The 72,089-nt window shown below is 43.1% G+C and overlaps 1 long non-coding RNA gene and 1 pseudogene across 2 annotated transcripts; both read right to left on the bottom strand.

Moving 5' to 3' along the window:
• Positions 1-33,110: 33,110 nt before the first annotated feature.
• Positions 33,111-33,847, bottom strand: LOC147894252 (uncharacterized). Its single transcript, XR_015542075.1, has 3 exons — positions 33,591-33,847; positions 33,355-33,504; positions 33,111-33,247 (listed from the first exon to the last, which is right to left on the bottom strand). It is a non-coding gene; the product is annotated as an uncharacterized LOC147894252 (long non-coding RNA).
• Positions 33,848-38,966: 5,119 nt separating this feature from the next.
• On the bottom strand, positions 38,967-70,162 carry LOC147894251 (pentatricopeptide repeat-containing protein At2g03880, mitochondrial-like; annotated as a pseudogene). Its single transcript, XR_015542095.1, has 4 exons — positions 70,054-70,162; positions 69,062-69,399; positions 67,874-68,007; positions 38,967-41,454 (listed from the first exon to the last, which is right to left on the bottom strand). The product of XR_015542095.1 is annotated as a pentatricopeptide repeat-containing protein At2g03880, mitochondrial-like (transcript).
• Positions 70,163-72,089: the final 1,927 nt, after the last annotated feature.

Genomic DNA, 72,089 nt, shown 5'->3' with positions numbered 1-72,089 from the left:
CGTCCGGAGGATTCGCCTTCCTCCTGAACACCGGAAACGACTGGACCTTCCTCTCCTGGGATCAGCGGAGGTGTGTCAGAGCGACTACTACTCTCACTATCCGTGAAGAAGCCGAAGAGAAGATCACGTTGAGCCACATATCTGTCATGCCGTTCCTCGCGGGTTGTACGTGCCGATACTGGAGTTGCAGGCTCCCGAGGCCGTTCCGGAGAGCGCGATGTTCCCCCTGTCTCACTCCCAGCGTCATTCATGCGCTAGTCTACGCACCGAGGAATCAGAGTATTACAGATGGGGAGCATCCAACCTCTCCGGGGTATCCACCGCGACAAACATGGAAATCTTCCGTGGTCGCCAAAGTGTTAGCCCTCTCTACTCTGAAGACTAACTCGAAACGCACTACTGCGACAGATTTACATGCGTAATCGTACTTCAGAACTGCGTATGAGAATACATAGAGTAGAACAGTGATCGACAGAATCATTCATGATAAAACAATAAGGTAGATGCAATAGAATCTCTGTATTACATTTCTCCGAGCAATACAACACTGTACTCTCTGATACATAGCACTGATCCTTGCTCCGATCCTCATCAATGATCCTCAATGATCCCCCTGAATGATCGCTCCCTTCTCTCTTATCTAACCGGCACACATAACGCCTTCACGGTTGCCATGACGGTTGCCGTGCCTATTCAGTTCTCCGTCTGCCCCTAGAACTTCCGTCTTTTCATATCTCAAGATACAACGTATTAATGATAATAATCTAAGGACTAATAATCTAAGGACTCCCCCCCTAGTTCCTCTTCGCTGTTGCTGCTTTTGCCCCTAACTCATCATGCTTTGGACCGAGGCATGTTTATACCCATTCTATAAAAGGAGGGGTGTGGGGGGGTAATGCGCCCCCTACTACTCTCATCGAAAGGTTCCAAGGGGGGGGCAGGGGTCAAGGGGGGGGGCTAAAGAATACATGAAAATTGGTGCATGAAATTGTTAAATAAGGGGGTGGCTCACATAGCATGGGAGCAGTGGATATATTGTTTGTATCTTGATCTTCTTACTTGTTGGATAAGAAAAACACACGACTGGCTATTTCTCCATGGACGTAGCCCACACTCAATGAATCATGTATATCGGTGTCTCTCTTTCTCTTCCGTTCTATGTGCTTTTTGTATCAATGTGTACTTTATGCTTTTTGCTCCTTGCATTGTTGCTCCACTATCACATTTCTCCTAACAACTCGTATCAGAGCATTTTTTTGAGCAGCATCTGCTGAGACTCATTTGGAATGAGGTCCCTAGATTAAGTGAGTGATGAAGGAAAAAGGAATTTCAAAATCAAGAAGTTCAATGGCAAGAACTACCAGCATTGGAAGATGTAGATTGAGGATTATCTATACAAGAAGGACCTTTTCTTGCCATTAGGCAGGAAAGTAAAGAAGCGTGCGAGTATGTCAACTAAAAATAGAGGGGTTCTTGACGAAAAAGCACTAAGAATGATATGGTTGTGTTTGGTAGTGTCAGTGGCTACTATCAATGTCCTTGATCAAGAGAAAACAAAGGACTTGATGAGCACATTGGATATATTGTATGAAAAACCATATGCTTCTAACAAGGTATTTCTTATGAGGTGTTTATTCAATTGGAAGATGTGAGAAGATGGGTATATAGTAGTTGATTGTTTGAATCAATTTAATATGAATAAAAACCAACAGAGCAACCCCTTATTTAAAAGAAACTCTGTAATTTCTATTTTTTGTATGTTCGTGCTAGCCACACTATCAATAATTGTCCCTTGAAAAAGGCTAATGCTAAACCTTCTCCTATTTCCCCCCCCCCCCCTACAACTAATAGGAAGAAGTGGGTCCCCAAGATGGACAGTCCACCGTTGAAAAAGTCTAAGGCTAAGGCTAAGGCTAAACCTTCTCCTATTTCCACCCCTACAACTAATAAGGAGAAGTGGGTCCGCAAGATGGGCAGTCCTCTTGTTATTCCTCCTGAAGAGCAGGTCATGCCCAACTATTGTGAGAAGTTAGTGAAGATAAGGGGAAACCTCTTCTATCACAAAGAACCCCTTTGATACTCTAATAGGGTAGGAGACAAATGAGTAGATGCAAGTGAAGCCCAAGAAGGATGTTGAAAGTGGCTAATCAAAAGAGTTTGAAAAGTCAACACGATAGATGATATGCTGATAGAGCTTTGTTAATGATGACAAATCAGAGGAAGAAATTTGCTTGACTTCCCATTGGAGAAAGATCTTATTGTGCAAAGTAAGGCCCTTGTAGTTATTCACAACCCAATTCTTCACACAATACCTTCAACAAATCCCACACGAACAAGGTGAAAAGGCAAATTATGAGAGAATTTCAAAGAAAATTTTCTTTTTGCATTGTAAATTTGAGCCAATTGATGGTCAGGATTATGCTTATGCTTGCAATGAACTCACTACACAAGCAAGGGACTCTAGAAGACTAACTTCAGAGCAAATTTCAAAGGTTCTTCCCTTCATTTTTTTTATGGCCACCACAATATATATTTTCAAGCACTCGAAAAAATATATGATTGATTCTAAAAGAATGAATCATGATTTTTTTGCAAGGTGTATGATAACCCACGACATCGAAAATCCTAATGAAAGTGAGGTGTCTATGGATGACACTTGGTTCTCTAGCAACATATTTGAAGAGAATTACACAAAAGCAAATGCAGACACATTGGTAAATTTTTATACATGTTTAAGTGCAAGTGTACCAAGGGAAACTCAAGAGTGATAAGAATCTCTCACAAGCTTTAAGGTAATGAGAGATAGGTATGCATACTACACAAGCATTATTTTTGGCCTAATGAGGTGTATCAGCAAGTTGTGGCAGTCTGCCATGCATACGAGAAGGGTGACGTGACCTATGAAGGTCCTTTATTTCTATCAAAAAGTCAAAGGTTGAGAAAAAAGAGGTGATAGCAAGAATGTGGAGGCCTATAAAATATTTTATAGACACCTATGAAACCATGGCAGTGGAGAAGCTCCTCAAGAAAGAATGGTTTGTTGGCAAGAAGGGAAAAGATCATTGCATGGAGGAGTGCATTAACATATAGGGAAATGTGATGCAGTGGACAGTGTGATAAGATATTTGCACATAGAAAAAGATATCTCTGTTGATCAATGCAATATTGACCGTGGTATTGTGAAGCATACAGCTGCTTTATCCACAGCTAAGGAAAAGGCATGGGCACATAAGTGGATGAAGAACTAGGAACATGGGTCCAAAGTAAATACCTCATTCATGAGAGCACAAATCCCATAATATGTGATTACGTATGTTGAGAAGCTGGTGAATGAGCAACAAATATCAAGGGATGTCAACCATGGATTTCAATTCAATGTGAAGATCACTTCAAAAATTAGAAAGGTTGTTGCTTGTTGTGTATAGGGGAGTTCCAAATGAGGACTTTCTACTTGATGGATCAAGTTGGGATAAGCCTCACAAGTATTCTAAATCGATGAGGTTTCTTTCCAATGATATTCACCACTTCATCAATAGAATACTATATACCACCATTAGTAGGGTGGGAATCTGCAATATTGTCATTTTTGTTATTAAGGACAACAAGCAAGAGATGCATAACTCATTGGAAAAAGTTAATGCTTGTGATTTCAAGATCTACAATGGTGTGTATGCAACAAAGAGAAGCAAGAGACAATGCATATTAAAGATCCAATGCCTTAAATCATTCTTGTTATATGCATGCGGAGTCCATATCTTGACCACTTGCTTCAAGATAACATAGGAGGGACTTCCAAGAGTTTGTGTCTCATGCTAGAAGAGCAAGAAATCTACAGGTCCTTTCATCATCTAGATCAATCCAAAAGTGGAAGTCTTTTGATTACTATGTTGGAATACTTGCAACCACCTAATTGGGAGGTCACCTTATTGCAAATGGGATATCTTCTTGAAGATCTTCTTAGAAAAGGATATTCCAGCAATATTATTGAAAGAAAAGATTGCATGGCACACTTTCACTTGCAAGCTGATCTAACTATCGGCTATGAGAAAGAGGTGGAACATAAGAGGATTGGAGATGATGACATGGATGATCTTGATGGCTTCCAAGATAAAGAATATGTAGATAATGACAAAGAGGATGTAGGTACTGATATAGAGATGATCGTAGATGATGACATGGATGATCTTCATGGCTCATAGGATTACACAAAGAAACCACGAATGTATATCATGGTATGACAAATTACTTTTCTTTTACAAGCATTGTAGTTAAGGTTCTGACACCTCATGGACCCTTAGTTAGGTTTGCTACCTTAGCATAGGATTAAGCCTATGTTTAGGTTATACAAGTAAAGCTATGGATCTAACTAGGGCCTTTGACTTGCATGCTTGAAAAGATTGAGTAATTAATAGGGTGATATGAGTGATAGAGTAACTTTGTAACTCGCAAGAAGGTGGAAATTATAAACTATGAGTGCTAAAAAGGGTGTGGATGTGAGTGCCTTGACTTGCCTTTTGGCCTATAAAGGCTATGAGTAGTTAGAAAATGCAATTGTATGTGATGGAGGGCGAGTAAAGCTATGAAATACATCTGGTAGATAATGCAAATTGCAAGAGCTACTATAAAAGAAAGGATACTAAGTGTTTGCTTGAACTACTATGAAAGATGGGGTACTTAGTGTGTTTCCAGAGCTTCCATAGCCCCTCTTAGGGTGCCAATACAATATGTATTATGTTACTAGGATCATTCAAAGTCTATGACATGGGGTTCCCATAAAGTATTTTCATTGGAACCTTGATGAGTGGGAGTGGACACGGTCAATAGTGCCAAGACATTTTAGCTCACCCTTAGAGGCTGGAATCCCACAAGACCTCCTCATTGAGAATTTTTAGATTTTTTCTGACTTGTAAAAAATCCTTTTGGAAGAGACTTTGGAAATAGCTCAGGAATAGAAAATCACTCATTCCTTTTAGCATTCAACTCACGAGGGGATTGTAGTGAGCTAGTGGAGGTCCATGTTTTGGAAAACCTATGCCATGCTCGAACTTGAATTTGAGCATGGCCTATAATTTTCAAGTGTTCCATGCTTGAACTAAAGTTCAAGCACTAGCATATCCTTTTCAATAAAGAGGATAAAGAGAGAGGGAGAGAGATGATCAAATTCATCCCAAAATCAAGGAATTGTCCCAAAATTACTAAATTAGTATTATCTTGTTTGTTTGACAAGTTGGCACGCAGCGCATACATAATCTAAATGACCAAATATGGGCAGCCCTATCACAAATTCTTTTGTTTGCATTTCCTTCAAGTGTCTATAGTTAATATGCCCAAGTCTTTTGTGCCAAAGTTGAGCCTCTTGATCTTGTTTGGGACCATTATTGGCATACATACCTTGCTTCTATAAAGAGGACTTTCCTGCATCAAATGTGAACAATCTTCCTCTCTTTTGTCCTTTGGCAACAATCTTGCCCACAATGCCATTATGAAACTCCTCTACAAAGCATCCAAACTTGTTAAAGCGCACTTGATAGTCTTCATCAGCCATTTGACCAATGGAAGCAAGATTTTTGGTGATTGTGGCACATATAAGACATCTCCCAATGTATTCTCCACACCATATTTATCCCTTAATGGAATATCACCAATATGAGTAACCTTGTGCATAGTATCATCTCTCGTAGAAACAAACTCCTCATCGGGCATCTCATCCTTGTGAATAAACCACTCACCATGATGTGTCATGTGATTCGTGGCTCCCGAATCTATGAACCAATAATCACTAAAAGAGGGCTCTTGCATGCTGCTCATAGCACGCTCCACACTAAAGAGATGAGTGCCATATCCATGCTCATATGCATGCTCTCTTCCACCAACATAATGATTGTATTGTGGTCTTCCACCATGCCCTCCATGTGTGGCATTATGCTTGGCATAACAATCTCTTTCAAAGTACCCATCTTTTCCACAAAAGTGACAATTTCCAACTTGTGGAGTATGGCCCTTCCTCTACCATGGGGTATGCCTCTCCCCTTCCTCTTGGCATGTAACCACGTCCTCTTTGAGCAAACTCATTTCCATCCATATTGTTTTGAGGGGCATATGAGGCTCTTCCACGGCCTTTTGGGGGTCCACTTCGCCCTCTAAAATCACCTCTTCCACACCGGTGATAGAAAAAATTGTCTCTTCCACTACTTGTAGAGGCTTTGAGCCCAAGCTTCACCTCTTTCATCATGCATAATGCAACCAGCTCCTCGAAATAGGGCATATTACCTCACATGGAAATAGAAGTATCCAACGATTGTATTGAGGGCCTAAACCATTCAAGGTGATAAACACCAAATCATCATCTTCCACATTGCAATTTATGGAGGCTAAGTCTTTCATAATTTGCCTTATCTCAATCACACAGTCCATGATGCTTCTATTTCCTCTCCACATTCCATGGAGGCACTGCTTGAGCTGAATTTTCCTTGCTTCCGTGCTTATGCCATACAATTTGTGAATGATCTCCCAAGCTTCTTTATGCATGCTAGACTTTTTTATATGAGGGATGAGTGTATCGGAAATGCATAAGGAGATCCAATGCAACACCATCTTGATTTCTCAACCCATGTTTTGTATTGCGATTTCAGCCCCATCCGAGGGTTCATCCCATGGCAACTCCGGGCATTCATTGTTACCTGCCGTGATCAATCTCCAAACACCTTTGCCCATGAGGAAATTTTTTCATTCTTTATGACCAAGCACTATAATTATCCTTTGTCAACTTTTCACCCACCATTTGGGTTACTTGAGTGGTCTCACCCATGCTTGATTGACAATATTTGCTTCCAAATGCAACTTAGCAAACCTAAAGGCAATGGCGCTTTTCTGATTTTGCTGAGCACACTCACTTCAAGTGAGATAAATGGCATCAAAAATCTAAGAATTCACCCTTTTCAAGTGTTCATACTTGCTCAAATTTTAGGCATCCAAGAGCATAAAAAATTGAGCATTAGCAGTCCACTTTTGAGCACAAACTCAAGCATGTACCAATGTACTTATAGTGTTTTGCACTTTCTATAAATGAGCGTATTTTGGCATGAAACAGCCACAAATTGCCTTCCAAATGTGCTCTTGCAATGGCTTACCAAACTATAAATTTATCCCACGCTTTGGGCATCGCTTTGGGCATCATACGCATCCAATTTTAGGCATACACACCCTTATTTGCACCCTCCAATTCAAATTTACTGGCGAAAGTTTACTTCATGTGCACAATGGCATTTACACTTCACCAACTGGGCAGATGACCTTTGGTATCAACACTTTTTTGCCCAAATATGCAATTTCCTGCAAACAAATGCTACCCCAAATGGCAATTTCTTCCACCGTGATACTCACGGTGGATACTATGCCAAATTGTGCAAAATGGAATTTGAAATGAATGGCAAATGGAGCATGGAAGAGTGATCTCTTACTTGATGCCACTTTTGGTCACAAATGAAGATAGGCACAACAAAGGCATCCAACACCCTTATATAGTGAAACCCAGCCTCTGATTTTTTTATTTATCCAAACCTCGAACCAAAGCATGTATTTGAGACCCAAAAGAAAATTCAAACCATATCCAAATGCACTCAAACATTACCCACCAGCACTTAAGTTCTTGAAAAATACTTAATAGAAATACAACCTGATTTTAAAAATTTGAATCATTTACAACTAAAATAGTATTAGATTGCCATTTCCAAAGAGGGGGAGAATGAGCAAGTACCCTTTGGAAATAGTTCACTCAGATATTTGGGGACCAATGGATATTACAACACTCGGGGGAGCAAGATATTACATCACTTTTATAGATGATTACATTCGGATGACATGGGTCTATTTTTTGAAAGCCAAAAGTGATGCCTTTCAGTGTTTTGCCAATTCAAAAGAATGATAGAGAAGGAGCTTGGATGTTATATCAAGTGCTTTCATATGGACAATGATGGAGAATATAAGTCCTATAAATTTGATGATTTTCTATATGCTCAAGGCATTAAGAGATGGGTCACTTATAGATAGACTCCTCAACAAAACTCGATTGTGGAAAGAAAGAATACAGTGATTGGTGATATGGCTAGAGCCATAATGGATGAGATGAATATGCCATTGAGTTTTTGGGCTCTGAAGCGGTGCATATAGATGTGTATATAATGAATAGAACACCCACGGATGCCATACATGGGTTGGCACGTTTTGAAAATCTGTATGGTATCCTTGCCTTATTTTAAAAGTGTGAGAAAAAGGGATATAAAACCAATTGTTATAGAGGATGAGCACATACCAAAGGTTGAAAAGATGAAATTACAGCAAGCTGGACCCTCAAGTAAAGTGATGTCAGGGCCATCACAATATGAGGAAAGTGCTGATATGTGAGCCCATGGAGTGGTAGATTGAGGGGGATCAAGCATGTGGATAAAGTCAAGCAAAAATTTGAAGTGGAAGAGAGTTTTGAGGATGTAAATAGTGATGACGAGAGTGCTTTACAACTTGTGAAGGCTCAAGAGACCAAGCATGCTTCAAAGTACCTATATGAATCCCCAAATCTCCCACTAGTCGATCAAGCCATATAGCCTCCTTGCAACCCTCTGTGGCTACAACATACTCAGCCTTTTTGGTAGACAAAGGAACACACTTCTGTGCGTGAGACATCCATGACATTGCACCACCTGCAAAAGTGAACACATAACTAGAAGTGGATCTCCTACTATCCACATGCCCTACATAGTCTGAATCTGTGTACCCAAGTACATGAATTTCTCATGTGCCAAAGTAGATGCACATTTCCTTGGTACCCTTCATGTACCACATGATGCATTTAACTACATTCGAATGCCTCTTTCTTGAATTATCCATATACCGGCTAATAACTCCCATTGCAAATGCAATGTTTGGTCTATTAGCTATCATAGCATACATAAGACTCCCAACCACTGATGCATAAGGAACCTTGGCCATCATGGCCCTCTCCTCATCTAATTTGGGACTATCTACCTAACTCAGTTTCACATATGGAGGCAATGGAGTACTTAAGTTGCCCTTTCCAAGGAGTGGAGGCCACCCTCTCTGCCTCCTTTTTTGTCTAAAGGCAACTCCACCATGTTGAAGTCTCCTCCAATGGCCCACGAATAAGCAATGAGGGCTCAGTCCTTCTAGAACAAAACACGATCCCCTCTAATATTAGGGGTGTAGAGGTTGAGGAATCCAACCTTACGTGCCCCAATCAAAAGAAGAATCCACTGGGCTCTAGAGGTGAAGATAACTTTGGGGCAGATAACTTCGTGTCCAACAACCAGGGGGACAAAAGAGTTTGACACTAAAATGCATGTACCTCCCCTTATGCCCAAAGCAAGGGATGCCATGGATCAAGAAATGGATGCCTTGGATAAGAACAATACTTGGACACTTGTCAAACTCCCAAAAGGAAAGAAAGCTATTGGGATGTAAATGGGCTTATAAAGTGAAGTGCAAATCAAACGGAAGTGTGGAGAGATACAAGGCAAGGTTAGTGGCAAAAGGGTATGCCCAAACATATGCGTTTGACTATGATGAAACATTCAGCCAGGTGGCAAAAAAGACCACCATACGGATCGTGATTGCTTCAGCAAACATGCATAGATGGAAGTTATATCAAATGGATGTCAAAATGCTTTCTTGAATGGTATACTTCATGAGGAGGTTTACATGCATCAACTCGAAGGGTATATACATCCCAAATATCCTATGCATGTGTGCAAGTTAAGGAAAGCCTTGTATGGGGTGAAGCAAGATCCAAGAGCTTGGTGCGAGAGAATGAGTAAAACCTTGCTGAATATGCGCTTCAAACAATCTAAGGCTGATAGTTGACTATATGTGAAGCAAGAGGGAGAAAAAATGGTTCTTGTGATCATTTATGTGGATAATTTAAGCATGGAGTCTTGATGCGGAAATTACAACAACTAAGGAGAGATCGTCATGTGAATTTGACATGGACCTTGGACAACTAAGATATTTCCTTGGGATTGAAGTAATTGATTCACCGCATGGTATTCAGATGCTACAAAGGCAATATGCTTTAGACATGCTAGAAAAATATAGCATGACAGCATGCACACCGATTGAAAAACCACTTGTGTAAAATGCTAAGATGGTTGATGATGGGTACTACTTGCAAGATGTGACAATGTTCCGAAAGATAGTTGGGAGTCTCATATATCTTATCACCACTAGACCGGATTTGAGTAATGCCTTGGGTGTGGTGAGTCAATTTATGCAAAAGCCTTGCAAGAGTCACCTTGATGCGGTGAGAAGAATACTTAGATATGTGAAAGCCACAATAAATGTTCGCTTGTGTTCTGCCAAGAAAGGAGGAATATGCTTGCATGGTTATACTGATGCAGATTGGGTTGGCAGCATTGATGATACAAGGTGAACTAGTGGGTATGCATACTCTCTCGGGAGTAGTGTGATTAGTTGGAACAGCAAGAAACAACCCACGGTTGCTTTGTCTAGCATGAAAGCTGAATATAAAGGGGCTACCATAGCAGCGTGTGAAGAAACTTGGATGAGATTACTTCTTCATAAGTTGGGAGTATGCATTGATAGCCCATTATGCTCTCCCGCCCGTGTGGGATCGGCTGATTGGGTCTCCCTTAGCTCCCACGTCCACTCTTCTTCATCAACCTCCTTAAACACGAATTGTTTGGTGGTTTCGTCAGCCATCTCTCTTCTAAAGGCCCTTGGTGTCCAGTCTATCCCGCTCCACTATCATCACGCTCTCAAACGATTGTTAGTCTTTATGAACTTACAGGCTCATACTTTATTTTGCTTTTTTATCTCCTCATGTCCCCTTCACTTTAAATCTCCTTATTTTACACCCCTTATTTTGTGCTCAAATAATAAGGTTAATATAGACTTTTCCATTATCCATTTAGGTGCTAAGCTTTAAGGTTTTTTGATTTCATTTGTTGAGTGGTGGGTTTATTGTATATATGGAGATATAGACATGTTTTCTTATACGACTCTAATTTATAACTCTGCCTTATCTTATATGTATTTCTCTACTTCTCTATCTTATAAGTGCGTACTTGATCACGATTATATATGTATGTATACACACACACACACACACAATTGCGCTACTTACTTCCTTCCATTCTAGTAAAGAAAAGTTATAGATATATATAACCCTTTGTCCTGTATTTTTATTCTACCTACATAGACCCTTGTTTGCGCTAATAGACTTACAAATATATCTTTATAATAGTAACATTAATCCTTTTTACCTTATTTTCTTGCTAACCACAAAGCTCCTATGGTTCTCAAAGTAGTTATATGAATAATTTATGATTAATTGTTTCTCAATTTCTTTATTTGATTTCATCACTTTATTTGAATTAAAGCTCACACTTTCGTCAAAGTTATCAATTTGCCTAGAACCACCCCCATAATAAAAGCATATTTTAATTATTAAGTAGATTACCTCCCTGAATGGCACTTACTCCCATGTTTTAATCGTTAAGTGGATTAAATCGTCTAAGTAATCATTTCATGGCTTAAATGCTTTGCTTGTTCCCTTATGAATTTTTTGGTAATTATTTGGTTCAATCATGTATTTTATTTTTTTGTCATTCTTGGATGTGGTGTACCCCCCATCATCATCATCATCATTCAATAAAATTAAGAGACTTTTTTGCTTTTCCAAAAGGGGCAGACTACCCCCCTTGTCTTTTTTCAATAAATGAGATGGACCGGTTCCCTTTAAATTGTAATTTTGGTTCCCTTACAATCTCACATACCGGGTAATGATGGATTTGTGACACTGATTATACATATAACATGGTATTTGCAAAAAATTGATATTTGTGAATCTAGACGGATGTCTTTGTTCCTAGGTAAAGCAATAACACGCCGGGGAATGCAGGCATTACCTGTCTAGCCAATTGAAACTATGATGTTCAAACACCTAGTTTTCTTGGATGGTGGCAGGTAAGTGGACCCTGACCTTGGAGCCTGGACTACCTTACGGATTTGACACTTCTTGTACCAATTGTATACATATTTTATGAACACCCATAAGATGAGAAATCTATTATCCACCTTTATTTGAGCATCGTGTGTCGTGTTGTTAAAAGGTTTTATTTTTTAAACATTCATACACCCAAATCTTGTTAACCTTTGTTCGGGTTAACCATGTGTCACATTGCTAATCCTTGGTTGGGTTAGCCACATGGCACATGCCACGTGCCATGTTGCTCATTAAACTCTTATCAGGTTGTGCAAGAATGAGGTCCTTGTACGACTCTATTTCAGGAATGACTTATCCCTTCCATGTGTTACTTTTTGTTAGAATTTTCATAGCTACGCAATCGTTGTGCCTAGTGCGTGATTGTCTCCAGATAGTTATGGAAATTCCACGATGTGTCTTACTCCACTGAACAACTTGAAGATCATAAAAGAAATATCCACTTGGAAACATTTATGATATAATCCCTTTTTCAAACACTTGAGACTTCCTCTTTGGACCTTTATGGTGAGGGGCAGGAGACCACCTCATGGGCGTCCTGCCCCCATCATATGGTATCCCCTCAGGTGAGGGTGGGTACACACACACACACCCCCTTCCTACTTTTTTCTTTGCCCCCCCCCTTTTATTTTCCTTTTATTTTCCTGCCTTATCTCCCCCCCATCCCGTCCCCCATCTCCCCTTATTTTCCTTATTTTCCAACTTTTTCTAATTTATTTTATTTTATACTCATACTTTCCTTTATTAAATTTCTCTTTCCCCCCCCCTTTTTTATTTCCGTAGATCTCCTTTATTGTTTTACTTTTTAATTCCCTTTCTCAAACTTCTTCCTTTTTTCTATTTTTTAATTTTTGTTATTTACCTAATTTTTCTTTAGCTTGTCATATCTCCTTTCCCTTATTTTGCCCCCCTTTTTTTCCATCTCTTACTCCTCCCCACTTTTTATCCTTCATTAAACCCCTTTTTTCTTATTTCTTATTTCTTTTAAAAAAAATATTTTTTCTAAAATTCTCTCTTTAATTCCAAAAAGTCTATTTTGTAATTTTTCTATCCTCTAATTCTACTTTAAATGTTTTTTAAAAATAACTAATTTTTACTCCCTCTATTAAAATTTCCTAATTTTCCTTATTATATTCCCTTTTTTTTTTTTTTGCGTAATACTCTTATATAATTAAACTAATAAAAAAAGCCGCTCGCGCCACATGCTGGCTTCCACGCCATGCATGAACTTTCTGGCTCCCCAAGTTACCCCAACCCTGAATTTCTGTAGATAGTGAAGGACACCAAAATCAATGCTCTGTATCCCGAGTCCTCCCCTGACGTGCATATGCCTCAGTTCTATCTCTAGCCTCGACTAAGCTCTCTAACTACCTATTTAAACCCCCTCTACTCTTAATACCCCCTTACACAACTCGTTGTACTTGCAACAGCTCCTCACTATTCGTTGGCGATGCTGTTCTTATAGCGGCCAACCCTTCCTCTACTTGCGTGCCTCTGGCTCTCCCGCCCATGTGGGATCGGCTGGTTGTAGCTCCCGCATCCACTCTTCTTCATCGACCTCCTTAAACACGGATTGTTTGGCGGTTTTGTCAACCATCTCTCTTCCATGGTGTCCATTCTATCCCGCTCCACTATCATCACTCTCTCCAATGATTGGCAGCCTTTATGAACTCACTGGCTCGTACTTTATTTTGCTTTTTTATCCCCTCACGCCCCCTTCACTATAAATCTCCTTATTTTACACCCCTTATTTTGTGCTCAACTAATAAGGCTAATATAGACTTTTCCATTATCTGTTTAAGTGCTAAGCTTTAAGTTTTTCTAATTTAATTTGTTGAGTGGTGGGTTTATTGTATATATGGAGATATAGACATGTTTTCTTATACGACTCTAATTTATAACTCTGCCTTATCTTATATATATTTCTATACTTCTCTATCTTTTAAGTGCGTACTTGATCACACACACACACACACACACACACACACAATTGCGCTAGTTACTTCCTTCCATTCTAGTAAAGAAAAGTTGTAGATATATATAACCCTTTGTCCTGTATTTTGATTCTACCTATATAGACCCTTTTTTACACTAATAGACCTTCAAATATATATTTATAACAATAACATTAATCCTTTTTACCTTATTTTCTGTCTACATTAATTTACATGTAGTTTATATCTTTTTAGGTGATGTTCACAACTAGTTGAAAATTCCTAGTCCCCCTAAGTTTTTTAGGTATATGCTAACCACAAAGCCCCTACGGTTCTCAAAGTAGTTATATGAATAATTTATGATTAATTGTTTTTCAATTTCTTTATTTGATTTAATCACTTTGTTTGAATTAAAGCTCACACTTTCTTCAAAGTTATCGATTTGCTAGTATGTGTATGGAATACCCCCCATAATGAAAGCATATTTTAATTCTTATATGGGTTACCTCCCTTAATGGCACTTACTCCCATGTTTTAATTATTAAGTGGATTAAATTGTCTAAGTAATAATTTCATGGCTTAAATACTTTGCTTGTTCCTTTATGAATTTTTTGGTAAATTTTTGGTTCAATCATGTATTTTATTTTTTTGTCATTCTTGGATGTGGTGTACCCCCCCATCATCATCATCATTCAATATTAAGAGACTTTTTTGCTTTTCCAAAAGGGGTAGACTACCCCCCTTGTCTTTTTTCAATAAATGAGATGGACCATCCATTGGTTCCCTTTAAATTTGTAATTTTCGTTCCCTTACCATCTCACACACGGTGGTAGCAAGGTAATGATGGATTTGTGACACTGATTATACATTTAACATGGTATTTGCAAAATATTGATATTTGTGAATCTAATTATTTTTAAACACACACACACACACACTATTCTCTCTTACCTTTTACATCCACCTTTCTTGATTTCTCTACCCTCCCCCCCGGGCCCCCTTTTTCTCCTAATCTCCCTTTTCCTTTCCCCCTCCCTAAAACTCGCCACTTGTCCCTATTTACCCCTACTTTCCTTAATTCTCACTTATTTTCCCTAATTTTTCTTATTCCTCCTCCCTTTTTTCTTCTTTTTAATACTTTTTTCTATTATTTCTCTTTTTTCCCCAAAAAAGTTTTTAAATTTTTTCTGAATATTTTCCTAAAATTTCCTCCTTTTTTCCCTAGTATTTTATCCTAATACCCCCTTTCTTCTAAAATTTTCGTATTTCTTTCTCACACCTTCCCCCCCTCTCTAACTTTTCCATTTTCTTCATAAAGGTTTTAATTTCTCCAATTCTTTTCATATTTTTCTTTAATTTCCTCGTTAAACTCGTTCCCTAAACCGTACTTTCCCTAAACTCAAATTTTTTCTCTCGAGGTACTTCTCTCCCTAATTATACTTCCCTCAACTTAACCAAACCCTTTGCTCTCCCTAAATTTACATCTACCCCTAACCAACCCTTGTACCTAACTACCCCTAACTACTCCCCCCCCCCCCCTCTCTCTCTCTCTCTCTCTCTCTCTCTCTCTCTCTCTCTCTCTCTCTCTCTCTCTCTCTCTCTAACTACTCTCCCTAACTTACCCCCTAACTACTCCCTAACTATTCCTCCCTAACTATTCCCTAACCCCCTCGTCTACCCAAATTGCCACCTGACTTCTGACTACCCGCCCCCGACTACTCATGCACCGACCACTTGTCTACTCTCCCCCATGACCACTTGCCTACTCCGCTACACAGCTCTCGAATGCCTCCCTTTTACTATATATATCGCCCTCTTTGCCTCTTATCTCACACTTGCAACTACTACCCCTTCGTTACCAGCGCCATTCGCTCGACTGCACTGCCAATTCGCCCCCGCATTCTTACTACCAATTCACATCTCCTATCCCATTGGCATCTATCAATTCGCCTCTACTCACTCTTCTACTGTGCAACTAATTCACGACCTTCTCATGCATCATGGATTCGCAGATAAATTATTGGTCGGCTTCCCTTACGTGAAATTCCTATGGTTTCCATGAAATTTCTCTTCATTAGTCTTCTATAGTCCTAAGGCCATATTCTTATGTTTCTCTTTTACCATCATTACACATGCCACTTATCCACCCCCTCCTAATTTTACATCCTTACGACAAATTTTTATTTCCCCCTTGTCTATTATTCTCACCCCCGTTCTATCCATCTCTATCTCTTCAATTATTTTTGCTAATTCTCTTTTAGCCCTCCCCACTTTCTATGGTCCTAAGGCCAGGCTTTACATTTATACTTCCTCCCTCTCCCCCTTACATTTAATGTCATTAAATTATAATTAATACTTTAATAAAATTCATTTTTTAAAAATCATTTATTATATATTCACTAACTGTTGAGATATCAAGCTCTACCCCCGATATATCTCCTGGATGACTATCATTTATGTCACCGCCTATGTTAGTTGTACTCGTGGTGTAGTTAGACTACCACGTATGTTTTTGGTTTGGGTTCACATATGAACCACGTATTCTAGGGTTTGACATATAGGGTATTTCCCTCTTCTATTGTATTGTTGTTGTGTGCAAAAGTGAAGAAAGGCTTCACCCTCCAACCTTGTGTCCTCTCTCTTTTGTGTGTTGTGAAGGAAGCTGAACTTGAGTCTCCTATCTCTCTCCCTTATTCTTTACATGGTATCAGAGCCTTGTTCATGGTAAGGAGCTCAAGAAAGCAAGCCAAGTTTGTGGTGTCCTGGTAAGAGGACCAGTGTTGCTTTCCTATTTCGAGTTTGGGAGCAAATCTCTGCAGGTAGCACAACCAGAAGTGCAGGAGTGCACTGTTTCAGATTGAGAGGCCCTTCGCGGTGTGGCGAGAGTGCAGTATATGCTGCGGGCAAGGGCAAAGCCCTTGGTGACTTTATTTTTTTGATTTGAGGCCGTTTCGGGGCCCGTTTTGAAGGCGGAAGTTCTTTGCAGGTACTCAGAAAAAGGCCCTGTTTTTCGCTGTGCGACCACTGCGCGGCTAGTCGGTGAAAAGGTGCCACAGAAATTGCATCGTATGCCTGTGTGCAGAGATATTAGGAGTTGCAGATTCATGCCTGTTGCCTGTTGATGCAAAATCATCACTAGGAAGTGACTGTGTGGTGAAATACCACTTTCATCAGTGTTGCAGATCTGCCCCTGTGAGGCTTTTTGCAGAAGTTTTGCTATTTGCCCTTGGGAGGCATTTGTTGTGTTTACAGGTTGCTGTTGCAATTCGTGATTTGTAAAATGTCTGAGAATCTGTCTACCATTGTCAGTGAGAAGCTTGACAAGAACAACTTCCAAGCATGGAAGTTCAGGATGACAAACTTCCTTATGGGAAAGGGAGTTTGGGATTACATCAGTGGTGAAATTGCAGAACCAGTTTTGGGTACTGCTCCCACTCCTGCTGAATTGAAGGCCTTTAAAGAATGGCATGAAAAAGCCAGAAAATGCCTGTATTGGCTGTCTGTTAGCATTTCAGATTCTATGATTGTGCATATACAGGATGTAGAGACGCCTAAGGAGGCATGGGATACATTGGTGAAGCTGTATAGCACAAATACCAAAGCACGAAAGATGCAGCTAAAGCAGGAGTTGCACAATGTGCAAAGGAAAAATCTGAATATAAATGAGTATTCCTTGAAGGTGAAAGGCCTTGCAGATTCTCTTGCCTCCATTGGAGCACCTGTTGATGATGAGGACTACTAAGAACCTGGTTTCAGTTGGCCAGATGGTTGAGCAAGGTCTGCAGGTTAGATTTAATCCTAATGGATGCTTTGTTGAGGACTTGAAAAATAAGTGCCGCTTGGTTGCGAAAGGCAACAAAAATGGCAAAATGTTCACCTTGGATGTTGATATGCCTGAGGTGAAAGCTGCTATGTTTGCGCATGGGAGAGGTGTCATTGCAGAGATTGAGATATGGCACAAGCGCATTGGGCACGTGAATATACAAAGGCTGAAATCTATGCAAATAAAAAACATTGTTGCAGGTTTGCCTAAATTCAGAGTTGAGGGAATGCAAAAGGTATGTGAAGCATGCCAAATGGGTAAGCAGGCCAGACATGCATTTCCCAAAAATGCTAAGGTGAGCAGAAGACCTTTGGAAGTGATCCATTCAGATGTTTGGACAACCAAAGCTGCTTCTATTGGTGGATGCCATTATTATGTGACGTTTATTGATGACTACACTAGGAAGGTGTGGATTTATTTTATGAAGCACAAAAGTGAAGTGTTCAGCCATTTCAAGGCTTTTAAGGCCATGGTTGAAAAAGAGAAAGGTGTGCATATTAAAGTGCTAAGATCTGATGGAGGGGGAGAGTACTTTTCAGAAGAATTTTGTGAATATCTGAAAGAACAGGGAATTCAAAGGAAGTACTCATGCAGGTCTACCCCTCAGCAGAATGGGGTTGCAGAAAGGAAGAACAGGCATATTGCAGAAGTAGGACGGGCGATCCTAAATGAGAAAAACATGCCTGATTATTTTTGGGCTGAAGCAGTAGCAACTGCAGTTTATATTATGAACAGAACCCCCACTGCAGCTGTCCATGGCATGACGCCTGAAGAAATGTATACAGGCCAAAAACCAGATATTTCTCACTTGAAGGTATTTGGTTGCATAGCTTATGTTCATGTTCCTGATGAGAAGAGAACAAAGCTGGATCCAAAGGCAGAAAAATGCATCTTTATTGGATATGCTCTGCACCAGAAAGGGTATCGCTGTTATAACCCTTCCACCCGCAAAATGCAAGTGAGCAGAGATGTTGTTTTTGATGAAATGAGCAGCTGGTATGCACCAACTGTTATGGTAGGAGATGTAGATGCAGGAAATGGGAATGCTGCAATAAATGCAGAGCAGCAATCTCAAGCCTTGAGTGGACCCAGAGAGTCCTCTACTAGTGGATCTAATGCATGGACAGGGAGATTGAGATCTAGTGAATCGTCACATGGCAGCCCTGATAGTGTTGTGCAGGTATCACATAAGGGAAAAGAAAAAGTAGACCATGCTTCAGTGTTTGATGTGTCTGCTGGTAGCTCTCATGTTGATGGAGAGTCAAGCGGCTCTGAAATGAGCCTTGATGAGGAACTTGGGATTCCTTCTATTGTTACACCTGGTGCAAGGAAAAGCAGGCATGATTTAAAGACTCCTGCAATTGATCCAGTTGTACGGAGGTCCACTCATATTAAGTATCCAGTTGACAGGCTGAGATATGATGGGTATACAGCACATCACTATGCTTATATGGTCAAGGTTCTAGAGGAGCCAGAGCCCACATGTTTTGAGGATGCAGCAGGGCATAAAAATTGGGAAGCAGCTATGGATGAAGAGATGGCTGCCTTGGATGCAAACCACACTTGGGATTTGATGCCTTTGCCTCATGATAAGAAGGCTATTGGCTGCAAGTGGGTTTACAAAGTAAAGCACAATGCTGATGGCTCTGTTAGCAGGTACAAGGCAAGATTGGTTGCCAAAGGTTTTGCGCAGACATATGGAATTGACTATGAGGAAACTTTCAGCCCAGTTGCAAGGATGGCAACCGTGAGAGCAGTAATTGCTATGGCTGCTGCAAAGGGATGGTCTTTGCATCAGATGGATGTGAAAAATGCCTTCTTGCATGGTGATTTGCAGGAAGAGGTTTATATGATGCAGCCAGAAGGTTATGAGGATAATTCACACCCCGATTTTGTATGCAGGTTGCGCAAAGCCTTGTATGGCTTAAAACAGGCGCCGAGGGCATGGTCAGACAAGATAGGGCAATATCTTGTCACTATTGGATTTCAGATTTCCAATTCAGATTTTTCACTTTATGTGAAAAGGACAAACAGAGGGATTGTGCTTATAGTCATCTATGTTGATGACTTGATTATTACAGGTGATAGTGATGCAGACATTAATGAAGTGAAGCTGCTGTTGAAGCAGAAATTTGAGATGAAGGATTTGGGAGAGCTGCGTTACTTCTTGGGCATTGAGGTTATTAGATCCCCAAGTGGGATATGGCTGTTGCAAAGGCAATACGGTTTGGACATGCTGTCCAAATATGGGATGACAGGCTGTAAGCCTATTTCTGTTCCATTGGAGCAGAATGTGAAGCTCAATGCAGAGACAGGTGAGCTTCTTGAAGATATTACTATGTACAGGCGCATAGTAGGCAGCTTGATTTACATGACTATAACTAGACCAGATTTGAGCTATGCTGTGGGGCTGATGAGTCAGTTTATGCAGGCACCGAGGAAGCCACATTTGGATGCGGCTAGGCGCATACTGCGGTATGTGAAGTCCACATTGCATTATGGACTGTTTTATGAAGCTGGGTGTGCATTACAGGTACATGGATACACAGATGCTGGCTGGGCTGGTAGTGTCTCAGACAGGAGATCTACTAGTGGTTTTATGTTTTCTCTTGGGAGTGCTGCCATCAGTTGGAGCAGCAAGAAGCAGCCAACAGTTGCCTTGTCGAGCACAGAGGCTGAGTACAGGGGTGCAGCAATGGCTGCATGTGAGGTAGCTTGGTTACGGAAGCTACTTGCAGATATGGGACAGTCAGTTCATGCAGCAGTTGTCATTCATTGTGACAACATTAGCAGCATCATGCTTGCTAATAACCCAGTTTATCATGCTAGAACGAAGCACATTGAGGTGCATTATCACTTTGTGAGAGAGAAGGTTCTAGCTGGTGAGATTGATCTTGTCTATGTCAACACTGAGGAGCAGGTGGCTGATATTTTTATGAAGGCATTGGGTACCGAGAAGCTTCACAGATTTAGGAGCTTGCTTGGTGTACGTGAGATGGATTTGAGCTTGAGGGGGAGTGTTGAGATATCAAGCTCTACCCCCGATATATCTCCTGGATGACTATCATTTATGTCACCGCCTATGTTAGTTGTACTCGTGGTGTAGTTAGACTACCACGTATGTTTTTGGTTTGGGTTCACATATGAACCACGTATTCTAGGGTTTGACATATAGGGTATTTCCCTCTTCTATTGTATTGTTGTTGTGTGCAAAAGTGAAGAAAGGCTTCACCCTCCAACCTTGTGTCCTCTCTCTTTTGTGTGTTGTGAAGGAAGCTGAACTTGAGTCTCCTATCTCTCTCCCTTATTCTTTACACTAACCTCTTTCCCCAACCTACTATTATATCTTCACCAACCTAACCTAATCTTCCCAACCTATTATGTAATAGCTCTAATTTAATTGATCTCATGTTTTTCCATTTTTTGTTCTATTTATGATTACCCCTATTACTCTATTGGTCTATTTATCCCTCCCCCTCTACTTTCTCTATGTTCTTTTTTAACCCTTTCTAACATTTCTAAGTTATTGACACTACTTTTCTTCCTCGACTCTCCATCTCCCTCCCTAACTTTAGCGTCACAATTGTGCATCAAGCTTGATAAGTTTGTGGTTAAGTTCTTATTTTTATTGTGACACCAATAACAAGGGAGGGATGTTTATGACACATGTCTTCCCAACTAAGGTTTAAACAGGTCCTTACCATGTTTTTCGTGCTGGATGGTGGTAGGTGTGCAAACTCCCCTCGAAGCAAAAATAGTTTGTATAGTCATGCATTTATAAATCTTTTGCAAATTGTGCACCTTGTTTTGTAATGTTTCATAGTAATTTTCGCTTTTGTGTCCATTACCAAATTTGTTTTCATTTCACTATGAAACGGGGTTTTGTCGAGTCTTCACTGTCTCTGTCTCTCTCTCTCTCTCTCTCTCTCTCTCTCTCTCTCTCTCTCTCTCTCTCTCTCTCTATCTTCTAGGAAGTGCTCTAGATGTAAACCTTTTTATTTGGTGAGCTGTCCATCCTTTTGTTTCTACCTAATCTTGACTACCACCTAAAAGATGTGTATCTCTTCCACGGTGAAGATATCCATTTCCATTGACCTAGTCTCTACATCTTGTAGGAGTTGATTGTCTCCCTATAACTCCTACTATCTGGAGCTCCTTGGACTCGATTGAGGTTCACTAGTATTTTGACATCATTGTCCTTAATCTTGATGATCATCATTTCTAAACTCTAATACTGTAGCACTTTAGTGCTCTTTAGCTATAGCCTACCTTTGCTATGATTATTAGACTCACTATATAATGAAACCCTACTATGTGATAACAATATTGGGGATAGCCTTACTTTAAAAGCTATCTGGAATACCCAACAAACCTAAACCTAGATTTGTATTCCAATCCTTCCTATTTTTCAAAATCATCATCTTTAGAATCCTTTTCAAGAACTTATTGGCGCTTTCTACCTTACCATTTGCTTGTAGGTGGTAGGTTCTAGGTCTTTATGCAAGATCATATGCACTTTAGTCAACTTCTTTATCCACGTTGTTCAAAAAATGACCACAATAATCCGAGACTATCTTGATTGGGCATCCAAAACATGTCAATATATTTTAGTATAGGAAGTTTGCCACATTGTCTACAGAATTATCTTTTAGGGACATTGCTTCAACCTATTTGGTGTAGTAGTCTATTGCCACCAAAATGTACTTGTTGCCTGTAAATCTTGTAGCTGGCTTGAAGGGTCCAACAAAACCCATCCCTCACTTTTGGAAAGATTCTAGAGGTAAAACATGATTTTGTGGCATCCTATCGCATCTATCGGATGTCCCTCCCTTTAGAAAATCCAACATTGTTTTGCAAACACATGAGCATATTTATCACAGTGGTTCACCCTAATGCCATATGGAATATCTTCCTGCTAGTTATCTCACTTGAGAAATGGCCTCCTAAAATACCCTGATGGGCTTGATGTAGTACCATGTTCTATTCATGTTTCAAAACACATCGCCATAATACCTAATCAATATTGGGTTGTATAGGGCACCTACCATCACTAGGAATGGATTTTTGTCCAAGGATAGCCTCCTTCTTTGATTCTTTGTCATTGTTTTTAGGAAGACACCGTCAATAAGGAACTGTAACATTTGATCATCCTAGTCGTTGAATGATTCCATCTGAAAGTGTCTTGCATCTTGTAAATCATCTCATATGCCTTTTGTATGCACATTTTCTAACTCCAATTGACTAAGTCATCTGTAATCAAATGTTGGCTACTCGGTGTGGGCTCAGTGTATGAATAACCATGTGATCAAATTTGTATAACAATAGAGCCCAATCTCCCTCTCGGTTGTGGCTTATTCACCAAATACACTAAAGCCTAATGGTCCAAGTGGAACACAATCTTATTTTTTAGAAGATAATAATAGAAACTTTTCAAAGCATACACCATTCCCAACGTTTGCAGATCTGCTGTGACAAGATAATTCCACTTTGCTCATGTTAAGTTTGACTTGTGTAATACACTAGTTGATACCATCCTTCCTATTATGTTTGTGCTTATATCCAATCCACAAATATATGGAAGTCTAGTGTCCAATGGGGTGGTAGCGAGATTGGGGTCACAACCGCTATTTTCTTCAGAAGTCAGAATGCATGTTCTTCTTGTTCCTTTGTCTAGATGTATAAGGTATCCTTCTTTGTAAGCTCCATGAGTGGATGGCATACATATGATAGGTATCATAGAAGTCGGCCATGCTTTCCCCTGACCAACAAATTACAAAAACAATTTGATATTCCTTGGTGCCTTTGCACCTTGAATAGCTTCCACAAGTTCTAAGGACAATTGTCATTCCATCCTTGGAAATGATGTGGCCTAACAAAACACTTGTGCAACTAGAAAATGCACATTTTCGAATTCAAGATCAGTTGAGATTATCTACACTTCTCAAAATAATATTGTAGATGATGAATGTGCTTCTCTTTCTTCTAAAATGCACTAAAATCATCCAAAAAAACCTAAAGGTAATTATGAATGGAGCCAAGACCGTTTGTATCTAACTTTGAGATGTTAGAGGTGCATTTTTCCAACCAAGCCCCATCACGTTGCTTGCACTGAACACACCTCGTTCTGTTACAAAAATAGGTTTATGCTTGTCTACCTCAGCCATTTGGATTTTATTATACCCACTCAACCCAACCAAGAAATTGTGTACCTCATGTCCTTCCATAGTGCACAAAATGAAAGTGGAATGGGTTCAGCTACATTGAGTGTTCTATAGTTTGGCATTCTTCTTTTGGATTGTCCTTCCTTTAGCAGTTTATAAATTAATCTGATGCACACAAGTATTTGGATCCATACTCTTCCTATCTATATACTCCCATGCCAAAATATCACAAAACTCCTATAGTAGTACCATTAGATCCTTTCCAAGCCAACCTTTTGTTAACCACATTGGTTAACAAAGGAATCATTTTGACATCATGACAATTTTTGTGGATCTTATAAGGATCATGGTATAGGAGGTATAGGTGATTATGCCTTAGAGCTAGACAAGCCCAAGTGATATGTAAAAAGAGAGAAGAGAGAGCGGAAGGGAGAGTATAGGATTGTCCCTCCCTATAAAAGTTGAGATGTATTGGGATCAAAAGTTTGACTTTGGTCTTCACTTGTTGTTTGCACAAGTTGGAATACAAGCTCTCTTTTCTCTCAGTGAGTTATTGAGTGTTCTCTTGTTTGCATTGTAGTGCCCTTGTGATTACCACTCCCTCCCCCTCTCTTTCCCCTTCATCTTCCTCCTTCCCATCCCCTCCCCCCTTTTCTCTCCCCATCTTCCATTTCTTTCCTTCTTGTGGAATCACACTGCAACGGTCCGAAAGCTACTGGAGTGACACTAGTGGTCGACACTTGCATTGCTCCCAACTAGGAGCTAGGTGGAGTAGAGCTCACCGACGAATCGACAACATTCCCATCACACGTGATTCATCATCAGGACTACACAGTTTTGGCACCGATGCCGTGGAAAGCCAGGTCCGCTTCTACATTGTGTTTTGTCTCCTTCCATTATCTACCCATTGTCCAATGCCTTCTAACTTAACTAGGAGTGTTGGTTTTGGAGAATAGGAAGAGGTTGAGGAGAAGAAATAGGAAAAGCTCTTTTTTAAAATCTTTGAAGCATTTGAGGTGAATGTGAGTTGTTTTTTCGTGTTTTTGGTTATCAAATCATAGTAGAAGCTAGTTGAGGTGATTGTTGCTGAGGTTTTTGTGCAATCAAATTTGAAGAAAAACGCTTGAAATGATGTCTTTCGGTGAATTTTGAGTTCTTGGGAAGACCAAAACTGTCACCTCACAGAAAAGTTCCCATTTTTGCTCCAAAATGTGTTCTTTGTTGTTTTTGGTAGACTAGGTAGTAGCTCACAAACCTTGCAAAAAAACTTAAAATCATCAAAAAATCATCAAACTCTTATCGACTACCTGCATGGGACAGAGACGTTGCAAATATCCATAACGCGCTGCCATATTGCATTATAATGCCGTGTCACATTGTTATGTCACCTAAGAATGACAGATCCCGCTAGTTGCCAACTAGCATTTAATGCATATTTAATAGTGTCAGTCACCTACTCACATTGCAATCAAAACTTAACACACGTTGCAATATCCTTAACGGAGTGCCGATTGCATTAGCATAACGTAAACCGAAGCATTATCCCAAATGGGACGTCGGGGCAATACTGTAACGCTATGTATGTAGTAATAACATTAACATAGCATCTGAGGGCATCAGCAGCAGTCACAAGTGAAAAAACCTACCAATACAAACACCTATGAAGTATCGATACTAAGTATGTCCCCTTGCCTTTTCATTGCATTAACCATATTGCAGCGCGTTGCATTATAATTCAACGTCATTGCATTACCCATAATGTGTTGTTGGTAGAGGCTGTAGTGAATCATCCAGATTGTTCAGCTGCCTTACCTACATGCACCTGACGTTTGGTAGGATCCTTAGCATAGAACCTGAACCCAAAAAATGTGCTTTCAACAACATTCTATCCATTTATCTACCTAGTTTTGCATCTGTCCATTCCAAAGCTTCAGTCCTTAGCGCTTATTTTGTGCACATACCACCCCAAGAGGACACCTATAGCAGAGGCCAACCACATGAGAATGCAGAGAGGGACCAACAGCAGCTGAGGGGACTCGTGAATAATTAGCAACAGCAGAGGTTGATGAGGGAGCAAAGAGGCTCTGTGAAAAGGTACCAACAGCAAGGGGGCTTTGTGTAATTATAACAGTAGCAGTAGAAGGAACCTGGGCTGATGAGCCAGCCAAATCAAAGGGAACCTAGAGGGGGCCATCAGAAGACTATGAGGAAGGGCTAGGAGCAGAAGAGGGAGCCTAAGTGGAAGGACCATCTGTTGATGTTATCCTCTGCAACAAGTTAGGCAGCTTGGCATGCTCATCTGAGATAAAACAGTGGCGTTTATGTCTTGAAATATCTGCATTCAATCTTTGGTGTTCAAGATTGTAGGCACTAATGAAGAAGTCAAGACGTATTTTCTCATGTACCACCATGAAGCAAATGGAGCATTAGTACATAAATCTTTATGATTAAACTAAAAATTATTTCTAGAGATCCATATAAACCAAATAGCATGAGCCCTTATTTGGAACCAAGGCTCATGCCTTACTTTGCATGCATCACCTAGTAAAATAGCTTTCCAATTCACAGGTTCTCCACATTCAATCTGAATGAACTTCCAAACTCTTTTGGCATGAGGGAAAGAAACAAATAAGTGAAAAACATCCTCAAACACTTGCCATCTCCCTTAACAATTCTGAGTCCTCTAGCATTAGTCCAAAGTGCTTTATGAAAAATAAGCCAAGTAAGGCAAAACATTTTCTCAGGCACATTTCTAACCCATATTCTGTGGAACCTGGCATACCAAATAGCTCTATCATCCTTCAGATTCCATTTGGCATTGAGGGTTCTAAAGAGATCATCCATGTCAGCAATAGGTGTTGGTATTGGCAGTAAGGAGGAGCGTCCTACCCAACTGAATTCTTTATGTAAGCAAAGGACAGAATCTCCTTTCCAACTAATTTCTCCCTTCCATAAGTCCAATCTCTCCATGACCAATCCCTGATTTTGGTTAGTAAGCGAAATTTCCCTTCTGATTTCCTGCCAAGTCTTCCATCTAAAGAGTTCTTTGTTCCACAACTGTCCTGAAGATTGAATTCCCTTCTTGAATAGACTAACTGCCACTGTAAACCGTTCATCTGTCAATGTGCAGCTTCTGAATATTGTTGACACCCAGATTGAGTCAATGGCCATAAATGCCCCTTTATTAGAGATTAGGAACAACTACTTAAAGGAAGGGGATCTTGCACTTAATATAGTGTGAGAAACACGAAGTCTAAGCTTAAATATAGGGGTATGGGTCCCTATCAGGTGGTAGAATTAACTCCCTAAGGAGCATGTAGAATCGCAATGCTTGACAAAGTAGAAATGGTTGGATATCAACGTTAGTAAACTTAAGCAATACTATAGCATGCCCACCCTTCAAACCCTTCAAGCTATCCATAGGGAAAAGGAGTTGAAAATAGAGGTCAGCCACATGAAAAGGCAAGCGATAGAAGAGGCCCAATCCCGAAATGTTAAACTTAAACAAAAGGGCCTAATGACAACTTACAGGGTGATCTTAGAAAATGCATACAATCTTGATAATCTAACAATTGATCCTGCCAAGTTGCCAATAGAGTTGTAGGTTTGCAGACAAACCATACATTTCGCTAAAGCTTTTGTTGACTTTGGAGAAAGTCAAAACCTCATCTCGCAGGAGGTATGGGAATGATTATCAAAGGTACCCGTTAAAACAAGCCCTGCCATAATCCAAGCCATTAATAGTCAAGGCATGTCTGCACTTGGTTATGTGGATATGGATGCAACAATAAATAATCATAGAATAGAAAGCTGCTTTTATGTGATGCCCACATGCACAATAGTTGTACAAGTAATCGTAGGCAGAGGCTAATGATGGCAAGTCAATTGCCAAATCAACAATGCACATCCACTCTAAAACATGGGGGCCGTACTTCCATGGTAACCCTCTATGAAAGTGTCACAAAAGCCATGCCAACATCCCCGAAGCAGAGACCTTTCAAGCAAACCACTCCACCTACTAGCTCACTCCTAAATGATCAAGCCTCGACTTTGAGAAGGACTAGAAGACGATAGAGGAGTCATAAGACGTGGGTACAAAAAGAAATACTTCAAGCCCAACACTATTTCAAAGGAGGAAAGTACATTTTGATTCCATTCGTAGTGCCTCAGCATCCTACTTCCATTCCTCCCGTAATCCTCAAATCACGGATCCACTTCAGTCTCCATGAAAGAAGGTGCCCTAAAAAAGAAGGCACGTGTAAGGTCCCGAAGGCAAAAAAGTCATTTGCAATGGATCCCTAAAAGGGTGCTAAAGGCCCAAGGGTACTGTGAAAGAAATACCTATATTTGGGTACCTAAGACTCGCCAACCTAATCCCCTCTCCTGTCCGAGCTACCCATTTGTCAAAAAGTTGGCAGCACTACCACACCTATAGAGAGGCAACTCCAAGGATGTTGACACAAAAGTTTTCTAAAGTACACAATTACTAGTTAGCAACTGGCCCGCGAGTGACTTTTCAAAAAGGGCTAGAACCACAAGAACCTGCTGCTCGAAATTTGGAAGCAAGCCCCCAAATGATTTTGAGAGTATTGTGTCTCCAAATTCAATCAAGCAATGTTCATCTGGTAGTAGCACAAGAACATGTTTCTAACAATGGAGCCGTAGCCCAAGAACCTACAACAAAGCTGCACCTAAGAGGGCAACCACCAACAAACTCTGGTGCTCCATTCCAAAAAGAAATCATAGTAGCACAAGAACCTACCCCTCAAAATGGAGTACTCACACAAGAAACTATGGAATTATCGAAGGCACCTCAATGTACGATAACATTGCTTCTGCAAGACAAGAAGGCCACGACCAACAAAGTCCACACAACGACTCCACGACACCTCTTCCTGACTATGAACGGCCGCTGTTGTCAACCCAGCTGACCGACAAAATCAACTCCTGACTGTCAGCAAGGTATGCCACAATACATCAACAAAGCAAGCACACACACCTCACATGTATGCATGACTTTTATGTGTAGGAGAGTACATAGGATAGGCGAGCACCCACAAGGTTCCTTCACAAGTTTAGTCCATCAAAATGCTTCTAACTCTACTACATGCAGATGATGCTAGGTGAGTAGCTGTATATGATACGAAAGCACAAGGCGAGTCAAGGAATCACCCACACGTCATCTTCACGAAAAAGTGTTCAAGTCATACAGGTAAGTTATAGATGCACATCCAAGTCCTCTGCCAAGTCGAATTCTATACTAGGAACTCACCAAATACATGCATGAGGTCACCAGATGGGATGGGTGCAAATCAACCCCTTCAAAATTGCCAAACTGACCAACTTTAGTCAGACATTACATTATGCATTAGCTGCATTAGCATTAGTCAAGCGTTTCATTACAGCTAATGCTATGCCACGTGATACCAATAATATGCAATGCCACATTGCAAGAAAGTTAATGCCTTGTTGTCGCTTTAATCTAAATGCACCGCCACGTCGCAATATTACCACCCCACCCCTTAGCACTATGCCACACTGCAATATTGCTAACGCAACGTCTGTAACACAATGCACAGTGCACTATGCTAACACTCTACCGCTATGTTATGAATTGCTATAAAAGCATGCCCTGGGATCCCCTGACGTCGTGTTAACAATTTGGTCCAGGTGCTGTCAAAATCTCTCTAAGAATTCTATCAGCCTGACAGCTTCCATCCACTCCAAATGCCCTCTGATTCATCCACATCCACCGATTTCCTCATCAAAAGTCTCCACCACCATCGGATGCACAAAAGTGATAGAGCCGATCCTGCCTTTATAGCCACTCTCATCCACTATATATGCTACTGGAAAACAAAACACCTACTCATACAAAATCTTCATCTCTACACACATCAAAACACCGTACATCTTCAGGCCACATGTCTTCAGGAAGCCATTCTACTTCAGCCCACTCCTCATCATTCACATGTACTATCACAGACCAATTATGTCCATGAACCAGGGAAAGCATAACCTCAACGTGAAAACCCTCAAACAAAATGCCGAGTATTTCTGACCCAAGTTCAAGAGATAATATCATCATTCACTTTAACTGCATCTGTAGAAACAAATTGAAGCCAGGATTTCAGTGGGATCAGCAAGGTGTGGGCAGCTTGTGAGATAGAGCATAAACCAGTATATCCAGAGCATGTATCCTCGTTACAAGAACTCCAAACATTTCCACAAACTGACTGAGAGAAGACACGGAAATACACACGATCCACGATTCTAAATGCACAACACATTGACAATTTCAAATCTGCATAACTGCCATTGACTCCTCTATGAATCCCATGCTAATATCTCCCAGGTAAAAATCAATCATGAATAGCCCCGGACCTCTTTGTCATCACATGAACCAACTACCTCGTATGCTCAAAGTTGCCATCCTGTTTGCTAATTTCTCCATTGTAAATCAACCACCCTCGACCTGACATGGATAGCCGCTCCTGATACGCCTTGCTAACCGGTATGCTCCCGGTGTAGGCCTTCACATGGTCGCCTCTTCTTCCTTTATGCGATCAACCTGCTAGTGTGCTGCCTCTTTACTTTGCTTAGTTACAACAACAGCCCGTGGATGCACGTACGGACCTTTTTGCAGCCTCAGCTCAGCTTGTGGTCACACATACGGACCCATCCCAACAGCTTGTAGGCATCGAACAACTTGTAATCAAGAGCACCAACATGTTGTATGCATCCATGCTCTCAAGCGCCAACCTCGTGCTCTTCATTGCCAACACGCACACCACCATGACGTTCATTCAACCTTAGGTGATCGACCCATGCACTACCTACAGCTTCAGTGTGCAGCTCTGTACACAAGCCCTTCTCGAGTCGATTCGCAAGCAATCACTCACTGGAAATCGCGACCTCCATTAACTCCTCTACTGATGGCCCATGCTCCACTCGACCAGCAGCATGAGCTCTCTATAGATCCCTCAATGCCCCACACCTCTGCCTTTAGCCTAGCAATTAAAGCGTGTCCACGCCACATCCAGCCAACTGCGACGTCCTCTCGTGTGTGTCCCCTTTTTGCATCCCGTTACCCGTCTATGCCTTCACGTGATGATACTACCTCGTGGCTTCTCCCCTGCTCATGGAGCACACACCTTTTTTTCGTCCAAGGTACTCTAGCTCCACATAGTAGAGATGCCACACCAAAATCTAGAAGCTCCCAGCAAGAGCAACAGTCAACCCTTCCAGACTCGTACTAATAGCTGCCATCCCACGTACTGCCAACTTGCCATCCAGAAGCATGCCCTTCTCCATCATGTAGCCACCTTGCGTGCATGCTCTTCTAGATTTTCCAGCCACGTCATCACTTGCATTTTTACCACTCTCCCATCCTTCCCCAAAACTTAGACAAAGGCTATTGATCCCCAACCTTAGACTTAAAGCACACCCTTTCACATAACCTTCCAGCAAAGCCTTTAATGCTTGATTGCCACATATAACTGCACATCCATGAAGCCCACAAACCATGACATGGATGCTCACACAACTTGCAACAAATCAAAAATCACTCATGGCAAGATAAACACAGGACACAAGACAACAATGAAAGACATATGTCATCCCACAACAAAAACACCGTCACACTAGATACCAAATGCTCTGGAGTGCCTAGTGCACCCACACCTTGGGCTCATCAGTTCCCACTGAAACCCTGCAAAAATCCATTTATAAGCTCAAAGAGTTTTTAACATCCGAGTAGATCCTTTTGATAAAAGAGCGCTCACAAATCCCAAGATCGGAACTATTTGACTATGTGCAAGGCTAAGTGCCTACCCACAAGCATGCAATGAGTGAAAAAACTATTTACATTTTTATTCACACACCGTTTCCCCATGAATTCGAAACTAGACTGAGTTTGAGAAGGATACTCCAAGCCCCCGGATCCCACTTCTTTACTCACCGCCACGCAATCCACCAATACCTCCCCCACATCCCATCCTTCATCCATCGTAATGTCATACCAACTTCTTGATGAAGAGCTTCACGAGATGAAGCTAATCTAGAACTCGAACAAACAATTCTTGGAGGCAAGAGAAGAAGAACAAAAGAAAAGGCAAAACCTCAGATGGAGACGGAGTACGCCATTGTTCGGGCAGATCACTCTTCCTTGGGTGCACAATGGCTAAATAAACTAGGTGGTTCAGCCATCCACTCCAAGTACAAGTACAACACGCCGATGAGTGTGTCCTCTATTGCCACATGACTCAATGTTATGAGGCCCTCCACGACCCTGAAGCCTCAACCACATCTACAAGCCCTCACACCGCAAGCCCGTGTTGGCATGCTCCCATGCTACATCGATATGTCTCTAATTATAGAATTCCTTGTCTACTACAATGTAGCAATGGATGTCATATTCATTCGTAATGCAAAGGGCCATCTTACCCAACACCAACTCGACATCGATACAATGCGGGTGGCATACTGACTTCCAGTTGTTGCAGAATATAAGAAATTTGGACAAATGACCCCAGGGGGTGGTTGCTTACACTACAGAACAGCACAGGGGCGTCGTTCCATTCGACAGGATCCAAATCCCCACCTTGTTCAAACTCGCATGGGCTCTCCAATTCCTGACCCAAGTGGAGATGATAAACCATCCTAGTAATATTACCCCAAATCTCTAGCCCACCTACACCAACCCCATCCCACAAATTGGGCCATATACTTTGTCAAGGCACTACGGAACCTCTCCTCCCATCATGAACAAAATATCAGCAACCCAATGCTACTCATGCCGATAATCTACCACATGATGAGGAATAGAGACTTCCCCCGTGGAGCTTTTAGTTTGGACACAAAAGAGTTTCTCCAAGGTGCATTAGACAATCCAACAGCTGCCTCAAGGCTGGCTCGCAGCCACACACCGACCAAGAGAAATTAAGAGAAGGCAACCAAGGAAAACGAAGCGGGAAAAGCCAAGGCAGTAGAGGAAGCACGGGCTGAGCAGCAGTATAAAGCCTAAATGGAGCAACACAAGAAGGAGAAGGCAAAGCGTGAAGTAGCTAGGCTACGTGCAGAGCAGGAGGCCCAGAAAGAGAAAGATAAAGGCAAGGCAGTTCAAGAACCAAGTGAGAGCAGGCTCAACAATGAACAACAGGACATGCTAGAGCTGCATGACGAAGCCGTCCTAGGTGCATACCGCCAGACCGTCTAGACTAGCAGGGCATCTCAGCTCTCTTCATCTCAGTCCAAGATATCATACAACCCCCGTAGCCTTAGCCCGCTGGCCCATCAACTACACAACAAACAGTCAGCCAGAGTTCACAGCCCATCCTGTTGCACAATCTGTTCATTCTTACAATGTCAATTAAATTGAAGTGCAAGAAGCGCTAGGATGCATACCTTGCAATGCACGCCAAGAGTTCCACCAAGCCAACCGTATGGGGGAGAAGGTCATGATGCCCATGATCCAATATCAGCAGATGGCCCTGAATGTTTTCCAGAGGTGCCATGAAGCACAAGCAGCCACCACCGCCGCCCAATTGATCATTGCTAATCTCCACAATAATGAGATGTAGTTAGAACCCATTTCCGAAAAGTAAAAGGTAGGAGCCACCCAAGTAGTAGGAGAATCCAACCTTCTAGCAGCGTATAAGTATAAGAAGCAGGTAGAGGAGCTGCAAGCCCATCTGGCACAAAATTGAAGCCCGGCAAACGAAGGAGCAGAACCACACCAAAGAGCTGTCTTAGAAGTCCCTCACCAATGAGTAGCTCTACTTGGCACAAAAGAAAGAGTTTGAGGAGTATCAAGTAGCGGCCAAAAAATAGAAGTGGCCCACAATGTACAGATCTCAACCTTGCCTGATACGCTTCACAGTGCACGCAATAGCAACTGGGTGCTACGTCAAGAGATTAATTTTTTAAAGCAAGGGCCTCGGCAAGAGTATTTCACTCTGAACAAGCAATGAGAAGAGGAGTTTGCATGGCTCACGCACATGTCGCGCTATCTTGCCACATACTTAATCGTACCACGCACGGTCAAAGAGACCTTCACATTCCACTATGCAAGCCTCATTGCATAGTCCACCCCCTATCATTTTAACTTATCCAGACCCCTCCTACCTAACACCCTTTGAGCACTTCTACACTGCCACATAGCTTTTTACCAACCCATTCTAGCTATGGTATTTTTCAAAGATGCTGAACTCACTCTCAAGCGAAACACCGATATTTCATAGCTTAACCTGCATCCCATTATTGCCAACTTTCAAGCTTGGTGTAGGGTAATTCATGAGTCCTCTAATTGTCCCTCTGACGAGGACATTTTGCAACTCTCCAAACCTGGAAACTTGGCCACCTGGCCTTGCAATCCACATTCCTTGGCGAAGGCCTTGGGTGGTTGCAACAGCAGGGATGCCAACAAGCTATGAAAACACATGAATGCATGCTCTATAATAATGTCCAACAGTAACAACCCATTGGCATTATAATGTTATATAATCAAGTCCTCGAAGCCATCAGCAGATGCTAGAATCTTGCATTAGAAATTTTGAAGCCATTCACGAGCCTACTCGAAAGGAATCAACGAGATAGAAAATGATACCGCCCTCATTGTTTTTGCCTCCACTCACCCTCCCGCTCTTGAAATACCCCGCTCCATAATCCTAACTATCAACTCCCGTCCCCCTTAGGCACTTACATAGGCAATACTTCACAATCCTCTTATGCCTCTCACACACACACTTTTCTTTTTTTTTTGTGAAATCTTTGATTGATTATATTATATGAGTAGCAACCTCAAAACAAGGTGCTACAATTACATCAACTGAAAATTTCAGTATATGCTAAAAGGACCTCATGATCTATGCAGCGGGTCTACAAGCAATCAAAGAAAGATTGCTGCAAAGAACGCCTACAAAAGACAAATAGAGAGAAAGTAGGATCCCCAAAGACTTTACAATTCCTATATGTCCATAAAGTCCATAGTGCCCAGCAGCGAACCCAAACGAAGAAAATATGAAACTCCGGTCTGGATGGATGAAACCCAAATAGCTAGAAGAACTTCCCAAACGGAACAGATGGGAATATGGTAGAAGTGTAGTTGGCAAATCTGTCCCTCACCACCTTGAGGCTTGTCATACTTTCTTCTCGCTCTTGAGTTCCCTTAGGCACAACTGCACTCAAAGAAGTATAGAAGTTCGTGAGTGTGTCGGCGTCTGCTTTTGTGACCTTTCGCTTCAAATCAGGATTTGGAGAACCAAATGTTGTCCATATAACCCTTGCCTTCTGCAAGACCTCTGATGTTGAGGATATCTTATGCTTTCCATGGACATAATGATTAAGTCTTTCGGACTCATCTCGCTCGCAGGCGCTCTTGAAGCAGATAAAAAAACTCACGAGAGCATAGACAATGCCAAAACAAATGAGGCACAGTCTCCGAAGAAGCAGAACATCTGTGGCAAAGTGCAGGAGCAATGTGTCGATGAGCTAATAGCTGTCCAGATGGAAACACTCCCAAAAGAACTCGCCAAAAGAAACACACGCACGCACACACTCACACACACACACCCCATCCACTTCCAGGCCTTTCTTCTCACATTTCTAACACAACAACCCTCCACCTCACAAACACCAACTGGCACTCACACCGAGGTGCGGAACTTGCTACCTGAGCTGACAAATGTAAATTCAGATATGCTTATGGATAATAATCTCATCAATCAGATAGCAAGCACATGAACTATTATTTCTATATGTTTTGGTTGAATACCAATCTGATACTCTACCAAGATAGCAAACACGTGAACTGCATTCCATTCCCCCAATACATATTGTTGAATGGTGTGGTTCACATCAACATAAAAAAGGGTACGATGTATGGATTCACATGTAAGAACTATCGTTCTTCATTTTCAGTGATCTCTAAAACCATATTGGTGCCTTGTGCAATGAAGAACTTACCTTTTTTATGCAACATAACCTTGGGCAGCTTCAATTTCTTTTCCACACTTCACACAATAATTTTAGATACCTCCCAATCTTGTTTTACATAGGCTCGGAATGCCAAACCCTGTAGGGTTCATCTACTCCTTGTAGCTTTTGAATCTCTCTAAGAATATGGTCCATACTCAGTCTTGATCTTTCCATCAAAGCTTCTACCCTTTTGGAACTCGTTTCTCTAGGCCCTTAGATCGGGTGACTGCTAGGAAGCTTGGACTTTCCTTCACATTATCTACCTTCATGCACCTTGAACACTTGCATTGCTCATGTAGGACAATTTTAGTGTCAACTACGTTAAAAGAGGAATTATTACTAGTTGTCAGTGGTAACTCATAGATAATGACAACATTTGTCTATGCTGCTTGTTGGTCCAAATCAATTGCCAAAAATTGTTGCCATATTGGGCTGTCATGATTCCTCACTCTTCTCTATGCTTACACATAATGGGCAATCTAGTCTTGATCAATGCCCATGACAGTCTTTATCCGTTCTCGGATTCTGAAATCGAATTCGATTCAAGTTGTTTCTTTGTTGGAATCTTAGGGGACTTGTATTTGAGTCTATGGCAATTTGATTTGCTCTAGTAGAACTGGAGTCCTTACAGCTTGTTGTGGTGGATTTACCTAAGTGCACTTCTATAGGTTGATTTTTTTGGCAGATTTATCGTTTGGCACACTAGTTTCTGACTACCTTTAGTAATACCGAGGATCTTTAGGATCTTCACCTTCTGCTCCAAGAGCATCTCAAACTCAGATGTACTCATTCTTGCACGTGTGCTTATCTTTCTTACTCTTCTTTTCCTCAGCCTTTGACTTCTTTTTCTTCTTACTTTTCTCTTCTTCTTATTGTCATCATCAAAATCATTGTTTGACGAACTGGTTTCTGAATCTGAGTCATCCTGGAATAGTATATCAGAATCATCTTTATCGCAGTCAGAATCATTGTCCAAGTTTGAGTCTTTCTTCTTAGACTTCTTGTAGGGGCTACCGCATTTGTTATTCTACACTTGTTGCTGTGATTATTAGCACAACGAAGCCTCTTCGACCAGTCGACGAGTCTAGTGCATCCACAACATTCTTGATGTCTAGCCAAAGTCCATTATTATTAGAAATACTCTGCTATGGTTTCATTAGTCACTCATTCAGCAACATCTAGCCATGCATTCAAATGTCAGGACTTCTATGCATAATCCTCCACTAATAACTTCTTATTTCTCAACTCCTGTGTGTAATCCTCTATCAATACCTTCTTTTGTTTCAAGTCCTTGAGCTTCTTCCAAACTTTGTTCAAGGTTTTTTCATTTCGAGATCATGCCAAAAATGCAGCCTTTAGGGTGTCATAATTTGAAAAATGTGCCACACCATATGGGCTAAACCAACTCATGGCTCCATACCAACACACCTTCCCTGGATGGACATTGAACATGAGAAAAACAAGATGTCTTGAGATTCTATCATTGTCACATAGCCACTTTTTTGTGAAACTTTGGACTGGACCAATCAGACTCTCAGAATGCAACATGCCTCAATGAGTTGATCAGTCACAAGAGTCAACTACAAATACAAAAGGCAAGAGCTAGAGGCAAGGCCAAGGCTTGTGGCAAGGGCAGTATTCCAGTTCAACCTGTTCAACACACATATAGACAAACATCGAGGTACCTCCTTTACAAGGAATGTAATGAAGGCACCTCCACCTGAAGATGAATTCTCAAAATGATGAGGACAAGAAAGGGTAGGTTAGGCAAGAGATAGAAATCCATGAGACTGTGTAGGACATTGATGACAATACTGTCACAGGGAGGTTTTGCCTCTATCTCATCATCTAAAGAAGAGGATTCAGAGTCTTGATTCATGAGTTACATGTTTTGAGTCATGACTCATGACATGTCATATTAGACATGATACATTATACATCATAGGGTGTCTTGAAGCACCTTTTTAAAAAAAATCATAAATGTGCATGTACCAGTACTTGTGATGTACATACGGCACATACTGTATGGTCCCAGCTTGTCTTCCAGTGCTATCTACAAACTCCCATTTAGAAATATCGGTGGGACACCAACCATCCATTTAATGAAATACCCTCTCAATAAGTATACTGTCCTCCACAGATATGATTTTAAATTCCAGCAATGCTACCAGTGTACTTTGTTTATTGCACAACTCAAGGGCTCACCCTTACGAGCAAGCAGGAAGTAATCCGAGAAGCAATTTTCATCAACTATCAATGAATTCACGTAGGTACTGATTGATCCACCAATTGGACCAATGAGTAGCCAGGGCCACGACACTTGCAATGCAAAAACCTGAGTCCACGAATGTGACTTTCCTGTTTATATTCCCTGCAAAGGCCTGTGGGCTCTTCCCACTAACCTTGGCTGTCGCCACTTTCCATTGCTCAAGAGCATCCACGAGAAGCTTTAACATTGGCAGACCAAGAACTATAGTCCTCCCCCATTCACTTGTACCACACTCATATAAGTGCATTTGGATTTTTTGAGTGTATGTTTCAGCTATTAGAAGGTTCATATAAAGAGCCTAGGGTCAAGAAAATAATCAACACAAGAAATATGGCCTGGGAGGGGCCCTGAATCTGAGATGCCCAGCAAGGCATTCTTAGAATTTGATCCTTGGGACACACTCAAATACATTATGCACTAAGAGCAATCTATTCCACATGGTTAGGGCACACACTTAGATCAGAATCACCTTATATCCCAGGCACCATTCAGACTCCCCCATAACCCCTTTACCACCAGCTTTATGAGAGTAATACGGCACATGATAGAAGTCTCTAGATTAGCAGGACAAATAGCTATACATGTGGTTCCAACAATTGCAAAAGCATTATTTGAAGCCTACGAGATTTTCGTTTCATAAGTCATCTGATTTTTTTAATCCAAAAGATCTTTTACTCACAGAAAGACAATGTCATGGTCCCAATTGTAGGGTAGCTCTTTGGGCCTATTAATAGATTTCAAAAGAGTCTTATAAATGGATTTGAACCCTGCTACGGGATCCTTGTTTCCTTATTGGTCAATGGCTATCACTTTAAGCACTAGATTTTGGCCTTCATGGCAAATATTTCCAAGGTGAGAAGATACTATAGGATATTCTGCCTGCCTGGCATGATGGGACCTTGTGAGAGCAGTCCCCTTCTGCTTAAGAAGGATTCTCCCTACAGCATCAAGTTGTGGTTTTGAAGAGCAGTGGCACCACCTTTAACAATGGATAAGGATGCTCAATAGAGCAAGCAATGGACATGGCTCCATCTCGCAAATCCCTGGTAGGCATATACATATGGCAGGCTCGTTGGTTTACAAATTCAAGAGCAGTCAGCTACCAGAGAGGTATTGCCAACATACATCCATGCAGCCCAAGGAATTTGTCTCACAGCACAAGCTTAAAGGTCACCCCCATTGATGCTTGAGAATAGCATTTACCCCATACTCATTATGCTCTGGTTGAATTGGTTCTTATGCCCTCTCAGAAGAAATCATTACAGGAACATGCTCCATCAATAAGTAATGAACACGGTATGTATCTGTTACTATAATCCTTCGCTTTTCTAGCTATAATTCTGGTGGCATCACAACAGTCTGCACAAATATGAAGATTTTAGATACTCGAATAGTCACACCTTCTGGTAAACTTGATGAGCCCCAAAACTAGGCCAATTTCTCCCAGTGAGTCTGAGTGTAGCATATAGCATTCATCATTCGTCCTCTCTCTCAGTTTTCTGAGCCTTGGACAGATATTGTCAGTCCCTGGATGACTTTTTGTCTCCAACAACAAAATCATGCACCTTGTTATGGACTTCAATAAAGGCCTTCCCTGGCTTCCTTGCTGCATTTGCAAAGGTCCTCAGATCTTCTACTGGTGAACATACTCCCACATACCAGCATTAGCATAAATATTCGACATTAGAACATAGGCCGCAGAATCTTTGCCATCCATGGCTACTACATTGTCAAAACATTGTCTTCCTAGGACCGCATTGCCATGAGTTTGACAGTGACTGAGCAAAGACATCCAACCTCCTGTGTCAGACAGGAAGGGCATAGTCTGGAGTAAGTCTATCGCCTCAGTCAAGCGTCCTGTACGGCCAAGGAGGTCAACCACACAGTTATAATGTTCATGTACTGGTGCAATGCCATGACCCTCTTTCATCAACTCCAAATGATGGCAGCCCTCATCTACTAGGCCCAAATGACTGCATGCAGATAAAAGACATGTAAATGTAACAACATCTGGCTGGAATCCTTCTTGTTGCATATCGTCAAAGCATTGCAGGGCCAGTCTATAATTGCTATGATGGGCATAAGCTGAGATCATTGCATTCCATGTCACAGTATCACGTTCTGGCAATCTATTAAAAACCCCACACGCATCTTCAAGGCTCCCGCACTGTGAATAAAGTTTTATGACTGTGTTCCCTACAACAGCATCCCACTCACAACCACTTTCAATGGCATGAGCATGGATCAATTTGCCATGCTCTAGGGCTGCTATACTGGCACAGGCTTTCAGGATGCTGATGAATGTGACATAATTTGGCACCATGCCCTCCTGCTGCATTTTCAGGAAAACTTGGAGAGCCTCTTGACCATGTCCATGCTGAGTATAACCTGTTATTATTGCATTCCATGTCACACAGTTTGGCTTCATGCCCTCATGTTGCATCTGCTGTAGAAGACTGAGTGCTTCATCACCACGCCCATTTTGGGCAGAACCTGAAATCATTGCATTCCATGTCTTCCTGTTTGGCTCCATGCCTTCATGTTTCATTTGTTTAAAAAGACGACTTGCATCTTGATCATAACCATGCCGAGCATACCCTGCGATCAGTGCATTCCATATGACCACATTTCGGTCTGGCAATCTTTCAAATGCTCTGCACGCATCCTTAAGATTACCACATTGAGCATACATGTCCACAAGGCTGCACACAACAAATATGTTTGAATCTAACCCACTCTCAGTAATATGGGCATGTATTAGCTCGCCCTGGCTTAGGGCAACTGCACTTGCACATGCTTGTAGCACGGCAACAAAAATGTGCCCGTCAGGTGATACACCTGACTTCTGCAAGTGGTGATAGAGTTTAATGGCCTGCTCACTGTTGCCAAGCTTAACATGTGCAGATATGATCTCACCCCAAGCAAACCTATTTGGTTGGGGCAGCTTGCTAAAAACCTCGTTTGCTTCCGATAAACTCCCACACGAAGCGAACATGCGAATCATATGGCTGCCCAAAAAGGCACTCAATTGAAGCCTGTTTCTCGTAATAAGGCTACACACTTTCCTCCCTGAAGCCAAATCTTTCTTGCTCGTGCAACCTTGCAGAAGACAATAAAATATGTTTGTGGAAACAGAACTTCCACGCTGGTTCATAAGCTGCACTGACTGAATTGCCTCATTGATGTGCCCTTCTTCGCAAAGCTTTTTTAAATCTTGAAAGAACTCGGCTGAGCTCAAAGCACCATCATTCCTGGCCACTCTGCATATATCAGCCAAGTGTCAAAGTGTTAGGCTTTGATCATGCATCTTAATACTTAGGAAGACGAGAGAGAGAGAGAGAGAGATCATTGATTACATATACAGGATACTGGAGTCGTTAGCCACTACACTAAAAAACTTATTTCTTTTAGAAATGTTTCCTCTTGAAATCTGTGCATCCCTCCAGAAAGCTGAAGCTGTGCTAGTCCAAAGCAAGGTCAATCATAACTGCGAGTCCTTTCCGTATTTCTGCAAGTTGGCTTTCTTTGCATGATTGTTTCTGCACAAAATGTAGGATCATTCAGATTTATATATTGACCACTTATACCAAGCAGAGAGGTCCAAAACAGATTGGAGTAAAGCTAGAAGTTGGATAGGCTACTGGCTGGCTACTACCATGGACATATAGATCCAAGGAAACAGTCTATTTGACAACAGTAAAAATAGACAGCTAGCTGATTTTGCAGCAAGATTTTCAGTACTCCAACAGGGATTAAATTTTGTGAGTAATCCATCTCACCATGCCAAAGAAGCAAAGGAGTGGCTAGGATCTTTCACTCTGAGATGTTCACGTGAATCATACAGATTCAATTCTTCTTGAATTGCTTCCCCAAACTGGATATGTAGCCCCGCCTGTGACTGGTGCCAGCTATTGCTAGAGGAGCTAAGAAGCCTGTACCATTTTCTTCTAAGAAGCTTCTTATCATTTTCTTGTGGTTCATTAGGCTCTTAGACTTGAGAACATTAGGGAAGAATATGGAATGCAAAATATCTTCATACTCATTTGCCAACAGGTGAGCATGTGAAAGCTCATGTTAGGCCTAAGACATGGATGGAGATGACCAATTGGCGTGCCTATTACAAGAAAAGGCTCGCATTGAAGTGAATAGGAGTCTCCCCGGCCATTTGGTGTGCCTATTTCAAGAGAGGCTAGCATGAAAGTGAGTAGGTTATGCCTAAGGCATAAATCTCTTCTAAGATGCAATGGTGTGCTTTGTTCAATAATTAGTGTATATAACTCCACTTGCGGAACCGTTTTATGGATTAATTAGAACTTCCTTTTTGCAAAAAAATCAGTCTGATATGCTTGTTTTCATTCATTGTTCATTTTGGCAATTTAATATAAGATTGAAACTCATGACAAACAGCTTATTCTTTTCTAGCACTCCTTTACTTATCTTCATATCAATTGTAAACTCTTTCAATCTCACAGATCCTTGAGACATTAATGAATCTCGCTCTCTCTGTCTCTGTCTCTGTCTCTGTCTCTCTCTCTCTTCAGGTAACCTCTCTGCTCACCCCCTTCTCTAGTATCTTTGCGCTCAGTGGTCAGACTCTCCGCTCAGGTCAAGGGAAGGGCAGAAAGCCCTCTTTGTTTCTCCCACTCTGAGCTGGGCTGACCCCTCTTGCCTAGCTCGGGGGCAGAAGGGGCCAGTGCAAGACAAAGGCATAAACATGGAACACTTTTTCTATCTCGATTCTAAGCAACCATTCTCACTCTGCCATTACACCCCTTACTCCCAATTTGGGACCTCAGGAGCATTTTCCACGTGCATCAAGGGATTCACCTGACATTCCCCAACCCTTGCCATCTATCCCTCTTGGTTTCTACCATGTTGAAGTCTCCCAAGAGAATCAGATTTGTCTATATCACATTGTTATCCCAAAGCAGAGTTCCTTCCCAAGCTGAGTTGGGAGCGTAGACTGAGTATATCTGGCAAGTCAAATGGTAGTGGCTCTTGCTTCCCATCTAGAGTATTTATAATTGTAATTCCAAAAACACAGAGCCAATAATAGTATATCCAAAAGCATGCCTTGTTCATAATTAAAGGGATTGCTCAACATAGCTCCATGAGCTTAAAATATCACAAGGCTTAATATGCCCTCATCCACAATTAATAAAATAAATTAGCCCATGGCTTAATATTCATTACTTTACAATATGACCCATGGCCTTTGGTAACCATTCGATACTTCGATCAATCCAAATCACCTTCACCATCTCTGTTTCTTATTATCCAACTCATCATCTGTACTCAAGCCATCAATTGTGTTAGTTGTTACAATCAATTGATGAATCATCACACCAGTTAATCCCAACACAAATTCCACGATTGATATACGCACATCAAAATACACACCTTGCAATCAATTGCAATAACACCAGTAACACTAGCGACATTAGTATTAACATGGAATCACCCACAATAGCCTGGCAAAACAAAGGTAGTTAGGCATCCCCAACTAAACCCCATAATACATCCACTAAGGACCCCGCCGCATCCAGTGCGCTCCTATGGAATACTTTGCCATAGTCATACTTGACTAAAATAAAATAATTTCCATATCAAGAAATATCGGAAATATAATTCCGTAACATCTCTTTTGCTTGGATTGCAACTGACCTTAGTTGTGTATTTGACTTTTCAAGTCAACGAGTGAGATGTGAAGAGTACTCTCTTGGATATTTATATCACCATGGTCAAAAAAATTCTTCGAGAGATCTTAAGCTCTCATGAACCAAGAGATAATGAATTTAGCCAATTCAAAACTTATGAAAGATTATTTTTATTCTTATTCTGTACCAAGAGAAAGTACACATCCATTCATTGCTTATGTTATTTTGGTATAGACCCCAGCATTACATTTGTCATATTTCTCAATATCTATACTGTCCCATACCAGTGTGATATTGAGAAACAATAACAAATACAAAGCATAATTATTTTTTCCTTATGATGCGAGTAGTAATAAGTGACATATACTATTTTGTGATCAACATAAGGATATATGTACGTCATTGTCTAATCGCACGTCAAAGTTTCTGATTTAACTTGGTAGCTAGTAATGATCCAATATGTATTTTCTTCAGCTGCTATAAAACACTTGTAAAGAAATTACCATAGCAAAAAAGCTTGCTAGTGAACAATCATGCCTTCCCTCTTGCTTAGCAAAAATATCATATGCTTTTTCTTCTCTTTCACACAATAATAATTTTGTTATCTACAATTAAGCTAGGAATGGCATCTACTCAAGCAAGCTATGAGGATACAAGCCCTCTAAGTAATTGTATTTCGTAATTCATACATAGCACATGATATACGTCTTCTCATCCTTATCAATGCACATAATCATGCTTATTTAATCATAAAAAACTCTTAGCTCACCTAGATTATCATAGATCCTATATAGACTATCATATTTTGTTCTCCTTTTCACGATATTTTAATATGATTTATTACTCTTCTTCATATTCAATTATTCCCTTCTGTCGCCATACCATAAGTGACTAACATATATTGGGCCGAGGGCATGATCAAAGTGGATTTGGGTACGAGCAAGCGTGGCACGAGCTCTCTCTGTGACTGGCATGGTAACTAAGATACGGAAGGCCAGATATGAGTGGTCAGCTCCGAGTGGAGGAGGGGGTACTGTGAGGTCATGTACCTGCGAAGAGAGAGAGAGAGAGAGAGAGAGATTATTAACGTCTCCGGAAGACCGATGGGTCTATGAGACTGTGAGAAACTTGATACAAGCAAGCTGAAAGGGTGGCATTACTAATGCAGCATCAACATCCATGCAAAAGCAAAAAGCTAAATGTTACATAGTCATATCAAAATAATCCTCTATATCATCACTATCATCCTCATCATCAGATCATCTGTCATCTAAGTACAAAGTGAAATATGCTCCAGTGTCACGACTGTGGTCCCATCTATCTCCCCTCTCCCCCCAGAGCATGGTCCTTCAATTTTACCACCACACACTTCTACTATCTGCCGGATATCTCTAGAACTTGAGCCTGCGTGCTCCACCTCGAGCATATGTAGACTCTCCATCCGTGATCCTTGCACCTTGCTGTCCAAGATGACAGCCAAGGGTGAAGCCTCTTCCAAGCTCTTTGTCTGCAGGTCCTGGACACCTTCCTTGGGCTTATGAAAGCCTGTCTGGCTGGCCTCCTCCTGCTGCAATCTGCTGCTGGCTTGCTGCTCCTGCTGGATGATTTATGCCCCACCAAAGGGCTGCTTTTATAGGCCTCTAGTGCCCCCTGAAATAGTCGACTGGCCTGCCTCTTAATGGCCAACTCAGCCTGCCATAAAACCTTCCCCCACCAGCCCTATATTTTGGGCTGTAGGAAGCTGCTCTTGGGCTGTGTGCCATCTGCATTTAAGTGGGGGTCCAGCCCCCTTCTTTTGTGTGCCAGCTGAGTGGCTGGCCCCCTCCACTCCCCCCTATGTATGGGGCCGTGGGCTGGTCCACATGGCTGACCAGATATGACCGACCAGCCAGCTCCATGGTGCTGCCTTTTTGCAGCCCCTCCCTTTGCGGCTGCTAGGCCCTCCTGTAAGCTCCTTATCTGCCCATAGGCCAGCACATCCCAAGCGCTTCTGTCCCTTTCCTGGTGCTCCAGATCTGCCTCCTTCCAAACCATTTCCAGGCCTTGTACTTGGCGCCATCTGTTGCAGTCTTCTTCTCTTGTGAGGTGCTGCCCATGTGGCAGCCCCCTCTGTCTTGCTCTTCTTTAGGCCATCTTCTGCCCTAGGTCTCCCTCCCCCACGCTCTCCTCATTTGGGGGCTTACAGATGGGGAGGTGACCTTTCCGACATCGGGAGCATGAAATCAGAGATAGAATGCTGCCGGTTGCCTTTGGGCGCAATCCTGCGCTATCTCCTAGTCATGGCGCTACAAGGGTGACAACCACTATCTCCGAATGTGCCTCATCCTCGGGTGATCACTCTATGCCCTTGAGGTATCAGGAGGTGGTAAAGAGTGTTACGAGAGATCTTCAATCCAGTTCTAAAGATGAAGGTAGCACACCTCAGTTTCCGTCCCGCAAGTCAAGAACTGTGAGGTTTGCAATAGAAGTGACAACCCTCGGACATCACAGGGAGAATGAGGGAGGAAGAGAGAGAAAAGGGGTGAGAGGAAGAGAGAGAGAGAGAGATTGGGAGAGAGAGGGTCGGCAGCATGTAGGAGGAAGGAGGTGGGAGTAGATAGGATTAGATGTCACATCAAACGGTGTACAATAAGGGGTGGATGGGGACTTATATAGTCCCTTCACATTTCCCACCTAAGAGGCCTCTAAAGGTCCTCTAAATTGGCCCCTTTTCCCCCTTCATTACAAGCATTGTCTATTTGCTAGTCTGTACACACACATGATGAATGTTGTGAAGAACACACACTTGATGAAGCATTGATTCCATAGTGAACACTTCCGTGTTAATTCCTAGGCTAACTATCACTCTTTCGACTACGGGATACCCTCTGTGTGTGAGAGGTCACCTTTTCTAACAAGGTTTTCTCCTCCTTAGGTCAACTTATGTATGGAAATATTTGTTGAGATTAAAGGCTTTTTGAATAGTAAATGGGAAGTATAGATGAATAAAAATAATGGAAAAATCATATGTATAGCCAATCAAAGAGAGGTCCGTGGTCATCACCACATACTTATTCCCTGTATACTCAGCTACCAGCTTAAATGGACCCATGAAGTCAAGGCCCCATTTCTAAAATGTCTAAATTCTAATGGAAGACTCGGATTCAAAGCCATCCTGTATTCACCGGATAACAATCTCTTTGACTATACCAACAACGCTTTGCAAATTCATGTGCATATTTGATCCTAGTCAACCACCACAACCCGGCTTGAAAAATCTTCTTTGCCGTGATGTCTCCTGCAAAGTGACCATCGGATACTCCCTGATGTGCCTCTGTCAATACCGCATTCCGTTCATGCTCTAATACACATCGTCGTAACACCTGATCATCCCCTCTATGATACAACATTCCGGATGAAAGGTCTGCTCTTCAATGCCATCCATTTTCTTTGATCTAGCGACATCTCCTTTGGGAAAACACCATCCGTCACGAATTGAATCATCCATTCATACCAATGCATGCCCTAAATGGGTTCTACGTCAAACCATCTACATCCGGTAAATCTTCCGGAATGCCCTCTGAGGGTTGTTCCCCTGAATCCAACAGGCTCCAATAATCCACCACCAAATGGTGGCTTCCCGGCATGTGTACCAATGTATAATCAAACTCTTGCAATGGGAGCACCTACACCCCCACCCCCTGAAAAAAAAAAGAAGTTAGCCATGGCACCCAAATAATGTTTGTCCAACAAACAGAGCACCATGGACAACATCTTGATTATTTGGGAGGCCATTGATTGGGTCAAATAGGAGTCTCAACCTTGCAAACCTCCTCTTGGACTTTAAGAGGGCCAATGATATAGCCAACGAGAATTTTCTAAAGGGTACCAAAAGGAGATTGGTTTTTTTCTATCACTTTGGCCAAGGATTTTACCAGCTCCATTCCTATTCCATTTAGTCGTAAAAGCCTACCCAATCGAAGGGGGCAGGTATCGTAGGGATGCACATCCCAATCCGTCAAAAGGAGATACTAGAATTTAAGTTCACAAATGACACGGCCCTTTTTGCATAGGGATCAACTGATCCACTAGAGAGGGTGTGTTTCCTCCTGAATAGTTCTCTCTTGGCGTCCGCATTAACTGGCATACGTTAGTGGGCTCTCTACACTGAAAACAGAGACCTCTCTAACGTGGGGTGAGAGCTTGGGTTTCGTTGGATCCCTAGGGGGTGATGGTTAATTCTTTTGACAACGTCCTCGTAAATTGTATCTTGCTGGTGTTTCCACAAAAGATGCAGGGGACAACTGGTCCGCAACTTTCTTTGGGCAGGATACAATGGGCATGCAGGATGCCATAGCATGAGTGGCTTGGCAGCCACTCATTTGGAATCTCAGTGTCTAGGACCAATCTTGGGTGCATAACAAGTAGATTGGTTGGGCATACTAGAGACAGCAGCCCAACCACGTCCATGGGTCATGGACAGAATATACCAGTTGTCTGAGGCATGCGTAAGGCAGTAAGACAACCAATAGATAGATTGAGGCAGCCATTCCAAAGGCCTGGTGAGAGGGTATACGCCACACAGCTCGGGACCCTAGCACTCTAGATGGGACAGTTCTTCCCTCCCATTGCAGTGACTTAACCTATACATTGCAAGTGGATGGGACTCTTCAGTAAGAGCCCTGACCAGTGTTCTATAGTATAGGTTCTGGAGAGGTAATGCAGTTAGAAACCCCCTCCTTACGCAATGATTTCAAGGATAACTATTGCATGCTACAGCGGCAAAGGACCAGAATAATGGGGAAGGCAGGGCAACTGTTCAGCTATTGACCCCAGCCAGCCAGAGGAAAGCGTGCTCAGTGGTGGAAGCTCTGGTTGGGAGGTAGCAACAGATAGGGGGAGAACATGCATCCTCCTCAGGAGCAGTACATGGTTTTCACAGCTAATGCCTTGTTGACTTGAGCAAAAATACACAATGAATCAACCATTGAATGATTCAAAAGCCAGCCACTCTCACTTGGAACTGAATCAAATATTAGTGATCATCCTACACTCAAACTGCAAGTAAACCTATCCACATTCTGTACTCTTCCCTGCTCTGGGAAAAATGACGTTTTATAGGGCTGCAGCATATCTGCACAGCCCCACTTGTTTGCTGCTGGGTTGGAACTTCTTGTTGCCTTGAAGCCATGCTCTCTCTTGCGTTCAAAACATTCTCACCTGACCATGTGTTTGATTCTGCAAGTGGGATGCCTACATGCACTGCTTCCAAAAACGTTGCATAAGAATCATTTGGCGCAATTAAATAAATTTCAACTAAAGCACTTATGATCTCTCTCTTTTGACAAAGGTCACCTACGAAATGACATCATGTTTCCAAATTAGGAATTTTGCATGGACCTGGGAGCTTGAGAATGCCATTGACTCCAGCCGGTTTCTATTTTGCCTTGCACCCCAGACAATTTCCTTTCCCAAATTCCGTTTCTTTTCATTTTCCTGAAAGAAATGCATTCAGTAAAATAAAGCGTAAAAACTTAGGTTTCATTCTTAATCTGAATTATAGAATACTGAGTGTGAGCCACTTCTCATCGTTAGTTCTTATTCACGTGATTAGATAAACAAAGGTACCAAGAGAATGCGCACGGACGCACACACATGCACCAACGTGCATACAGCTATATATCAATATAAACCATACAAATGCAAATATCAGACCACAGCATGCCAAACCCTATTTATACATGGTTTCAGGAACAACTAGAAAACGCACATTTGTCTTATGGAATGATATAATCAACAATAAGAAGAACCCTGGTAGCTCAACTACATATCCTTGGTGTTTTTGGCTTTTGTTAATGCTGCTCTATAAGACTTCATTCAATAATACTTTGACAATGATTGATACAATGGCACACAAGGGGGCCATATATATGTTAGGATAACAAAGCTAGGCAATCTTGGATGAAAATCATTGGCTTTTCAGCACAGTCGCTGGACCTTGAAGGCCAGATGAAACCATGCCTGGGAGCCAAAAAGCCAAATCCCACCTACCACACTAGCAACCTGATTAACATCTAGAATCAAGATGGTTTAAAGTTATGCTCAGGAAAAGTAGTAGAAAAGTCACAATGCAAGTCCACCACTAATCCCTTGTTGAATTTATAAACTGCACAAGTATTCGAATTGAAAGTATGCTATGATTTGCTCTATATCACATTGTACCAGTTGAACCAACAGACTAATAAAGAAGGCAATTATCCATAAATCAAGGTGGTCATTAGGTTCAACCTTTGCATACAGGACTGGACTTGTGTGATAGTAAATCACAAATTTGAACAAATTAATGAACTCTAAAAGGTACCAATAACTTGATTGTAACTTCGGAATATCATGACATGTCTCTAGATAATGTAAACCCGGTACAGAATTCATATTTTTCACAGATATGGCAAACATCAGAACGAAAATAGTAAACTGTAACTAACAGTCAATGCTAAAATGATTATATCTCAAAAAGAAAAGAAAAGAGAGAATGCAACACGTAAATTGGAGAGAGTAAATTGGCATCAAATGAAGCCGTCGCAGCCTCATTGAGGCTAATAGTAAGCCATACTAGAGTGGCTCTTAGCCCCCCAAGAAGACTTTGACAAGAAAGAAGAAGAGAAACTTCCTCTGAAAAAAGCAGCAAGAGCTCTTCAAAAAGCTCAGGACCTATCCAAGGGAATTTTGGAAGGACCTCCACTCTAAAGCCCCCCCTACTGAGATGGAAATCTCTCGGGAGAATCTCGTAAATCACATTAAGGATCTGCAAGGGGTCAAAAACAATAGCAAGGATCACAAATGGAAGACCTCAACCAAACCTTCTCAGCAAATCTTCACAATCAACGAAGTCTCAAAGGCCATACAAAGCCTCATGAATGGGAAAGCAGAGGACCCTAAAGGTCTCATTGCTGAAATGATCAAATGGGGTGGAGAAGGTCTACACCTGAAAATTCAAGGAAGATCTAAATAAAGCATAGTAGAAGGATCCCCCAAAAACTGGCAGAACAATACATTGGTCCCAATCTTCAAGGGAGGGAATCAGGAAGAAGCAAGGAACTACAGAACCATTATGGTTAGCAGCCTCATCACAATTTTTTTGAAAAAAGATAAGCACATGGAGAGATTTCTCTAATGTTTGAGCTTCTTTCTCAGGCTGGCTTCAGACTCAAGCACTCCACATGGACCATTTGTTCACACTCAGAGCCATCACAGAAAAGTCAAGGGTAAAGATAAAGCAGTATACTGTTGCTTTGTTGATTTCAAGAGGGCCTTTGACATGGTGCTGAAACATAAGCTATGGAAAAGAATGGATAGAGTCAAGGTACCTATAGAATTAAGAGCTGCAACCGCCAGGTTATATGAGAGGGTACTAGCAGAGCTTACATACCCCATTGAAGATCTTAGAGCATCCATTGCCAGTGCCCTTAGGGCCTGGCAGCAGCCCAAGAGAGCCACCCCAGGTCGGCCAATCAAGGGCTTCCTGGAGGTCGGTTTACAGACTACAAAGTCAGGTAGGGAGAGGCAGTCTGGTCGGCCCATATTCCCCTACCAGGTCAGTTTTTGCCAGCCCCCTTGGGGCCTATATCAAGCGGCCATTGGGCCTCATTCATTCATCACTTGAAGCAGCAGTTGGGGAGCAGACAGCAGCAGCCACAGGCCCACCCTTGGACCTACACACAGGAGGAGAAGGAGGGTAACATAGGGCTGCAGACTGCTGAGCTCAAGGTGCTGCCCACCTAGGCTGGCTTCCGGACAGCAAGGTGGAAGGGATCTAGACAGAGAGTCTACATATGCTCGAGGTGGAGCACGCGAGCTTAGAGATCTAGAAGTGCCAGGCTTGTAGTAGAAGGACCTTTTGGTATTGTATCCTGTCCTAGTTTCTGGACGGACGGAAATAGAAAGTGTTGCTTTTATATTTGTCTCTAAGCATTGTCTATTTACTGGCTTGCACATCTGTGCACATAAGTTAAGAAGTTTGTGATTCCACACATCACAGTGTGTGAGCTCCTGGGCAATACTATCAGTCTTCCGCTGTGTGTACCCTTTGTTGGGTCATTTCTAACATGGTATCAGAGCCCAAGTAGGAGGTTCACAGGTGTGGGAGCCTGAAGGCAGGGATCTTGCTGAAGGACGACCCTAATTCAGATGCTCTTGGGAATCGACTAGTGACTCAGGTTTAGTCAGGTGCGTTCGGAGTTTTGGTCTACTGAAAATTGAGTTTGGTTGACTTTGTTGTGTGGTATAAACAGTAGAGATGTCGACCTCTACAGCCTCTTCAGCCCCTGCTCTCCCTTCCTCCTCCCCCAATTTTCTCTCATTCACTATCCCTAACTTTGGAGAGTCTGGGAAACTAGACGGGACCAACTACCCAATCTGGAAGGTGAAAATCCGGAGCCATTTAGTGGCTCGGAAGTTGTGGAAGCTGACAACGGGAGTGGAGGTGAAGCCGGAGGACATGGTGGACAAGCAAGGGAAGATAGTCATGGCAGTAGACAGAGAGGAGCTCGAAGCTTGGGAAGACAAAGATGCCCATGCCCTAGCATTAATCATAGGAACTACAGCGGACTCTGTTCTTCCACATATCCAAATGGCCGAGACGTCAGTACAGGCATGGGTCACTCTAAAGGATCTATACAAGACAGGCAACACCTCTCAGATTTCGCTTCTTCAACATCAACTCTACAATCTTGATATTGAAGGAGGAGATACGGTACATAGCCACTTGACGTCAAGGTGATGAGGGATCAGCTGGCAGCAGTTGGTCAGAAGACAAACTCTCCGTACGAAACTTTTTATGGAGTGGTTAGATGACACAACTGATGTTACAGCCAGGGTGGCTTGGGAGACCTTGATTCTTCCTACAAGAGAAGGAGGTTTGAATATCATCGACCCGGATCTACAGTGCAGAGCCTTACTCTGCAAGGTCGTTGTGAGAGGACTTATGCCAAGGCAAGAGCCTTGGAAGGACTTCTTTATCAGATGCATACAGTCTTGCACACCCACTTCAGGAGATGATTGGATACACAGTACCAAATGGGTTTTCACCACAGCCCACCTCAGATCTCCTTCTTCCCTATGGTTGCTATCCTGAAAGCATGGGCCAGCTTCAGGAGTACTCTTTGCAGGATTCCCCTGTCCACCCATGAAGAGATTGAAAGGCAGCCTATCATGTGGAACGACAGTATTTTGGATGAGCATGGCAAACCACTTGGAGCTTCTCTTTACGTACAGTGGCCCAGATGGGAGAGGGGCCCTGCATCTATTGTGGGAGCATGGAAAGCCTTCAGGAGGCTTCCTGCAGACTGACAAGCCCAGGTGGTTCATTATCTCAGAGGGAGTGCAGGGAGAGTTCAACAGATTGATGCAGCCTTGCCCTTGGATTGGGTGGACACAGAGGACATGCCTGTTACTTGTTCCACCTGGATGGGGGCATTTTTCAGATCGGGCATTCCTTTGCAAGTGATTGCTTTATGTAACACACATGAGGATGCCCTAGTCTTTGATGTTTCTTCAGGGGGCAGGCTATCCAAGTCCACAGACAATTTATTGTTGGAGGTACCGTTTCAGCCAGTCAGGATAGTGGGCTTCATGGAGCATGGCTCTCTTTCATAGTGGTACTTGGATCCTGACCCGCTACTCAGTGCCCTGGGCTCATAGAGGCTATGGCTCTATGGAGGTGTCCCAATCAAGTTTTTGCAGTGGGACCCTGGGGAATGGGAGTGGATAGATGAAGGGCACCGAGAGAAGGGCATCCCCTTCTCTCGTTACACGGTCAGTAATGCCAGGAAATTCTAGCTTAGCTGTAGGGGTTGGAGGCCCACCAGAGCTCCTTTGGGAGAATTATTAAATTTCTACAAACTTGTAGAAAATTTTTTGGCAGAGTCACTGGAAATCCCACCGGAATAGGAAAATCACTCTCTTCTTTTGGCTTTCTATTCATGGTGGGATAGCAGTGAACCATTGGAGATCCAGGTTCAGGGCTGACCCTACTTGCCCTCGTTGCCTTTCAGCTTTGGAGACAGTACAGCACTACCTTTGGGATTGCAGACAGTCGAGAATCATATGGAAGGGGATTGCAAGACTTTTCAGCACTTTTGTTTGCCTCCCCTTCTATATGACCTCGGGATCAGTGGCTTGGCTCACCTTTCAGGGCCCCAAGTTTTCTTCGAGAGACATGACTAGTCTTGGGCTCTACACATCCGACAACACCTTGTGGAGTCGTGCTCTTTAGAGGATGTTCCGACCACTCTCTTCAGGGCTACTCATTCCTCGGTTGACTCTCCATGAGAGGTTTTAGCTAGCATTGCAGCATGGCACATTTGGAGAGCCAGATGCACTGAGGCTATGGAGGGTTCTCAGGTTCACCCTTCTCAGATCTTGGCCAGTACTTGGATAGATACGGTACACACTCTGATGGCCATATGGGTGACCATGCAGGGATCCTCTCGAGCAGCCTCCTCCAAGAGAGTTACTTTTCTCAGGGATTGGAGAGACTCTCCCTTCCTTGCTGAGACTTCTACAAGGTTAAGTTGGCATTTTCAGTCTCAGCCTTGGTTTCTTTCTACCTCAATCTTCTGAGGTGTTTTTTATTACATGCTTAGCATGTTGTATTTCCGCATAGAGCTTGCTCTAGCGAGTTTCTTTCTTACTTAATAGAAGTCTCTTTTTTGCCCAAAAAAAAAAAAAGAAGACAAACTCATGACATTTGGCCTTGATGGTACTGAGGAGACTACCTCGGAGTTTCAAGAGCTTTGTCACAACCGTGACTACAGGACAGAGCACCAAACCTCTGACGTTTGAGGAGTTGGGTCCATTACTGCTACAAGAGGAAGCTTAGGAGAATCTCTACAACGACGACAAAGACGACAAGGCGATACTGGCGAAGGATTATGCTGGCAAAGGTAAGGGCAAGCCTAATGGTGGCAAGTCCAAGAAAGACGACTCTGACGATGAGGAGACTTCAAAGAGGAAGCAGAAGAAGAAGTGCTTCTACTGTGATACGCCAGGACATTTTGCAAAGGACTGTAGAAAGAAAAAGGCGGTATCGGAAAAACAGAAAGGAGTCCGACTCAGATTCAGAGGGAGAGGCCAAAGCAAATGTGGTAATCAAAGAGTTGTTCCTGGTGACATCACCAAGTGTTACCAGGATGTCTGACATAGAGATGTGGGTCGACGAGGAGTCAGATACCTTTGTGAAGGTGAAAGACAGCATGGAGCGCTTGGTGCCTTCTAGGTGTGGCTGTCCACATTGACATGACGGTGGATTCCATGGAGGGCCCTGGGGTCTCATGGTCAGATGGATCATGTGCTTCGATGAGGTACAGGGCTTACTTTCAGAGCAAACACACAATCTAGTATGTACTTGATATTTTGCATTTGCACCTTTATAGCATGCTATGGAGAGACTTTGCTCTTCATTTTTCTCAAGAGATACGAGATTGGAAGGAATTGGCCTTCTTCGAAGGCAGAAGGGAAGTATTGGTGCTTCAAATAATCTCGGACGCAAATTGCTAGAAGGTGATGGACAAAGAGTACTGAAGCCAGAAGAGTACCTGCTTGAGAACTCAGTGAGAGTTCATGGTCCAGGTTATCTGGAAATATTCATTGGTTGCAAATCTTGCCAAAGGACGGGTTGCAACAGACCCTCAGAGCATGGTGCCTGGAAGACTCCAGGTTGTTCACTCATTATCACGGGGACAACTTGAAGATCGTGACGGCTGGATTGCTTGAGTTTGAAGGCGGGAACGTGATTGAAGGAGGTGGTGCCAGGAGGTGCTACCAAAGATGGACCTGTGTACTAGGTTGGTGTGCAGAAGTGGAACCATACCTGGTGGAGCAGGAGCCACTGGATGAAAAGCCAGGAAAAGATTTCGACATCAAAATGTTCCAGAGGACTACGACCAGGGAGTTACTGGAGCATCGTCATCGGCGTGTTGGCATTGGGCCTAGATGTGTCGGTGAGAGGGGGTGTTGGAATGGTCACCTCCCCATCTGTAAGCCCCCATATGAGGAGAGCATGGGGGAGGTAGACCTAGAGATATTGGGGCTGTCACATGGGCAGCACATGAGCTGCCATGTCAGCAGCTGTCAAAGAAAAAGACAAGCGTATGGCCTGCAACAGGGCCCTATGAAGGACGCGCTGATGTCAGCTGATGTACAGACCTGTACGGCGCTGCACACGTGGCCTGGAGAGAGCCTGGCAGAGGGCAGGAGCATATGGCGCAGCACGGCAGGGCAAGGGCGCCTGCAAGAAGGGGCTGTTGATGGCAGAACCGTTGCAGCCATCCAGCCCTAGAAGGACCCAAGGGTAGGGCCCTATATGGGCTGGCCTTAGGGCCTGGCAGCAGCCCAAGAGAGCTGCCCCAGGTTGGCCAATCAAGGGCTGCCTGGAGGTCGGTTTACAGACTACAAAGTCAGGTAGGGAGGGGCAGTCTGGTCGGCCCAAATTCCCCTACCAGGTCAGTTTTTGCCAGCCCCCTTTGGGCCTATATCAAGAGGCCATTGGGCCTCATTCATTCATCACTTGAAGCAGCAGTTGGGAAGCAGACAGCAGCAGCCACAGGCCCACCCTTGGACCTACACACAAGAGGAGAAGGAGGCTGACAAAGGTGCTGCCCACCTAAGCTGGCTTCCAGACAGCAAGTTGGAAGGGATCTAGACAGAGAGTCTACATATGCTCGAGGTGGAGCAAGCGGGCTCAGAGATCAAGAAGTGCCAGGCTTGTAGTAGAAGGACCTTTTAATATTGTATCCTGTCCTAGTTTCTGGATGGACCGAAATATAAAGTGTTGCTTCTATATTTGTCTCCAAGCATTGTCTATTTACTGGCTTGCACATCTATGCACATAAGTTAAGAAGTTTGTGATTCCACACCCCACATCACACTGAGTGAGCTCCTGGGCAATACTATCAGTCTTCCGCTGTGCGTACCCTCTGTTGGGTCATTTCTAACAGGCCAACTTCAAAAGCATCTTAATGGCCTCTCGTATTTCTGCAGGACCACAGGAATGAGTGTGAACATTGACAACACCAAGGTAATGATCATTGGAAAAAGGATAAATCAGTAAATCTTTTGTTTGATGGAAATAAACTAGAGGTAGTAAGGAGCTACAAGTATCTAGGCTTGACTTCAAAGATCATTATAAATGGAATAATTGTGTGGGAAAAAGAATTCTTGGAGGCCTCAAAGCTCTATTTAATCTATAGAATAAATGCAGGAAATCATATATTTGGATTTGGAAGATGCGGAAATTCCTACTCCAATCTCAGTCCAGTCAGTGATCTCATATGGTTGTCAAGCACGGCACTAGTCTTGCAAAAGAGATGTGGGAGACAATACAGAGTTCAGAAACGATTCTCATAGAAGAACTAGGGGTAAGAGCACAACCCCCATACCCCATGATTCTAGCAGTGTTATGCTCTAGCCGAGGTAGCATGACCTCGGAAGAATCAGTCGACATTTCCCTTGAAGGATCTATCTCTGTAATATATGTGTTTGCGCTTCATGTAAATGATCGGGAGGGATTTAATGTCAAGGTTCTAGGTGAGGGCTGATAGCACCAGACTAGATAGATCTAAGGCCAAGGGCCTAGTGCAAAGATGTGCCTAGGGGCAAGGAATTTAATGCATCCCAAGAGAGGGGTGAAATGTTGCATTGGGAAGGCCCTATATGGATGACATGTGGCATCTAGATCTATCTAGGGAATTGGGGGCTTGCTGAGGCTAGTGAGAGAAGAGAAGAAGATGATTCACGTGGAATTTGTAACGTAGATCTCTGTCTGCTCGTTAGCCTTAGTGAGATATGGCTGGGAGGTGATTAATGGTGCTACTCCCGTGATCTTCAAGAGGGGAAGTAGAGATAGTGCTTGACATTTGGTATCAGAGCGTGTGGAGAGATCAAGGGACGTGAGCGTCAAATTGATTGGCGCGGGCCTACACCAGCAGGTCGTAGAGCGCAAGAGCGGGACACACAGGCGGTGAAGCTGGGTTGGAGGGAAGGTTCCTGCATGGTCCGTCGACATCGGTACTTGGTGGCTAACCAGATCGATAGGAAGCCCAAGGAAAGGCGCTGACGGACGATTGGCCTACGCACCGTGGGCGCTGGACTACTTTAACGGAGGTCCCATACGTGCATTCGACGAATATGGAGATCGTCTACGATTGACGAAGGATTTTGAATTGGGGCTGTTGGCACTCCCGCGACCACAGCGGAATCAGAGAGGGATGTGGCGTAACGACGGACAGCGGGAAATCGTCACGGTGCCAGAAGTGACGCAGTGTAGGCTGGCTAGCCGTGGTCTGCTTCGTTGGCACGCATACGTGCAGCGATCTGCAACGCCAGCAATCTGTTCGTATGACGAACAACCTATTGGTTTCGTCAAAGGTCACGCAGGCCTCTCTCAGGCTGCGATACATTCCAAACAAAAGTGAAGGAAAATAAAGGTTGTATCAGTTGCAAGCAGATCATACGTGGAGGCTGCAGCCTTCGGGGACTCGGATTGCGTGGAGCTTCCAGGGAGCATCAAACTTTCCCTCGCTATAAGATTTCAGTTTGGTTATACAATTTGTTGTTTCTGTATAGCGGAGTCTACGGTTACTATGCCTGTGTGTATGCATGTGTGCTTCATTCTCAGAGGTTAGTACCTTGTTTGTTATGTGTGTCTGTTGCTAAGTTAGTGACGAGTGCACCTGATAACATCCTATCTAAGCCCGCAGCAACGGGGTATACGGCCTTTAATGATACGGAGTTAATTAAAATGAAAGGGCAAGTGGCCAATCATGATGTCATTGTGTTGTTTGACTCGGCGTCAACTCACAATGTGATTAACTCCAAGCTCGTGAAGAGGCTGAAATTAAAGACAAGTCCATCTGACTATGCGTATACAGCCAGAATGGCAGATGGAAGTTCAACTGAAGTATGGGACCAAAGGGTTACCCAGTTGGAACTTCGAATTCAGGACTATGCTGAGAAGCTTGATTTTGAAATGACCAAGCTTGCTCGTGCAGATATAGCCCTGGGTATGGTGTGGCATTCTAAGAAGAATCCAGCCATTGATTGGAAAAAGCACGTATATCAATTCAAGATGAATGATGTGCTTTATGTCTTGCGAGGTGAGAAAGATAAACCTCAGGGACCGTTGGTTTCCGTGATGGAAATCCGAAAAGCTCAAGTAGAGTTTTTATTCCTTTGCACAGCATCGGTAGAGCCGGTTGATGATTCTTCGGCTAGTACTGATGTTAAGCAAAGTGGTGAGATGGCCAAGCTGGCTAATCTTATAACAGAAGAGTTCTCTAAATGTTTTAGGGATGAACTACCTTATGGGTTACCTCCAGAACGGAAAGTTCAACATAAGATTGAACTGATCCCGGGGGCAGAACCTGTAAATAGACCTCCCTATAGAAGGAGTTTTACTGAAGAGGCGGAGGTGCGTAGACAATTGAAAGAATACCTCAAGTTGGGGCAGATTCAACCAAGTTTCTCACCTTTTGCTTCGCCAGTGATATTAAAGAAGAAGAAGGATGATACGTTTCGCCTCTGTATAGATTACAGAGCATTGAATAATATCACTGTTAAGCATAGGTATCCGATGGCTCAGATTGATGATTTGCTAGATGCATTACATGGAGCCGTGATTTTCAGCAAGATAGATCTTAAGTGTGGCTACCATCAGATCCGGATTAGAGCCGAGGATGTGCATAAAACCGCTTTCAAGAGCAGGTTTGGTCATTATGAGTTTTTGGTAATGCCCTTCGGACTTACCAATGCTCCAGCGACCTTCGTCATGCTTATGAACGATTTACTATGTCCGTATATCGGAAAGTTCGTAGTACATTTTATTGACGATATCCTGATATTCAGTAAAAGTATTACTGAGCATCATGAACACTTAAGAGTGGTGTTCAGTACTTTGAGGAAAGCCAGTCTTTATGTGAATAAAAAGAAAACTATACTGTGTATGGTTAGGCTTGAATATTTAGGGTTCATAATTACTCCACAGGGGGTAGAAATGGATCCGAAGAAAGTGGCTGCGATATTACCTTGGCCAATCCCTCAGAGTCTGACCGCGCGCTGCAATCATTCTTGGGGTTTGTCCAGTTTTATAGAAGGCATATCAAAGGATATTCCGGAATAGTATCTCCATTGACTGATCTGACCTCAGATAAAGTACCTTTTATTTGGGGACAGAATCAACAAGAAAGTTTTAACACCATAAAACAAGCTGTGGTCTCAGGACCGGTGTTAAAAATAGTTGATCCCCAGAAACCGTTGTTCCTAAAAACCGATGCAAGTGGCATTGCGGTAGGAGCAGTCCTCCTTCAAGAGGGAAGGCCAGTAGCCTTTGAAAGCAAGAAGCTTTCTCCCTCTCAAAGGAATTGGCCAACTCATGAATTGGAGTTGTATGCTGTTATCCATGCTTTGAAAACATGGAGGCATTACTTGTATGGTTCAGAGTTTTATGTGGATGTGGATCATGATACTCTGAAACATTTTTGTAAACAGCCTGACTTGAGGGGCCGCCAAGCTAGGTGGGCAGAGCTCATGCAGGAGTTTAATCTAACCATTCGGTACCGAAGAGGAAAAGACAATAAGGTTGCTGATGCGTTGTCTCGCATTATGCACAACCTGAGTTTCACGGTATTAGAGAGTGCTCTAATGACCGAGATTAAAGAAACTCAAAAAGTGGACGAGTTTGTCCAGAGCTTGTGGCCTAAAGCTCATGTGTTAAAACCCGGGGAAAGTGAAAAGGATGACCTGGCATCCAGAAAAGGCCAAACTTATGCAAGATATACCATAAGTGATGGTATGCTGAAAAGAAATGGCAAGGTTGTAGTACCTAGTCAGAATGATCTCAGGCAGAGAGTCATTCGACAGTGCCATGATAGCCCGTGTGCGGGACATCCAGGAGTCGAGAAGACATATGATCTCGTGAAACGAGATTTCTTTTGACCAAAGATGAAAAAGCATATTCATGAATATGTGACACGGTGTTTCTCATGTCAGGTAAGTAAGGCCGAGCGGGTGAAGCCACCCGGACTTTTACAGCCCTTGGAAATACCACTAAGTAAGTAGGAGAGCATTTCCATGGACTTTATTGTAGGGCTGCCTACAACGCAAGGAGGGTATGATTCTATCCTTGTGGTGGTTAATCGTCTAACCAAGATGGCTCACTTCATTCCGACTAGAGAGTCTGTTAGTGCCTCGCAAGTGGCAGATTTGTTCATTAGACATATATTTCGTCTGCATGGATTGCCTAGATCCATAGTGTCAGACCGAGATGTTAGATTTACCGATCATTTTTGGACAGCGATATTTGAGACACTGAGGATTGAGTTGGGAATGAGTAGTGGGGATCATCCTGAGACGGATGGTCAGACGGAGAGAGTCAACCAGACTTTAGAGGATATGCTGAGGGCATATGTGTCATTGAGGCAACATACGTGGGACAAGTGGTTGCCATTGTTGGAGTTTGCCTACAATGATAGAAAACATTCCTCTACCGGGTTCAGTCCATTTGAGCTGAACTATGGTTATAGACCAGCCAATCCAACTATAGTTGGAGTACCTCAGAAAGTGCCTAGTGCCACGAACTTTGTAGTTCAGATGCGGGAGATGCTACCATTTGCGAGAGCTAATATCCGCCAGGCTATGGATAGAGCCAAGGTGTATGCGGATGAAAACCGGTCTATAAGAGTATTTAAGGAAGGAGAAAAAGTTTTTCTCAGAGTTCCTTTGCACTCGAAGTCGTTGACTTCAGGAGAGTGTGCTAAGTTATCACCTCGATACTGTGGGCCGTGGTTAATTCTAAAGAGAATAGGCAGTGTAGCCTATAAATTGGAATTGCCACAGGGGTGTAAGGTACACCCGGTTTTTCATGTTTCACGCTTAAAGAAATTTTTACATACTGCTGACTCACTAATCAAAGGTGTGGTTTTGTTTCAGGAGATAGAGGATATTGCAAGGCGCAAACCAACAAGAATCCTGGACCGAGGAACAATGCAAATACGAAATCGGAAGATCCCACGGTGTTGGTTGCATGGCATGGTCAGCCTCTATCCGAAGCTACTTGGGAATCCGTATATCAGTTGCGGAGAGTGTTCCCAGATTTTATCATCGAGGACGCTGATGTCTGAAGAGGGAAGGAATGTTATGCTCTAGCCGAGGTAGCATGACCTCGGAAGAATCAGTCGACATTTCCCTTGAAGGATCTATCTCTCTAATATATGTGTTTGCGCTTCATGTAAATGATCGGGAGGGATTTAATGTCAAGGTCCTAGGTGAGGGCTAGGTAGATCTAAGGCCAAGGGCCTAGTGCAAAGATGTGCCTAGGGGCAAGGAATTTAATGCATCCCAAGAGAGGGGTGAAATGTTGCATTAGGAAGGCCCTATATGGATGACATGTGGCATCTAGATCTATCTATGGAATTGGGGGCTTGCTGAGGCTAGTGAGAGAAGAGAAGAAGATGATTCACGTGGAATTTGTAACGTAGATCTCTGTCTGCTCGTTAGCCTTAGTGAGATATGGCTGGGAGGTGATTAATGGTGCTACTCCCGTGATCTTCAAGAGGGGAAGTAGAGATAGTGCTTAACAAGCAGAGGCAGGGATGCTACCCCTTGAAGGTGAAGCAATATGTCTACTGATCTCCTATATTGTCAAGCTGAAAAAAATGGACAAACAGAATTGAAGGTGAAGCAATATGTCTACTGATCTCCTATATTGTCAAGCTGAAAAAAATGGACAAACAGAATTCCTTGCAGGGTGATAGAAGCAACAAAAGGGAAATTGTGGTTTAAAGAAGCACACAACTGGTTAAAAAGATGGAGCTTTTCAAGTCAAGACCTGCCAGAGAAAAAGGGAGCTACAAGGGACTTTGTGCAGCAGAAAGTGGTGGACAAGGATGCAAAGGCAAATTGGAGTTCTATAGAAAAGAGATTAATCCCATTCTCACATACAATGAGCAACAGCACCTGAAGCATAACATCTTACATACAAAAGGAAGGAAATATGTAGATTTAGAATCAGTATACACAACTCGGAGGTAGAGACAGGCAGATTGACAGATACCCCAAGACAGAAGCGGCTCTGCAAGATATGTGATGATGGTTCGAGTGAGGATGAGCATCACTTTATCTGGCAGTGTCAGAGATACTTGGACATCAGATCGGCACAAGACATGCAGGCAGTTGTACCACAGGATCTGATGACCTTTCTCTCCCTCCCATCATGGCCAATTGGAGATATACCGACCCAGATATCAGGGCATAGGAGAGTATTCCCAGCACTTAGGGGCAGGGCATCGATCACCGGTGGACATCCTTGCAACCCTTCCTAACCCTTCTCGAGAGACGGTAGGAGATAGCACATTTCTACGATCCTTTTTATCTTCCATTCCCCTAGTTTACTCTACAGTTATATGTTTATAATATGCTCTTATATTTTCAGTTTTGTATCTCAGTGTTTTCCTAGATTGTACTGGCTACATTCATCAACCCCAGGTTAGGCTATTCGTTCAGTTTTGATTCTCTATCTAGACGAGTTAGCTTTAGAACTCTCTGGCACAGCTTTTATATATTGATCTTTTTCCAGTCCCATAGATCCAGACGGGTCTCCCATTGCGGGTCTCCCATTGACTTTAATGCATGCATTTCATTTCGTTTCTCTTTCCTGCTTGGTATTCTTTCTTTTTCAAATCCAACATAGACTCAAGACTCAAAATCAATAAAGCAACTATCGACATTAAACATCAACTTCGACAAAGCAAATAAGCCCCAGTCGGGGCTGTCCAATATCGAAGCTTATTGTCATCTACTTGTTTTCTTGCTCCTCTCTGTTGGAAAGGTCACCTCCCCATCTGTAAGTCCCCCAAATGAGGAGAGCATCGGGGGGGTGAACAAGGGTAGGATGGGGCTGCCACATGGACAGCAGCATGGCTGTCATGTGGGCAGCACTCACACAAGGCAAGAGTGGGATGGAGCTGATATCAGCGTGTATGGAGTTGCCACGCAGGCAGTACGGAAGATGCAGGACAGATTCAGTGGCTGCAGGACAGTGCTGAAGTGGCGCAGATTGTACGCTACATGGTGGGACCCCTGGTTTTGGGCCCCTATTGTGTGTTGTCCTTGGGGCCTGGCAGCAGCTCAATAGGGCCAGCAACACGGCCCTATATAAGGGCAGAAAAGGCAGCCAACCAGGCCGGACCTGGAGTCATCAGCTGGTTAGGGCTGCTTAGTTGGCCAGCAGGCGGCAGGAAAGTCGGGCCCTAGGGTCGGCCAATATGCCCTAGAGGGTCAGTTATTTGGGGTTGCCCAATAAAAGGAGGGCCTATGGGCCTCATTTTTGCATCCAACAGAGCAGCCACCAATTAAGCAGAAAGGAGCAGCACGAGACTTCTTCTTGGGCCTACATCCAGGAGGTGAAGAAGGGTCAGAGGATCTGCAGACTTAGCTCAAGAAAGGCTGAAGCCTAGGCTGTCTTCCAGGGAAGCAAGGTGTTGTGATCTTTGGACGGATAAGCTTGAGGTGGACCATGCGGACTTAGGGATCTAGGATTGTCTCGGAGGTAGTAAGAGAACCTCTTTTGGTGAGGACAAAGGACCATGATTGTGGCGGAAATGAATGGAAGAGAGAGAGAAAGAAAGAAAGAAAGTTTATTAAAGTCTTCGGAAGACCAATGGGTCTATGAGACTGAAAATCCTGGTACAAGCGAGCTGTGAGGGTGGAGCTACTAAACGAGCATCCACACCAATGCATAATGCAAAACAAATGCAGAATAGTAGTACTAAGTACAACATAGTCATGTCGGTGGTCGACTACATATCAGTCACATCATCATCATCATCATCATCAAGACATCAGGGGTGGATGAGGCACTAGAAGCATGAAATCAGCGATAGAGTGTTGTCGACCACTCGAGGGTGCGGTCCAGTGACATCTCCTGGTCATAGCTCTACACCTAACAAGGGCTACTGTAACCCCTGTCGGCCGGGCTCCGACGCGAAACACGGAGGGGATATCCCCAAGTGTAATTTGCATGCCCATCCTCTGTTTGAGCTGTCGAGTCAATGGCTCTCGGTCCCGATCATGTCGAGGTCTCGTCTCAGGGAAGTCCAAGTGATATGGCTGAAAGAACTCCGTGATAGAGCTCTGAGAGGAGTTTGCCAAGGAAGAGGTCTGCTCTTGTCTCTGTGATCGAAGTATCCTCTCGCGGTGCCTAACTACCTATTGAATGAAGCTTGCCAAGCATCTCTGATCTGGATAGGAGAGGAATCGGGACAAAATCCCATAGCTATCTCTGAAGAGGCAGTAGCCATGCCCTCGGATCTCATAGTAAACAGGACACCTGAAGATGAAGTGCTTCTCCGTCTCAACCTCCTGCATGTCACATAATGTGCATAAGTGCCTCTCCTTGGGTAGGCAATCTGCTCTGCCACTCTCGATGCGAAGTCTATGTGAAGAGACCCGGAACTGCCCAATAGAGATCCTCAATGAGTGGGGTAAGTGGATCTGTGTGTATCCTGGTGGGTCGATGAAACCCTCCTCTGTGATAGGTAAACAATGATCTCTGTAGAAGCTAAGCTTCACTAGGAGTTCGCTCAGTCCCAACCAGGTCCGGAATGTGTGTAGCTGTAAGAGATCCTCACGGATTACCTTGACATCGTGTGACATGAGGGAGAGATAGCATGCCTCACACACACACACACTGAGGAGAGAAAGAAGAGAAACGCACAAGAGAACTGCAAGTGATCTCTGGAGAAAACCCCGCTACATATGGAGGGAAACCACCGAAACAACGGAGTTTCTATTTCTCCTTTTTACTCCAGAGCTCGGAACACAGCTCTCAACAACCACGTGGAAGGGAGCACAAGGGAGTGGAAGGACTGCTCCACTACCCTGCTCCTTAGGTGATGCTGTGGGCTGGCTTTGCATGTCTGCCAGGCTCCACAAGATGCACTGCTGGAAGGACTGCTCCAGCTCCAGAAGATGGGAAATGAGGGGAGAGGGGAGGCACATATATAGCCCACCCCCCCCCCCGCACCCCCCCCCAGTCGGCCAGCATAGGGGGGCACCGACCAGCCAGGTCATGAGGGCCGACCCCTACAGCCTGCTATATAAGGCTGTCCAGGCCCTAAATGAGGGCACACACCTCCCCAAAACAGGGGATATAGCTAGCCAAGGTGGCTGACCTGCAGGTCGGCCCACCTACTGCTCTACAGCCCACAAATAGGGGCTCATAGAAGGCCCCTAAGGGCAGTAGGGTGAGACACACCTGCTCACACAACCTTGCACCCTCCCGGGGTACCTCCGTGGCCTGCATGGCATCATATGAGGCACTGGAAGGCCGACTAACCTACTCTCACTGGGCGGGCACACCCAGAATCAAGGCCCTCTCTCTCTAAGGTGACATCATGAGATGTTGACCTCCAACACCCCCTCTCAGCTCCTGGATGGAACAGAGACGCCAGGGAGCTGGGTATGCCGCTGGAACAATCGGAGATATCCATCGTGTGATGCTCCATCGCTGAAGACTGTCACAGGTACTGTCGAAGAAGGTCCCTCGTGGCTCGAACATCCTCAGCATGATCCCTGGAAACCTGGAACTGTTGCTCCCAGGCCATAGGTGCTAGGTACACTCCTCTGGTCTGCAACTGATACATTGGGTCAACTGGTACAACAATCGAACTGATAGTACTGGTACATGACTCCAACAAAGGATCCTGGAACAATATTCCAACTAATACTGTCTCTGGTGCAAGGTCTGCTTGCCTGATTGGGCACCTGTATCGCACCACCATCTGGATCTGGACAGCCAGCTAGCACCTCCTGCCAAGTGCTACTAAAAGGCTAGAGTAATCGTGGTTGCAGCAGTCACACTATTGGCTACCTGGTTATTGGACCCCTCTACGTTCCTTCTGGGACACTGACACCGATAATGAACTTTCTGACCACATCGATTACACATACGGGATGCCGTGAGAGCCTCTCGTTCCTCAGCTGTCAACTGCTTTCTTCCTTTTTGATCAGCTGCCAAAGCCTCAGGCTGACTGTCACTCGTATTGGAAGATTTTGTACTTGGTTCTCTATATCAATACATATATTCTTGGCTTTACATCTCTGTTCTCTCTATAACTGAAGTAGTGAGTTTCTTTGAGTGACGTATGATCTAATCTATCTTTTTCCGCTGCGTGGGACTTGGCTATAGCAAGCAACCATTCTATTCTCTCTTTGTATGCTGGGTTATGGTAGGTGGAAAATTGCATCCATTACTGTTTATTGCATTTTACTTCCTCTCAAAGAATTTTGTACTTGTTGGAATATTAGGGGGAGTATTAGGGTCACCTCCGGACTTGCAAGCCCCCATATGAGGATGGGACAGAGGGTAGAAACAGGGATGACATTTGGGCAGCAGATTGGTTTCCACGTCGGCAGAACAAATACTTCCTCGTTGAATTAGTTGTTGGGCAGCCTCAACGATCGCTCTTGGCCAGCAGCAATGGCTGGCAAAGACCCTAGAGACGAGACTGTACGGTGCAACATAAATGTACGGCATTTATATAGCAGACCTGGTCGGCAGGGTCAGTAGTGACAGGTAGGAGTACGACAGGACTATACAGCAGATCTGGTCGGCAGTACAGCAGCACATCCGTGGTTGGTGCAGGGACTGGAGACTGCGGAGGGGCTAGGGCAGAACCCAGCAAGAGGCCCTACATCAAGGCCTTAAATAGGCCCAGATAGTTTGGGTGAGCTGGAAAGGACAGACTGGGTTGGCCTATAAGGACCCCAGTGTTGGAAGCCTTGGCACTATGAAGAACTAGACTTACAAGAATGCAATTGGGTGCACTGCATGCAGAAATTGGAAACTGATTGGGCCCTCAAATAGGGGAAGGGCGCCCTCGTGACAGTACTCGTTTCTTTTTTGTTATATACAAGGTGAGAGAGGGTGAGAGAGAGACGGCAGATGGCTCGAGAGAATTTGCGCCAGTTCGTGAGGGATCTCAACATCTACCTCGAGTTTGATGCTCTGTCGATGGCACGGCTTGACTGCTTGACGGCTGCTCCACGAGAAAGGGGCAGGTGGCCTAAACCTCCAGCTCGCAGATTTCTCTTCCGTAGAAGCTCTGACCACTTTTCTGTAGCTGATCAATAGCCTATCCCAAACGAATACAAGTGCAAGTATCTACAATTCTACGCATGTCTGTTCGAGTAAATGGAGCTGACGACAGAGCCAGTGCTGCAAAGCGCGTACGCTTGAGTTTCATGGGTGGGCTGCAACTCGCGCTGGGCTGCAAGTATCCCGATTCCCTACTACCTTGCATACCTTTGCAAGTACCCATTTCATGATTCATCCCACGGCCTCCCGAGTCCCTTGCAGACCTTTTCCCTCATGTTGTGCGTCCATATATCGGGATTCGGGTTATGGGTATCTATTCGAAACGGGATTGGAATGTCAACTCTCGAGCTTGATTTCCATTCTGGCGCAATGGATGATTTTTCCGTAACTAGAGCAAATGCTGGGTAGCTGGGTGAGAGTCATGTCTACGCTTCCTGGCATCCCAAATATTCGGCTGTGGTGCCCTTCTTCTCTATCCATCCGAGTCCAAGCTCAATGTCCCATCCTGTCACTGACCAGAATTCTATGGATTTGTGCCAGTAGCTTAGTGTAACTGCTGCAAAACAGAACTCCAAAGCTTCTCTGGAACTCCTTAGCTTCTTGAGACTAGAGATTTAATACTAAGAATGCTTCTCTCGTATGATTTAGCTTGATCTGAAGATGAGGGGGTCGTTTTCTTCTGTAGGTATTGCTTTCATCCTTCAGGCGATGTTTTGACTTGTTGGGATCCACTCTTCTCTGTTCTTATAATAGCCCAGGCTCATGCGCTATTTTGTACTTTATGAGGCTATACTTTGTCTGTTCAAGTGTCCCCTTTTTGGAGGAATGGATCCACCAGGTTCTCCATTAGTGAACCGTTATAGACAGATTTGCCTGCTCTTCGATCTGCTGAGTGCTCTGCTGTTATGCGCGAGCCCAGAAGGGCATCGAGTCTCGACACAGAGAGAGAGAGAGAGATTGCCACTAGATGATCTGTCTGCATCTATCTATCTGCTCCGGAGTCCGTAGGTGTTTTTTGCGTCAAAGCTTCCATGCTTTTGCAGTCTAGACAATATGTTCTCATTTGCTATTCTAATTTCTAACAGGACGTTCCTCCGACACTTCTTGTGCGCTTTCTACGAGAGCATCGTTCCGAATGGGCGGATCATGAGATAGTTTGTGTCCCCAAGCTACAACCCACGGGCCACGAGCCCAATTTCCGTTCCTGACTCTGTTCTTTCCTTTTCCCGAATCCCCGCTGTTTGTGCCTTCCTCAAGGCGACTCCTGTACCCTCCTGTGATGAGACGGCTCAACTGCTGGCTAACAGGGCTGGTCAAGCTCTCGAGCGACAGAATTGCAGCAAGCTGGCCAAGCCATGCAAGCGAGGGATCATCGAGCCACTTAGAATCTTTTGCGGCAAAAAGAGGTAGATCGTAGCCCTCTGTTCCAAATTCCAATCGATATGTTGTTCAATGCTTCATTCGATTTTCGCTCTACATTGGAACTTGGGCAGCGCAAGTACAATGAGGCAGAGACGGAGGGGAGCGAGAAGACCAGATGCAGAAAGACTAAAGGCCATAAGTTTGTTGTTGAAATTTTAAAGCTACATGATACGTTTCCAAAGCAAAACAAAAATATTACTCATTTTTATTACTCATTTTGAACACACAAGTTGACGCCATTTTGGCCAAAAGCTTTCCGAAAGAAAATTAGGTTCGTTGGCCTTTACAATGAAGGCGCTAGAACAGAAATTTCAGAACTTTAGACTCGAGGTTGCTTAGCCCACCCCATGCTTCCAGATTTTCGCTGCTTGCATTCCAATTTCCGTTGTTGAGCGTCCACCAACACAAAATTTATAGTGCCATGGGCATAAATGTGTTTAAGCTCAGCGACATGCACCTGACTTCTGAGACTTGAGAGCTTCAAAATTCTGAAGCGCAGCAACCGCAATGTTCCATTACGAGTCGCAGCTAAATGATTACGTGTAGGTTGGCCAAATTAGGAGAGAAACTGTGCTCGGGAGTCGGGACTTGGGAGCATCTAATCGGTGAGCACATGTGATGGTTTCCCAACCTCACAATATGATGGTTGAGACCAGGAAACTGCAGAGCGGAAGCCACGGTGCGTGTGATCCCGGTAGAACTAGCACTGGTGTTGCTGGCCTTACGCAATCCCGTGAAGACAAAGTCTTGGGGCTCAATCATGGCTGTTGGGGTACAAGGCGGAAGCTAAGTCACCCACGCACAAATCTTGCAAGAGGTCGGGATCAAAGCCAAGGATGATGGCGGGGAGGAGCAAGACCAAGCAGCAAGAAGGGACACGGTCTGCCATTGTGAAATGGGTGCCTGTTGAGGCTCTCTCGCTTTATAATATTCCTTAGCGTACTCGTAGAGAAATGCACGTTGCCCAAACACGAAGAAATGGCTTTTTCGCAAAGTGAGAGAGTCCCCTCTCCCTCCAAGGCGCTCTCTCTTCCCAATGTTCGCTGGTTGCCTCTCCCTCCAAGGCGCTCTCTCTTCCCTCGTGTCATCGGCTCTTCCAACCTCTCTCTACCAAGCACTAAGTTGTGTTTTCATCCTCAGATGAAGCTCTCTCTTGTCCGTCTCGCTAGCACTTCGGGCTTTCGAACAGACTCTCTCAGTAGCCAAGAGATCACACCATAAATGAGGGAAGTGATGTGTGTGTGTGTGTGTGTGTGTGTGTATGCGCGTGTGCAAGTGCGTGTGTGTGTGTGTGTGTTTTCATCCTATAACTCTACTTATTCTCACTTCATCATAATCCAAAAACATTAAAACAATTAGAGTCCTTCATCTCATTCCATTAGGGAGCCCTTTCTTTTGCATTCAAATGATAGTATAAGTTTATCAAATCAGATATTCACCCCTATCTAAGTATGACAAATACTAGTCATATACAATCCAAATCCTCTTTTTTATCATCCCATAAATTTCTAAATGTACTGAAAGTATGTATAACAAAACTTTCATTGCAGAAGATAAATTCATGGTATCTTGAACAAATCCATATCCTTAGGAAGGTATACAACAGTTATCCCAAATCTAGCTTCCCTTCCTCTAACTCCATCATATAGACAGATATAGAAGTATGCAATCAAGGGACTCGTATTAGTTTCAAAATCGTGCATCATGGGGACTGTGCAGTTTTGTAAAAAAGATACCCATAACTGTTATGAGTTCATACAAAAATGGGGTTACTGATCCAAAAAAAAAAATGGAACTAGAGGCCGTATGCAAATGTATAATTAGTGCTATAGGATATATGTAAAAGACAATAGTAGTTACTGCTCCATTGCAATATTCAAAAGTATTCGACTGCAAATCTAGATGAGAAGCATGCTAACTCACCTGCATCCATCCACACAAAGGATAAGTTAGGACTAGAACCTTTAAATATGGGACTGCAGGCCTCTCTGCTAGCATGCAGTTGTTATCCATGTCACACATTTCGACTTGCAAAATTAGTCATTCCATCAAATAAATGCTCAAGAGTATGGGAAATGCTACTAGATGTATAATTCTTTCCTTTGAATTACATCATCAATCTATCGTAGTCACAGTTATATAGCATCTCTGAAAAACTCAGAAATTAGTCTAGGATATTGTCCTTGGGGGCCAACTTGAAAACCAAGTCATAGGGTCTTATCAATGATGATTCCTGTGATGCCTTCTCCAATCCATGAGTACTCCCAAATGTCTCTTTATCTGTCAATAGTGATAAAACCTTGGACAGCAAACTGGTTCTACTAAAAAGACAAGTTGAATAACCTCTAAAACACTTGTTACATACTCCCTCATATCAGAGTGCTCAACTTAATGGTCTCAGCATTACCAAAAGGATCTCAGAATTCCCAATATACAGGCTACTTTCTCTGTTAATTATAAGGTTGACACAAGCAATGTTGGGCGCTCAAAAGTACGATTATTCACACAATTCCATGAAGGGATACAACTTCAATGTTTTTCCTATATATTCCACGTTCCTTACAGGTGGATTGAATGGTATTACTTCCAGTATATCATTTTATACCTTTGTTTACTTCCTATAAGGTATAATAATCGCTACTACTCTATCTAACTCTGGCTATCCTGGGGCTCTCTGGGAACCCTCAGC

Source organism: Dipteris shenzhenensis, chromosome 14, assembly GCF_047967505.1.
Source record: "Dipteris shenzhenensis isolate YYH24624 ecotype China chromosome 14, Dip_SZ_1.0, whole genome shotgun sequence".
NCBI lineage: Eukaryota > Viridiplantae > Streptophyta > Polypodiopsida > Gleicheniales > Dipteridaceae > Dipteris > Dipteris shenzhenensis.
The sequence above is the reverse complement of the archived record's forward strand: the minus strand, read 5'-3'. Positions and strand labels throughout refer to the sequence as shown.